The sequence below is a fragment of the Bacillus rossius genome (genome assembly GCF_032445375.1).
Source record: "Bacillus rossius redtenbacheri isolate Brsri chromosome 9 unlocalized genomic scaffold, Brsri_v3 Brsri_v3_scf9_2, whole genome shotgun sequence".
Lineage (NCBI taxonomy): Eukaryota > Metazoa > Arthropoda > Insecta > Phasmatodea > Bacillidae > Bacillus > Bacillus rossius.
Window position 1 is genome coordinate 32305030 of NW_026962013.1, and position 60948 is coordinate 32365977.

At 37.8% G+C, this 60948-nt stretch overlaps 2 protein-coding genes and 1 long non-coding RNA gene across 7 annotated transcripts in view; 2 read left to right on the plus strand and 1 right to left on the minus strand.

Annotated features, from left to right (window-relative positions):
• The window catches only part of LOC134543171 (protein quick-to-court), a 119942-nt gene extending 101258 nt beyond the window's left edge, over positions 1-18684 (plus strand). For 3 of the 5 annotated variants that reach the window (XM_063388045.1, XM_063388047.1, XM_063388050.1), the window contains exons 7-8: positions 1079-1168; positions 17672-18684. In XM_063388045.1, coding sequence (XP_063244115.1) covers positions 1079-1168; positions 17672-17884 — 303 coding nt within the window. In that variant the 3' untranslated portion in view covers positions 17885-18684. The remainder of the gene's footprint in view (positions 1-1078; positions 1169-17671) is intronic. The other 2 variants (XM_063388048.1, XM_063388049.1) reach the window with 1 other exon arrangement.
• A 7221-nt stretch (positions 18685-25905) lies between these two features.
• Positions 25906-53484, minus strand: LOC134543172 (large ribosomal subunit protein uL5). Its single transcript, XM_063388051.1, has 6 exons — positions 53368-53484; positions 50878-51033; positions 47746-47895; positions 47008-47155; positions 46138-46232; positions 25906-25984 (listed from the first exon to the last, which is right to left on the minus strand). Exons 1-6 carry the CDS (start codon positions 53371-53373, stop codon positions 25949-25951), a joined length of 591 nt encoding a protein of 196 aa, XP_063244121.1. The 5' UTR covers positions 53374-53484; the 3' UTR covers positions 25906-25948.
• A 3492-nt stretch (positions 53485-56976) lies between these two features.
• On the plus strand, positions 56977-60595 carry LOC134543268 (uncharacterized). Its single transcript, XR_010076903.1, has 2 exons — positions 56977-57076; positions 57333-60595. It is a non-coding gene; the product is annotated as an uncharacterized LOC134543268 (long non-coding RNA).
• The last annotated feature ends 353 nt before the right edge of the window (positions 60596-60948 follow it).

Below are 60948 nucleotides of genomic sequence, written 5' to 3' on the forward strand. Positions count from 1 at the left end.
AATATACAGTAAAATTGAGATAAGTTATGAAAAAAAATTCCTCCTTTGGGATGCAGGTGATGTTAAATAGCTTAGATCTTTTTAGAATTTAAAGTTAAAAGAAAGTTTAATTGACCTTTTACCATCATAGGTAAGCTATTTAAGACTTTTATTATGTTTTTTTTCCAATGTAAAACTGCCTTCATAACATTTTTATTACCCTAAATATAAGGTTAGGCTTTCAATAGTCATTTTTAGCACACACTTGAGGTGTGACTTTCCCAATTTTTCTTGTTCTCAGAGTTGAGTCCCCAGGCTAACTGATGGGACTAATGTTTTAAGACTAAAATTAGCATAATGGCAATGAAAGTTCATAAGATTGTATGGTTACCTAAGACTTTCCAGGCAAGGTGTTTAGTTAAAATTGGCATTTACTATGACAAGATATTCAATTAAATTTTCATATTTAATTAACACAAAAAACTAAATCATATCCTATTTGGCTCTAAAAAAAAAAGAAAAAAAAAAAGGCTAGTTGCTTCACAGCATCAAGTAACTAAACTTACTGCTACAAATTGCCAATAGTGATTATTTTGTCACTATGTTGGAAAATTCGGTTTTCTGCAATACAAAAATGAAGTTTAAAGCAAAAACTATGTTCATTCTTGGAGAAACTCTTAACAAATTCTCAATTTCCAGTTCACTTTTCCAATGACTTAATTTAAATAATATTTACTAAAAATCAGCAATAATATTTACTAAAAAACAGCTTTTTTTAAATATAAATTTACAGATACTCATATCATCTAATTATTCCATAAATGATGTTTAACATCTAAAACTTCACCTGGCATGTCTAAATTTCTGCTTCAGCCTGTCATAATTTTTAACAATAGCTGCAATATTAATGGAGTGAATCTACGCTGACATAATGTTGGATTGTTTGTAAAATGGCTTGATGCACGACATGTTAATGTGGGCGTGGAGCGAATGTGGTGGTTGTGTGGAAACCCCGGAAGTGATGAAACTTCCGTCGGAAAAATGGATTACCGGACCGTCTAATAGCATGCTTTATTGTTTGGCTGCCCTCGTCTACCAGGATCAGGACGGCCGTCAGTCAGACAAACATTTACCGTCTTTGCTAAGCGCAAAGGAGGCTGTTTCTCTCTGGCTGCTAGGCACGAGAAAGGTACGTCGCAGTCGCCGTTCAGCTCCAAATTGCTTGCCCTCGTAGACAGCACTGCTGTTGCATCTCGCCTCTTCTCGGTGCATGCTGGTTGGCATGTTTCATTAGCAGAGTGGTTGGTTTCAGCACGTCGCATGTCTTTCTTACACACTCCAACTCGTCTGGAGTTCTCACCTGCTCCATTCTTCCACCTGAACACGTTGCATTTTTTTTTTGGTTGGGTTAGCACTACTTAATTGTGGTTGCCTACAAAATTATGACAAATTAGCATATTCAATGTGATGTGTTGGTTACTACATAGGTTCTCATTAATTTATAATACAGGGACAGAGGTAGTAAATTCAGTTGCTTGAAGTACTCTTAGCTTACACTATTTAACAGGATTCGCTACATGAATTTTAAGGTTAGCATGACTCTGGTCTTAAATGTAGTGTTAGATAATGTCTTGAGAAATCTCAAGGACTCACTTGGGATTCAAAATTTCAGCCAAATATTTTCCATAATGTCTGGTACAATAAGCATGTGATTGCACTGCTGTACCATTATGTGCTAGTAAGATGGCTCAGACAAAATAACAAAGTAAACAGACATGCATTCGGCATAATTCCTTAGCTTGAGCTAGAGGTTGTGTTAAAATTTGATGAGAATCAATTTTCAAATTGCTGGTTTCTCTCCAATACTACAGACACCAATGAGTAGCTACTGTGCTCTTTTTTATTAAAATTAAATAGCAAATGCTTTGAAAGGTAATATATAGTCAGTAATTCCAAAACAAGTACATATGTAATAAAAGTATTTACACAATGCATGCTCTACCCAGTCACTTGTGGGTATGGTCAGACACAAATCCTTGTGCTGCATGTATCCACAAACACTACGCAATTGTTAACCTTAAGTCAGGCATTGTTGATCACTTGATAGGACCATGCATGTTGCTCCCATGTCGAAATGGACAACATTCAAGTTGTTTCCTCCAAGAATGTGAATGATGTACCACTGCATGTTTGGAATGGTACATGGCAGCAAAATGAATATACTTTGGCTCACGTAAGCACAGCTACTAGCTACTACGAGGCAGTACCTCAAGAATTTTCGGTCAGCACTAGAATGTTTTGCAGGTCCATGTCATGGATGTCCGTCCACCCGCACAGCATGCAGAAATGTTGGGAAGCAACATCCCACACATTTGGCCTGAATCCGTCAAGATGTTTTATTCTTGTAAGGCAAACAGTATGCTGATGTTTGAAGCACTAGTAAGACTTACCATCCCATTACATTGTCCCGCGTTCAAATTCAAAGAAATTTGCTGCAGTCACTATGTACAGCCAAGAGCATGTAATATGGTAACTTGTGGCAGAAAACATTTAATAAAATTAATGGTGTGTTCTGGAGGCATTAAAGCATTTTGTAATATCTGATCACTTTGCTTTTCAGACAGGGATCAAGAATTACTTATCACCCACTGTAACCACTACTCCCCCAAATGTTACATTTTGTTTCTTATTGGTCTTAATTTTATTTTATTTTTAGGTAGTTATTTTTCTGGTGGGTTTTCCTACAAATGTGATAGCTTTACACGCCTTATTTGTCAATTTTAACTAACACACTAATTTAATGCATTTTATGTTCTAACAATGATTACTAACTAGTGCCGTAGAAAAGGTTTATTTGGTATGCTTTCCTGGTTTTGGAAAAATTGCATGGATTTGGAATTGATGAATGTATTCTCATCTTTTTAATTTAGTTTCAAGGTTAATTCATCTTGAACAATAGAGTTTCTACAAAAATGTGAAACTTTATTACATCCACAACAAATACATTTCTATGTCCTTAGTTTTAAATTTTCAGTTCATTAAGTACAACATTTTATTTCCTAGCTGATGTAAATAAATGTACACTCTATTAATTATTTGGTAGGTCTACCCTGTGTTGCATACTAGACATTTTGAAATTCACTATTTTTAAAAATTTATTCTTAAAATTGCATGGCATGTTACAAATTCACTAAAATTTATGTTCAAAAATAATGTTCATTGGCTTAATGTTTTCCAAAAAATTTTGGAAGTTAATCTTAACATTTTGCTCACAAGTAGTTACGTATTTTAGAAACCCCACATATGCTTTTACACTTGTCACATTTGTATGGTCTTAAGTTTGCATTGCCAAGCAAGAACTGGAAAGAAACAGCCTCACTTTTTTCAAAAATTTGTCAGAATGAGTACCTAACTATGAATCAATATAACATTTAATGTTTTTTAGGGTATGAATACTGACTTTCTTTACAAACAGATTTTGATTATTGTGAAAGTAAATGCTGTGGTTTTGACTACCGTGCAAAATTTCTGTAAATACGTAATTTCTTCTATTATGGTATTTTTAAATAGCTGTAGTTGTATTACTGTAACAAATATGTAGATCTAGTAGTATGCGTGATGCTATATTGTATGTACTGATATATGTAGTAACAACATGATGGAGCATCAAGAATAAATGTGACACACTCAAAGTATTTAGTATAATTTGAAATTGATTAGCGTTCACAAAACTCATCTCATATGAAACATTCAAACAACTTGGTTAAATTTTAACATGCATTCAATTTTAATAACACAAGTGTGATCATTTTTCATTGGTTAAAGTATGTATCAAAAGTGTGTTTCATAAATTAAATTTTAAGGGTTCCATACAAAATATTTGGTATATTTTCAGACACTTAAATGCATCACTGAAGCAGTCAAGTTTTTCCATAGAATATGCTGAAGTGCACAGAACTGGAGTAATGATAGACCTTTGGCTAACATTAAGTATTCATAATTTAAAGATAAAACTTCCTAAAGCTTCTCCTGTCATTATGGTTATGTACATTGTTATGACTAAATTATCTTAACCTATTACTTTTAAATAAAAAAATTTTTTTTTTGACATCTATTGTCCCTCCTGGTCCCTAGGCCCGCTGTTGCCCATAGCCTTCTGGTCCTGGCGAGAGTGTAACAAAGTGCTTCAAGTGGTGTTAGTGCAGTGAATGTGCCTGATAGCAGTGTCTGGTGTGGCGAACGATGGTTTCATCGCACCCGGACCACATACTGTCTCCCATGCATCTCGTGTGCACTCCTGCCCTGCTTCCTGCTTGCCATGCGTCAGTGCACAGGAGACAGTGTTAGCTCGTCTCTACTCCGTGACAGACGCCTCTGAGCACTGCTCCCAGTTTAGCAGCCCGCAAAATTTTTAGTTGTGCAATCCGCCATTTTAGCTGCAACAGCGACTCGCATACGGACAGGTGCGGGGTGGAGACGAGAAGTCGGCATGCGCATCTGATTATGTGGCGTCACACAAAGATGAAGTTACCTCCCGGCTCACCAAGTTAACTCAGCGGAGATTAGCTTCATGCCACCGACATGCAGACAGTATTGCATGACAGCTTCTTCGGCCGCGGGAGCATCTTCGGTATCTTCACAATAACACAGGCGCGACATACGGGAGGTAGTGTGTGCGTGTATGAGACACCAGACTTTGGGTGAGGTAAGGCAGACCCCCTATTTCCTCACACCCCGCCTTCAAAGGTTTTTCCCAACATGTCGACCGGTTTGGACAGCTGCAACCATGGAGAAACAGGACAGTAACTGGGCAGTTAAAAACCTAATTGACTTAATTCAGGGCACAGAAGGAATGGGGGCATCGATAACAAACCAGACACGCAGTGCGCAGAGGACCTTCAAGTAACAACTGAGGGGGAAGTGTCAATGCGGGTGACAGCGCTAAGATGACGTGTGTGGTGCTGTACTGTTAGTGACAACAGGGGGAAATAGCACGCTGTCACAGCTGTGGCACAGTGAAACACCACAAGTTCACAATGACCAGTGAATGTGCAAATTTTCGCTACAAAATATTTCTGTGCCTAAACTGCGAGACAAAAATAAAGAGCGAACAATTGGGGATAAATCCCAGACAGTCCGCTATGTGAGTGCTGCTGTCGCGCTACCGGAGTTCAGTGGACGGGAACACGAGGATCTGTGGGTTTTTGTAGGGACATGCCAGGACAGACTTGTGCGCTATTCTGTGCGCCCCGCCGATTGGGCACCATGGGTGAGTGCTCAACTGCGGGGTTGCGCCGAAGCATGGTGAACTATGGTAGGGGCCTATCGAGTTACAGGGTGAGTTTGCGGTGTAGTTAGAACTGCGTTTCGTTGATGACGCGCGCACGCGTGCGTCCACAGTGCCAAAGGACATTATTTAGCCAACCACAGAGCGAAGGGCAAGGAGTGGAGCAGTTCTTAAATGACAAGTTGCGGCTGCACGTACAACTAGCGCCAGGTGACTGCTTGAGTGGAGTGCTGCCCGTCATCGTAGAGCTCCTGGTTCCCAAACTAAGCATCTTCTTGAGGTCCACCGCTGGACGAAGCCTCTAAGAATCCTGTCGGTAGCGTGGGAATTGGAGCAATGCTGGCGTCGCGGCCCTGGCAACATGACGTTAACTGCTGAACAGGAGGGAGAGCTGCAAGTCACTCCTACATTGCAGCACATTTTGTTCCCAGACCTGAGGTAATACCCTGCCTAGGAGTGGTGCAACTGGCCACCAGAAGCGTAAGAAAGATGACGGTGAGTACCACTAAGGTAAGACTCGACATCAGGGACTGTGTCAGTCACACCGAGGCCCTAGTGGTGCCCAACCTGCGGGAAGAACTCAACCTGGGGGCTCCACTTGAGCAGGTGTGCGTGACAGTAGAGGTTTGTGGTGGGTGCCTTGATCTCCACACGCGCGGACACTGGACAGTCTATGGTGTCCACCGCCCCCCAGCCACCTCCCCCATCCTACTCCGTCCCCTGCCTAAACGATCTTCGGCACATGCGCAGTAAGTAATACTGACCTCATACACCATATGCTGGAGGGCCAGCCACAGGTCTTCGCTTTAGCAGACCGATTGCGGCGCACCACTGTTACTGAACACAGGATTCCTATGGTGCCCCACAAGCCACCTTACGAGAAGGTGTTTGGGTTTGGGCCCCATGAGCAGGATGCTATTCAGAGACGTGAGATGCTGCACGACGGAGTTATCGACTCAGCACTTCTCTCTACAATTCACGAATAGTAATAGCATCAAAGCAGGAAGGAATGCTGTGCTTTTGCATGAATTTAAAGCCTGTGAACCGCTTTACGATCCCAGCCCCACCTCCGCTGATAATCATTACTGATGCTCTGGCAGGGCTGGAAGATGAAATAAATGATGGTAAAGATCTTCGCGAGTCCAGAAATGGACATTTGCCGGTGAGCCCCGCGAACCGTCCCAAGACGGCGTATACGGCACCTAATGGTCGGAGGTTCCAATTCTATGCCATGCCGTTCAGACAGATGGACGCCACTGCCTACCTCGACGATGTTATCGGGTCCCGTGCATGGAAGGACAACGCCCACCACTTAGCATTGGTCTGCGAACAGCTGACCAGGAACAAGCTCACCTGTGCACACCAGAACTGTCACATCAGGCAGAGAAGATAAGAGTACCTGGGGCACGTCGTGCAATTGGACCTGATTGAGAAGAAACAGGCACCACACACCAGAAAGCAGATCCAGAAACTGACGGGACTTAAACTGGCTGCGGGCATTCATCCCATACTTCTCAATGGTCACAGCCCCGATGATCGGCCTTCTGTCACCCAAGACCAAGTTACAGTGGACAGCAACCACGTACGATGTCCTCCACCAAGTCGAGTCCCTGTTTCGACACTGTCGCACCTTGTTTCACCGGCAGCCAGTCCACCCCCCCCTCTTCATCCAAACTGATGCCAGTCTGGACGAGATGGATGCTGTCCTCTACCAGGTCGACGACAAGGAGCGGAGGCTGGTTGTCGAATATGCCAGTGCCAAATTCGGCCTGGCCTAAAGATGGTATCACGTGAACCAGCAAGAATGCCTCGCTGTGCTCTGGGCCATCCAGGGATACCGCCACCTCGAGGGCCGCACGTTCATGCTGTGTAAAGACAGCCAGTGCTTGCGCTGACTCGACTCAGCACAGGGCCAGAAGTCCAAGTTGGCTCGTTGAGCCATGATGATCACGGGGTTCTTCTTTCACATTGAGCATGTGCCAGGAAGGGAGAACCAGCTGGCTGATGAGTTGTCGGAGCATCTGGCCCCGGACAATGAGTTTTATGATGACCAGGGGTGGAAGTGTCTCTTCCCGCCATACACACTGTGGGAGCCAGCAGCTGCCATTCATGACCATGAATCAGCCACAGTAGCAGAACTGCTCACGCGGGTGCGCGAGGAGCAGCACTGGAACCCAGACAGTCATGCTTAGCTGATTGTGGGGCTTAATTGGTCCCAAATCACCGGAGTCTGGAGGCGATGCTCCAGACTAAGGGGCCCCGCAGAAACAGTAGATGGCAGACGTAAGCACCCTCAGCAGTGATACCAGCCATTTGGCACAACTACCATGACAGCAAGCTAGCCAGTCATCCCAGCATGGAACACACGCTGCAGGTCAATCGGACTTTCCCTGGCCAGGTATGGCCTCATTATTTAGGTGTTACGTTCGGGCCTGCTGGGTCTACCAACAGCGAAAGTCCTGCTGTCCTGATAGCGAGGAACAGCAGGCTGTACGATGGCCTCAGATCCCTTTCCACACGGTCGCCATGGACATTATGGGGCTGTATCCTCGCACATCCCTAGGCCGGCGCTTCATTGTCGTGGTCACAATCATCTTCACCCACTGGACAGAGATGTTTCCGCTGTCCAATGTGAAGGCCGGTACCTATATTGCATTTCTGGAGCATGACGTCTTCCCGCGATATGGGTAATTGAGTGTCCTGCTGACAGACAACGGGGTGTAGTTCGCGGGGAGGCAGTGGAAGGTGTCCTACAGTAGGTGGGGGGTGGAGTACCACAAATCCTACCTACCATCCATGCGCCTACCCTACCAAACTTATAAATCAGGACATAAAGACTCAGTTGTTTATCAGGTTATATGAGGACCATACAAAGTGGAATCTGCACCTCCCCACCCTCCTGTATTGTCCGAGTCGTAGAGCCAACATGGTGTCAGGATACTCCCCAGCCAAACTAAAGCAGGGCCGGAACCTCGCCCTGCCTGGGGAGGTCCAGACGCAAAGAGTTGTTAGCTGGCTCCAGTAGAGAAGCTGAGGGAGTAGGCACAGCAGCACCAGGCGCATTACTTGGCACAGCACACCCCCTAGTCAGCCTGCAGACCCTGGTGAGCAGGTCTAAGTCCGGTGCCACCACCTGTCGGCTGGTGACCGAAAGTTCTGTCCCAGTTTGCTGCCGAAGTGTGCACAGAGAGAACGGCGCAGAGAGTCGGGCATGGCTTGAGTCCACCGGGACTACCTCCGGCTGGCCAGCCCACCCGACATCCCTCTGGCTGCCGCTCCATCTGACCCGCACCCAGTAGACCTGACCTGTCATCTACCAGTCCAGACACCCCCAACCCAGAGCAAACAGTGGCCCCATATGAGCTCACGCCTGGGAAAAGGGTACCTGCAACCCGTACACCTGACCACCAGTCAGTCCCCGAGAGACCGAAATGGGATGCAAGCAGTCGTGACCGCCACGGGCTTGCCGCGTGGTGCAAACATGGGCGGGCTCGAAAACCTCATAGACCACCTTTTCCCGGAGGACAATGACCCAATCGGTGGCCTTGGTGCAGGTGACTCGAACGCCGAGGGGCCAAGGTTGATAGATGTGTCTGGGGACAACAGTGTCCCTGATGACCCGGCCAGCCCCGAGCCGGTAGTCATGACCCCCGACGTCCCTGTCGTGCACAGGCGCGGCATTGAGAGTCCATGGAATCATCGAACCCAGCACCTGTCGGTGCACCAAATGAACAGAGGGGTAGACAATCCAGCTCCTCAGTGGTGAAGGAGGGTGTTGACAGGGCACAGCCCCTGGTCATTGACATGTTACCAGAGGAACCGTTCTTTGGGTTCCCCAAGCCCTCTCAGACCCAATGCCCATCCTCATGCCTATGACACACACCCTGCCTTACCTACGTGACGAGTGGGCAGGCGCAACCCCCACTTGTGTCAATCCCGCACCCTGCCCGACATAGGATAGTGGGCCCTGCTCTTGCATTCTATAGCTCCTGCTCCACTACGCCCAACCTCGTCCCCTTGCTGCTGGCGACCTCATCCCCATACACACAAACATACTAGGGCCTCTTTCTGAGGAGCAGAATTGTCAGCCCCTGTGTTAATTTGGTGCGCTGACGGGTGCTGGGCTCGACGGCACCACGGACTCTCACTGCCATGCCTTTGATTGACATGGCCCCCGACGTCCCTGACTACTAGCTCTGGGGTGGCCGTGTCATAAGGGACACTGTTGTCCCCAAAGACATATACCATCCTTAGCTTCTCGGCATTTTCACCTGTAACAAGACCGTTGAATGGGTCATTGTCCTCCGGGAAAAGGTGGTCCATGAGCAGTTCAAGCTCGCCCATGTTGGTGCTGTGCGGCACGCCCACGGTGGTCACGACTGATTGCGTCCAATTTCAGTCTCTCGAGGACTGACTGGTTGTCAGATGTATGCATTGCTGGGACACTGTTCTCGGGTGAGCTCATTTGGAGCAGCTGTTTGCTTTCGGTCGGGGGTGTTTTGACGGGCAGACCCCAGGTCAGATCCTACTGGGTGCGGGTCGGCTGGAGGGGCAGCCGGCAGGATGTTAAGTGGGCTGGCCAGCTGGAGGACGTCCCAATGAACCTTGACCTCTCGCCCGTTGGGATGGTGAACCAGGTAGGAGGTGAAATCAAGCCGGGCCCCACTCTCTGCGCCCCTCACACTTCGGTGCCAAATTGGCGCAGAACTTTCGGTCACCAGCCAACAGGTGGTGGCACTGGACATAAACCTGCGGACTAGGGTCAGCAGGGCAGGAGAACGGCTTGACTGGGTGCGTGTGCTGCGCCAAGAAATGAGCCTGGTGCTGCAGCACCTCCTCCCTTAGCTCCTGTACTGGTGCCTGATCCACAACTCTTCCTGCCTGGACCTCTCTGAGCAGGGCGAGGTTCCGGCCCTGCATCAGTTTGGCTGGGGAGAGTATCCCTAAACCACGTTGGTTCTACGACGCAGACAAAACAGGAGGGTGGGGAGGTGCAGGTCCCACTACATATGGTCCTTATCTAACCTGAAGTGCAACTGAGTCTTGATGTCCTGATTTCTAGGTTCAGTAGGGTACACACATGGATGGTAGGTGTGGTGTTCCAACCCCCATATAACAAAGGCACTGCCACCCCACGAACTGCACCCCATTGTCCGTCAGCAGGACACCCAGATACCCGTATCGCAAGAAGACTTCATGCTCCAGAAGTGCAATAAGGGTACTGGCCTTCACATTGGACAGCGCAAACATCTCTTCCCAATGGGTGAAGATGTCTGTGACCACGATGATGAAGCGCCGGCCTAGGGACATGCGAGGATACTGCCTCATAATGTTAATGGCGACTGTGTGGAAAGGGACCTGCCATTCCTTGCCATCAGGGGACTTTCGCTGCTGGCAGAACCAGGAGGCCCAAACATAATGCCAAATGTCCGAGGCCATACCTGGCAGGTGGAAACCCCGCTTGACCTCCTGCAGTGTGTGTTCTGTGCCGGGATGACCGGCTAGCATGTTATGGTAGTAATACCGAATAGCGATTCCAACTGCTGGGGGTGTGTACATCCTGCCATCTACTGTTCCTGTGGGGTCCCTTTAGTCTTAAGCATTCCCCCCAGACTCGTGATTTGGGACCAATCGAGACCCACAGTCGGATAAGCATGTGCACGTCTGGGTCCTGGTACTGCTCCACGTGCACCCATGTGAGCACTTCTGCTGCTGTGGCTGGTTTACGGTCGTGAATGGCAGCTGGTGGCCCCCGAAGTGTGTACAGCATTTACGGTGGGAGTTTGGTACAATCGCCGGTGGGCTCTGGCTCTGGCTCTGGGGAGAGGAGATCCTCCCACCCCTAATCATCGTGAAACTCATTGTCCGGGTCTGGATGCCTCGACATTTCGTCAGCCAGCTTGTTCTCCCTTTCCGGCCAATGGTAAATGGAAAAGGAGGACCCCTTGAGCATCGTGTCTTAACGAGCCAACTTGGACTAACAGCCCTGTGCTGAGCCAAGTCAGCGCAAGCACTGGCTGTCGGTACCCAGCATGAACGTGTGGCCCTCGTGGTGGCGGTATCCCTGGATGGCCCAGACCACCGTGAGGCATTCTTGCTCGTTCACATGGTACCATCTTTCAGTCGGGCTGAACTTGGCACTAACTAACATACTCGACAACCAGCCTCGACAGCATTCATCTCGTCCTGACTGGCATCAGTTTGGATGATGGTCTGGCTGCCAGCGCAACTTAGTGTGACAGTGACAAAACAGGAGCTTGACTTGATGGAGGGCATTGTCCGTGGCTGCTGTCCACTGGAACTTGATCTTGGGTGACAGAAGGCCGGTCATCAGGGCTGTGACCATTCAGAAGTGTGGAATGAACGCCTGCAGCCAGTTCAAAGTCTCATCAGTTTCTGGAGCTGCTTTCTGGTATATGGTGCCAGCTTCTCAATCAGGCCCAGTTGCATGGGTCTCGGACAGCATCCCTCAGCCATCACGACAGGTATTCTATCTCCTCTGCCCCAATGTGACATTTCTGGTGTGCACAGACACGCTCATACCTGGTCAGCCGTTCGCGGACCAATGCAAAGTGGTGGACTTTTTTGTCCTTCCATGTACGGGACCCGATGATATCGTCGAGGCAGGCAGTGGCGAACTTGCCAATGTAGCCATCCAAGATGCGCACCATCATGGTATGATAGGTAGCAGGGGCATTCATCAGTCCAAACGACATGGCACAGAATTGGAACCTCCGACCGTTAGGCGCCATAAATGATGTCTGGGGATGGTCAGTGGACTCTCCGGCACCTGCCAGTATCCAGATTTCAGATCAATGGTGCTAAAGTTCTTCGAATCTCCCAGCCCAGCCAGAGCATCAGTAATGTTTATAAGTGGAGGCATGGCTGGTATCATAAGTCAGTTCAAAGGCTTTAAATTCACACAAAGGCACAGTGTTCTATCCAGCTTTGAAGCCATACTATTCTTAAAATTGTAGGGAGAGGTGTTTGTTTCAATAACCCCATCGCGCTTCATCTCACTTATGTCTCTGAATAGCGTCTTGCTCGCGGGGCCGGAACCAAACACCTTCTCGTAAGGTGGCTTGTAGGGCACTATAGGAATCCTGTGTTCAGTAAGTGTTGCGCTGCAATCGGTCTGCTACGGTGAAGACCTGGGGCTGGCTCTCCAGCACATGGTGTAAGAGGTCAACATACTTAATGCGCACGTGCCAAAGATCGTTCAGGCAGGTGACTGAGTAGGGGGAAGGAGGCTGGGGGCGGTGCACACTGTAGACTGTCCAGTGTCCGTACATATGGAGATGAAGACGCCCACCTGCTCGAGCCATGGAGCCCCCAAGTTGAGTTCTTCCCGCAGGTTGGGCACCACTTGGGCTTCAGTGTGACTGACATGGTCCATGGTGTCGATCCTTAACTTAGTTACTCGCTGTAGTGCTTGCACTCCTGGTTGCCAGCTGCACCACTCCTAGGCAGGACATTACCTTGGTACCGGGACGAGGTGTGCCACAATTTAGGAGTGGCTTGCAGCAGTGTCCACCAGTGCCAGCATATCCCGCTCGTTCGCCCGGATCGGCAGCTGCCGTCACAGTTGCCAGGGTCACGACGCCAGCACTTCTCCACTTACTACGCTACCGACAGGAAGTCTTCGAGGCTGCTTCTCACTGCAGACCTCAAGAGGGGCAGTCCGCTAAAGTCAAACCTGGCGCTAGTTGTCAGTGCAGCCACAATTTATCATATACAAAATGCAGCTCTAACTGTGAACTCATCCCTAGTCACTCTAACAGTCTGCTGCCATAGTCCACCAAGCTTCGCCGCGACCCCACAGTTGAGAACACTCTCCTGTAGTGCCCATTCGTCAGGGGGCACAGAATAGCGTGCAAATCTGTCCTGGCATGTCCCTAGACCCACGGGTTCTAGTTTTACCGTCAACTGAACTCTGTTAGTGCGACACACACACACACTAGCATATCGAACTGTCTGCATCTTTTACCCCATCTGTTCGCCCTTTATTTTGCCTCGCAGTTAGGCACAGAAAAAGTCTGTCGCGAAAATTTGTGATTTCACTGGTCCTAGTGCACTTGTGTGGTTTCACTGCGCCACAGTGCTATTTCCCCCTGTTGTCACTGACAGTACAGCACCACACACATCTTAGCGTGGTCACCCCCCATTGGCACTTCCCCCTCCAGTTGTCACTTAAAGATCCTCTGTCAATTAGGTTTTTAACTGCCCAGTTACTGTCCTGTTTCTCCATGGTCGTTACTGTTCAACCCGGTCGACAGGTTTGGAAAAATATCATAGGCTGGGGCAATAACAAATCCCCCCCCCCCCCCCCACACACACACACACAATGTCTGATGTCTCATAATAGCACCCACCCAGCTTCGAAATTGTTGTGCAAACGTTATAGCGTAGATCTCTGAAGATAATTCCGTCAGCATCGGCTGGGAATATTAGATACTAAGATGATTTTTACCAGTTTTCCTGCCTTGGTTTAGGAGCTATGTTTGGAAGATTTCTAAGTGGGCACCATATTTTGCTTAATTTGTAGTCATCTTCTCTATTAATGGTTGCTGGGTGTTTTAATTTTTCTATTGATTCTCGAATGTATCTTTCCTTGTATTGTCGTATGTTGGATATGGTGTGGAATTTGTCGAAATTGTTGTGCAAACGTTATAGCGTAGATCTCTGAAGATAATTCCGTCAGCATCGGCTGGGAATATTAGATACTAAGATGATTTTTACCAGTTTTCCTGCCTTGGTTTAGGAGCTATGTTTGGAAGATTTCTAAGTGGGCACCATATTTTGCTTAATTTGTAGTCATCTTCTCTATTAATGGTTGCTGGGTGTTTTAATTTTTCTATTGATTCTCGAATGTATCTTTCCTTGTATTGTCGTATGTTGGATATGGTGTGGAATTTGTCGAATTCAATGCTGTGTCTGGTTTCCATGGAGTGTTCTGCTATAGCTGATCATGGGTTTGCATGTTTGTAGTCACTTATGTGTTCTTTAACCCTTGTGATTATTTGTCTGCCAGTTTGTCCTATACCTATATACCTTGCCACAGGAACATGGAATCTTGTACATACCGGCTAGGTTTTCGGCAGTGGTTTTGTCTTTGACCGATGTCAGAGATCCCGTAATCTTGTTTATGGGTTTGAGAACTGTATGCATTACATGCTTCCTAAGAATTCTGGCCACTTGGTCAAAAATTCCTTTGACATAAGGAATGAAGTCTTTATTAGGAAGATGTTATTTCTTTTTCTGTTGAGGTGGTTTCATGGCGTTCCTAATTTATGACTTTGAATAACCTTTGGCTTGAAGAGCACTTGTAAGATGTTTCATTTCTTCCCCAATATTGTCTTCTTCACAAATGGCTTTAGCTCTGTTTACCAAAGTTGAGTTGACTGTTCTCTTCCGAGATGGAGGGTGGTGTGAACTTGCCTGTAGAAAGTCAAGAAAAATCCTCTAAAACAAATAGAATCAACCACAAAGAAACTGGTTACCGAATAAATCTTAGAAGAAAACTGTAAGAAACATCTGATTGTCAAAGATGCCAGAACCCCGACATTCTATGAGCTTCTGAAGATACATAAGGACATTCCTCTTCGCCCAAAAGTGAGTGCAATTGGCTCTCCTACCCATGCACTAGCCAGATACTTAAATGTATTAATCCAACCTTTAGTACCCTCTCCAGCTTCTCATGTAGGGAATTCTGCACATATCATTTCTCTTCAACCAACAGATCTCCTGGTCAGCTTTGATGTGGTTTCACTCTTCACTAAAGTGCCTGTCCCAGAAACCCTTTAAATTCTCCTCACACACCTGGGAGAAGACAATTTGAGCAGAGACACAGTGAGGCTCACAGAATGCTATGGACTTGCCTCTCTCTCCCCTATTAACTAACATTTTTATGGCCGAATTTGAGGAGAAAGCAATAAGTACCAGCCAGCATAAACCCAAGTATTGTTACAGGTATGTTCAAGTACTGTTACAGGTATGTTAATGACACCTTTGTTATTTGGAGTCATATAGAAGATAAGCTACTAGACTTTCTAAAACACCTGAACAGCATCCATCCGAACGTACAATTCACCATGGAGGTGGAAATAGAAGGGAAATTACCTTTTCTGGATGTCTTGTTACAAGAGGAAAGGATAATCATATCGGCCACTGTGTTTACAGAAAGCCAACTCACGCATACAGTTATCTACAGACAAGTTCACACCACCCTCCATCTCGGAAGAGAACAGTCATCTCAACTTTGGTAAACAGAGCTAAAGCCATTTGTGAAGAAGACAATATTGGGGAAGAAATGAAACATCTTACAAGTGCTCTTCAAGCCAAAGGTTATTCAAAGTCATAAATTAGGAAAGCCATGAAACCACCTCAACAGAATAAGAAAGAACATCTTCCTAATAAAGCCTTCATTCCTTATGTCAAAGGAATTTTTGACCAAGTGGCCAGAATTCTTAGGAAGCATGTAATGCCTACAGTTCTCAAACCCATAAACAAGATTGAGGGGTCTCTGACATCGGTCAAAGACAAAACCCCTGCCGAAAACCTAACCGGTATGTACAAGATTCCATGTTCCTGTGGCAAGGTATATAGGTAGAGGACAAACTGGCAGATGAATAATCAAAAGGGTTACAGAACACATAAGTGACTACAAACCTGAAAATCCATGATTAGCTATAGCAGAACACTCCATGGAAACCAGACACAGCATTGATTTTGACGAATTCCACACCATATCCAACATCCGACAATACAAGAAAAGATACATTTGAGAATCAATAGAAATATTAAAACACCCAGCAAACATTAATAGAGAAGATGACTACAAATTAAGCAAAATATGGTACCCACTTAGATATCCTTAAAACATAGCTCTACAGCCTACATCAGACAGATCGCCCCGGATTTGTAAAACAGCCCAGCCAATCAGAAGAAAGAAAGGCTCTGATTGGCACACAGCAGCAGCCAATCAGGAAGTACCTGGTCATAATTTAAGTACCTACATATGCTGTATGACATAAAAATTTCTCTGCAAATAATATTTAATTTGCGGAAAAAAATACATGTTCCAAACCCGTCCGGTGTAACACTTTATAGGCATAGACAAAGGTTAGTGGAAAGCAGGAGAGAACGGAAGGCAGCCAGCTGTGCAGCATGTGCCGCACTTGGGTAAAAGGGGCAAACCCTTTTTGTGCTGTTTTTCTCAACTTAAAGGAAAAAATCGTAGAGAGAAACACATTACCAACCCAAAAAACACTTCCAGAATTAACTTGAAATTGGTGGTTTTTTTCCCTGGTAAATTCCTGGTCCTGTCAAATCCATACCATTCTTCTAGTAGACACCATGTTCATTAACTTGTCCAACTTTCGTAGTAGTTACATGAATTAACAGTAATGTAAACTGTATTCTAGCACAATATTAGTAGGTATTCCCAGGCCTTCCAAAAGGGTTCATTAATATTGTGAATGCATGGTGGTTCCACAATACACAGACTATTTATCATCTTAATGTTAAACACAGGCCAAATTTAGTCAACTTCCAGGTCTGATGCTCTTCCCCCACCTCTTAATGACCATGATTGGTGTTTGCATATTGCTGTATTCAGTAGGAGCAGTGAGCTTGACCCTTACATGTGTAGCATAAAAATATTGAAACAAATTATGAATGCAAACCTCTAAAATAAATCTCACATTCAGTTTAACCATCTTTGCTAGTCCTCTATACAGAAAGCTCTGAGAACAATGAATCTTCACTTGGACAATGATGATTTTTTTTTAGAAGTTCATAGCTGCTAGATGAAAAATACAAGCATTGACTAAGCAACAGCCTGTGACAGTTTCAGCAAAGTAAAATGCCTCCATCTTCCTCTGTCACTCCACCATTTCCTCTATTCAAATCTTCTCTCTCCTACAAGCCTTATAACTATCTGCTCTTTCCACTTCCTGTGATCAACTTCATCAGCCTCTTTTTTCCCCATTCTCTGGGCATGACCACACCATCTCATTCTTGATTTTTCAGTGATCCAGTTCAAGTTCTGTACTCCTGCTCTTTCTTGCACCATCTCGTTCCTGATCCTGTCTCACCTCACTGCCAACATACACCTCATAAACTTCCTATTGCTCTGATCTTCCCAGCATCTCTCTTGTATACAGTGCAATTCTCTGCTTCATAAGTTATTGTTCAACACTAGTTTGCATTTTAATGGCACCAAATCTCTTGCACACCTGTAGAATGCATCTCCTTGCAGTCCTTTCCTTACTATTTCGTAATTTCGGGAAGAGCATTGATTAGTATTTGCCCCATTTCAAGAATATTTATAAGTTATAACAGTTATCAGTGTTGAGTAATGTGTTTCAGCTGCTCATGTGCAACGATTTCTGTGTTTGTTTGCAGGCAATGTATCGTCGCATTGTGGAATCACGTGCCAGTAAAGGTGACATAGACCCCGAGATAACGCTCCAGTTCCTTAAGTCGGCTGTGTATTACTTCCTCACGGACCGCGAGAATCACCTGGGCCACCTGAATGCGATAGAGAGCATTCTGGGCTACACAGACAGCGAGAAGCTCAATATTGACAAAATGTACAAAGCATTCATCAGGAAGTAGATTCAGAGACAACCTTTGATTCATAAATGACTGAACTTTTAAACTGTTCTAACAATGTACACCGAAAATTAAATTTCATGCATTGTGGGTACTGGGGAGAGATAGTAGTTAACATATTATACATGTATGTGTTTCAAGAACTGCAAAACCCCCACCCCAGAAACTCCACAATGTATTTTATTGTAAATACATATTTTATTTCAGCACATTATTCTCCCAAGTAGTTATGGGCTGGCTAAATTTTTGTCAGTCATACCAAGGATGTTCCACAAACATGGAATCTTACATTGTCACAATTATATATCTGTTTTCACTTACTAAGATTAAATTATAAAATTTTTTCTCATTTTAATGAAAATAATTGCTTAAAAATTGTGTTAAATAAACTTATTACTGTAGTTTGAAGTCTTTCAAAAATGTTGTTCAATATTAAATATGATAAAAATAAATACTGAATGCTGTTGTTTTTGTAACCTACGGTATAAATGTAATAGAAAAAAATAAAGCATACTTGTGCTATTGCATTGATAGATTTTTAACATTAAGTACAATTATTTGTTTTAGCATATGGTAAGTACACATAAGCAGTTGGGTTCATACAAATAGAGGAAAACCTAAGCAAACTACTGTATGTAGAGTGTCACCTTGTTATATAGTGTAACGTGGATGAACATTATAGATCTCTAGAAAAATACTATTTATGGCTACGTGTTCTAAGACTGTCAAATGAGAGTGGAAAAAAGTACTTTACATTCATGTACTGGTGTAAAGTCTCAATAAAGAAAATTATTATTATTTTATAATTTCTTTTAAATTTTGACTCCTATTTAACTGCACAGAAACTAATTTTTGTCTATAGAATGTTATGACTTGAAGTGCAACTCATTTTGTTATTAATATGGAGGTAAGAAATAAGGGAGTTGTTTTGTACAATTTTGCCATGTTAATATTGGATGGGCCATAAAATTATGCACTTTTGAAATAACCATGGAAAAAATAGAGATTATATTCCAATAAATGTTTGTTTATAACAAAAATATACTGGTAGTTCAGTTCTTAAAAAGATCGTCCAAATGGCCACCATCTTGCCGCTTTCATTCCTCAAATTTGGCCTTGGATTTTAAAAAAAATACTTGTTGGATGTATGGCAGGTTGTACCATCTTGCATCCAAGTCTTATTTTTGTAACCAACGAACTGCTGCAACTGTGGATGAAAAATTCTCTTAGTATTTTCACATTCTGCAGTGAGCATTTTCAAAGAATTACGGGTTGATAATGCCTTTTGAAGTTATGGCTGCCCAATCTGTCACCTTTGGAGAATGCAAAGGTCTCTGGTGTTTTAATTTTGGGCGTTCTCCTTTAATTGGAATAACAGGAATGCGTAACAGGGGAGGGAAGCGAAACCACTCATGCAAGGTCCTCGCTTGGAAATTTAGTTACAATAGATCACTTAACGGAAAAATGTGTGTTCTGTGTAAAAAAAAAAAAAAAAAAATGATTCTTACATCACTGCATGCTGCCTATTTCATTCGCAATACCAATTACACAACATTAATTAGTGACCAAGTGTCGATTTAATTAAATCATGGGTCAAAAACTTTGAAGAAACTGGCACGACTATCAGTTGAAAACACAGGGTGGCCACGGAGCATGAGGAGCGAAGAGAATGTGGCGCAAGAAAATATTTTTGTAAGAGAGAATCAAAATATGTCAATGCGCAAGTGTTTAGATGCTTTGGCGATACCCCGAATATCCTTGCACTGAATAACGAAATTGGACTTGAAACTGCATCCCTATAAAATACAGTTTGTGCAAGAGTTAAAACAAAATGACTTAATTTTGAATAAATCATTTGTGGATACAATGCTCGAGCAATTCAACAACTTCAATAACATTTTCTTCGTGGACTATCACTTAAATGGACATGTTAATAAACAAAATTGCAGATTCAGGAGCTCTTCTCAGGGCACTATTGGCCCGTACATTTTTGAAAATGCACGCAATAATTCTGGAACAGTTAATTCTGTAAAATATGTGAAAATTCTCAGAGAAGAGAATTTTTTCAACCACAGTTGCAGCAAGCAGTTCATTGGTTATAATAGGTCATGGTTGCACCATCTAACTGCACCCTGCCATACATCCAATGAGACTATACCTGTGGTTAAAGTAATGTTTAATGTTCCGTAACAATCTGATCTCATGCAGAGGAGATATTATAACTCAAACTGATTTTTTATAGGGTTATTTTAAAAGTCGAGTGTACGTAAATAAACCAGCGACGATACTCGCATTTGAGAATATCAGTCAAGAAATGGTCAACATACCCTGAGCTTTGTGTAAAATGTTTTTTAAAAACCGAAGGGCCAGATTTGAGGAATGGTTGCGGCTATTTGGATGATATTATTTTTAAGTAAATTTCTTTTCTTATAAATAAACATGTATGCCAATACAATCTCTACTATTTTTCCACGGTTATTTCAAAAGTGCATACATTTTTATGGCCCTTCTTTTTACTTGAAATCAAAATGAGAATTACTCCTCACCCTCCAATTCCCATCTGCATAGCAAAACAATTTTTGCTTAAAATAAAGATTAGTGCTAATTTTTTTGCAAATATTGTTGGTATTATGTTTAGCATTATTAGCTATATGGTAGCATCTTTAAGATTTTTCCTAGAATTCACCATTAGAATTACTTAAGCCGCACCCTCGAATAAACCTCGCTCCTAACTATTGAAAACAGACCTTGGAACCATACTCAACTTTTTATTATATTTTTTATACAAACCTGCATAATTAAGCCAAATTATAACTTGCCTTAAGCTATTCTGTAAAAAAATTATAACTTTCTCTGTACCTTTGATGAGTCTACCAATTATTTTTTTTTTGTTTTCAGACTGTACACTTCCACAAGAATATTTAAATTTTCAATACTTCCATTAAATATTTTCAATATTCATCTCTACAGATATCAGGCAGTAAATATTTAATTAATGGATCACCTGTGAATGATAACATGTTTACCGTGATGAGGTAAATTTGTATATGTAAAATTACTACAGACTGCAGCTTTTTTTTATTACTGCAGTGAAGAGCCATTAACATTCAACCATGAATCACCAAAATCAACACTACGTTATAAACAAAATAAATCTAAAACTGCTAAAGAAACACACACAACAAAATTCTATCCTTTAAAATAAAATATTTTTGCATTACCACTATCACTCCATATCAATTTTTTTTTTTCCTCCAGTCATGCATATGACATTCTTCCCTTAGGATGATTCCCATTTCCTCATCAATTTCAATCATTTTAAGGTTATTCAGCTACCATAGATAAATAAAATCACAAACCTTAAGTAATCATTGCAAAAATTTTCTCACAAAAAAAAAAAACTTCAAACCACTAGTATCAATTAAGCAACAGCAGGTTCAACCAACCCTGAAGCCTGATTTAACTTGTGCTATGCAGCTTTATCAAGTCTAGAATAAGCCATGCATCATGCTTATTCAACAGCCATTAAAAAAGAAAGTGCATGGATTATTTGGGTGAATACGATTAAACACACAAATAATTTTGGAAATGTTACAGCTACACTCTTTTATTTTATAACTAATGGCCACTGAAGAAACTATAAAGATGCAGAAAAAAAAGCTTATCTCAAAGTCTCCCATGACCCATCAAAAAAATTCCACTTTTCAGAATCTCCCCCCCCCCCTCCCCACCTTTTCCAATCGAGTTGTTTTAAATTTCCTGAAATTTTCTGGTTTTTCCAGTATGGCCACCCTAAGTTAAAATTTATTTACTAACAGTACTGCTTCCATTTGTATTTATGGCAAGTAATGTGATAGATAAAATATTACTTGTCATAAATCCATGATTCAACAGGCTCTAGTGTTAATGCTAGTATATTAAACTTACAGGTACAGTAAGTCCTCGGTTTACGTCGGGGTTACGTTCCTGAAAACCGCGACGTAAATAGAAACAACGCAAAATGAGCCATGTTTCATGCCACCGGCCGACCACGGCCCAAGGTCGGCCGGAAGCGCTGGCATACAGACGTGACAACTGGCAATTTTATCAGCAAATGACAACCGACAGCGTGGGAAACAAGTCCAACTAGTACTTCTCAGCTTTATAGAATGGTTATTTAACCAGCTGCTTTATTACCTTTATTGATTGAAATATAAAAACAGATATATAGTACATACTGTACGTAAGAGCAGGATGCATCCCTCATGATGTATGATAAGATAAGGTGGTGAACGTGTAGCTTACGCTACATAGCATAAATTAACTACCGAAGGAAACAAAGAATTATAAACGAATTATATACGGTGTTTTGGTTAAAATAAAGATTTACGGTCATTGTAAACGACGTTATTGTGAATCGGCGACAACTTAAATTGAAACATGAGTACTCAAACATTAGCGACGTTAATCCGAAACGACGTAAATCGGTACGACGTAAATAGAGGACTTACTGTATACTATAATGCAGTTCACCACTGTTCCTGATATTTATAGGAAGTATAACTTTTAGTGATTTTTTTTTTTGCTACGCTCAGATGATTTCGTTGGCCCCATTTAGCCTACCAGCTCTGAAATGATTTCACTTCAAAAACTAAAACATCAAGCAGGAGTACAATAAAAATAAATATTACAGGTACACGAGTACCTGAAGTTTCAAGTCAAGTCTTACGTTTCAAACTCTAGCCTAATTTTAAAGATGGAGATCATTTATCTGTATTTGCGGCCAATTAACTTATTATGCTTATATTTACATCATCATTTAAGTTTAACCAATACTATGGACACACTAGTTGAAACTCCTTTATAAGCACCTTACAAGAAAATATTGTAGAATTCACTGCAGTAAACAGTTTCTTTAAATGGGCTACACTATCCTTAACCACATGATCATCATTTGTACCAAGTATCATAAAAAAAAAGTACCAAACATAAAATACACTTCAATATTCGCAGTCAGCCTAGCTGAAAATAATGATGCAAATTAACAAGTGACCAATAAATTCAGACAAGTACCAGAGTTACTGTAAATCATCTGATGCACATTGACAAGTTGCTGCTAGATGTGCCTAGCATAAATCCTAAATAAGTGTATAAAATATACTTGACTAGGCATATAAACTGTAATATCAAGGTATTCGGAAATGACAAACTTGAAATATCTAAAAGAGCAATAAAATTTTACACTCTGTCCAATTATTTTCCTTAGTTACAAATAAAAATCATAAATAATAGCAATGGAACTGCACTAATATAATTCAAATTTCCTTAAGCACCATTTTATATTTGAGAGATTAATGTTTTATAAATACTACTTCAAAATATTTCATAAAAAAATTATGGCTTGTTTACATTAAAAAGAAGTGATTACAATAGTGAAATTTTGTGTGAATCTAAATATTCACATGGTTATTGTAGATCGTTAAGCTAATTAAAAAAATATTTTTCTCAACTAGTTTCCTTGCACAAAGTCTCAGATTCCACCTCCCTGTTACAGGTCTGAATAATATTTACCATTTTTTTTGTAAGTAACCATTTTTAAGTTTCGTATCAAATAATTCATATGGCCAATTCTGTTTGAATATGAATATAATGCTTTTCTAAGTGCCAACTAAATAAATTAAATAACCAGAATATTACAACATACACAGACATTTAAAAATTTCACACAACTACTAAGTTGTATACATTCTTGTCAGTACAGTACGGCTACTTTTAGATGGCCAACAACCATACTAAATCAACATTAAATAAAACAAAATAATTTGAAGTGTTTGCCTAGGTTAAGCAATGTTTACACCCTTTCTAAAAGTCACTACAGTAGAATTTCATTACAAAGTATTTACAGGGACCTCAAGTTTTTGTACTTAGTATTGAAAAATAAATATCATTACAAAGACAAAAATCATAAAATAAATAAAAAATAGCATTATTATAAGATACATCTTTTGGCAAACATCTGACACAGTTTAAGTATTGATGTTTCTGCATAATTTAAGTTTATTTACTTTAAAAAAAATCTGTTTGTTTTTGAGTTGAACAAAACAGTTACTCTGTTGAACAAAATGTTCTGTCATAGATTTCCTGATCTCTTCTGAAACCTTTTCGTGTTTAGAGAATTTGTTCAGTTTTTCTAAGCTCAGAATAGCTTCCATAGCTGTCACAGACAAAATCATCTGATTCAGCTTTTGATGACTAATTAAATGACTTAACAAATGATGTCACTATCAGTCAAAACTGTTGTCGTTTCTATTTCATTATCTACAGAGAGACAGTCTGTGAATGAAACAGCATCAAACTGCATGGAGGCTGACACTTCTTGCCATACTTCAGGGTCATTGTCATTGCTTTCACATCTTTGTGCTGTAGTGTGGCTTGCATCCTGATGTGATGAAGTTGAAGTGAGCTTGTCAGCATTACAGTTTCTAATGCCAGACTTTCTCCAGCAGTTGACAATAGTTTCTTGTTGAACATTCCACCATCCACCTGTGATCATCTCAACTGCCTGACGAACATTGATGTTGGTGAGCATTTTTAACCTAATGTTGTTGAGCAACCTCTCAACAAGGCATTTTCAAAAATGCACCTTGGCATTCTGAATAATGCCTTGATCAAGGGGCTTCAACTAAGATGTGCAGTTCAGTGGCAGAAACATCAGTTTGATGTTTTCCAGTCGAACATCAACACTGCGTGCTGCACAGTTCTCTGTTAACAAAATAATTTTTCTTCCTTCTTTTTTCATATCTTATCAGTTTTCACCAGCCAATTTGAGAAAAGTTCTGTCGTCATCCATGCACGAGTGTTACTAACGTAATCCACAGGAAGACAAGAAAAAAGTTTCATCACCATTGAAAATATTGTCTAATGAGTACGACTTAAAAATACTCTCCAGCTTTTCTTCCTTCCACTGGTTTGCTGCCTCTGTGTCTGCATCTTTATCCTCCCCACACACAACCCTCCATGATATACCATGCCGTTCCCGGAAGCAGTGCAACCACCCCGAACTGGCTAGAATTTTTTTTATGTCCATAAGCAATGAAAATGGTTTTGCTTTAGCTTGTAACATTTAGCCAGTTACTGGAACACTCATTGATCGTACTTCTTTCAACCATTTGTTCAAAGCATCTTCCAGACCTTGGTGATCAGAACGAAGCTTTTAGCGATCACAACCAAACAAAGATTCTTCATACATTTTTTTCTTTCAATTTTTGTCCGGTCTTTAACAATTGTACTTACGGTCGTTGCCGTAATGCCGTATGTCTATGCAACTGCGACCTGCTTTTTCCCTTTGTCCAGTTCTCTGAGCATTTCCACTTTTTCCTTAAGCGTGAATTGCTTTAGTTTATTTTTATGTCCAGGATCACTCGTTTTTATAACACAAATACAATGAGGTATCTATAAAAGTAACGTGAAAATAAATTCAAAACAATAATGATCACAGTACGGACTTCAAACAATACATTAGTGTGACACTTTCCTCTGAATTAATACACTTTTCTCTCCAACTTCAGTATTTCTATGTATTGGTGGTGTATTGTTCATGTCACATATTAAGTACGTTAATCTATGGTAGTGCCCGCAAATGTTTGTTTCAAGGTTATAGAGGTTAGAAGTTAAGTTACGGTGCTATAATTGATTTCTGTTTGTTCTATAACATTAATCATTTAGTTGGAAATTTATTTACCAGTTCAGTAAATATTGTAGTAGCAATGCCACACTAGTAGTGGAATTTATAGTGGAAATTATGATACTTTAAACTTAACAATTTTGCATTGAAAATATATGATTTTCAACGGGGATTTAAAAAAAATACATTAACGTGAAAAGTACGTTATAGTGAGGTATGTTATACCTGTATTTGGTTTTCAACGCATCACTGACCTTACAATATATTCTAACACACTACAGTTTTTTTTCTCTTCACAATTTGCTCAGCTATTTCATCAACAAATCTTGGACAGGTAATAAAAATAAAGTATTCATGGTAATAAGGATTCACAATTTATTTGTAAAACAAATCATAACCACCATTCACGTCTTCTTTCCAGCAAGGATGATACCATCGTACTGAAAAAAAAAGTGCATACTCTCATTAGTCACATCGAAAACCTCATTAACAGCAGCAGTCACACCATTCACTAATAAGATTTTTCGTTGCCTGCAATCAAAACCAGAACTGTAAGTTCATGTCACAAAATAATCCAGAATTTCAAACCAAATTTCTGAAACTATTGAAATTTTATTCTTCAACATACAAAATTCAATCAATATTATTTTAGAATGCAGATTATTATTAAAATTAGTTGGATCTAGTGAATTGTAAAAATACAAATGTTTCCTTGCACAGTTAGCTTCAAAAACTCCACCCTTTAAGAATTTTGAAAAAAGAATTACTATGTTTTTGTTGTCAGTAACAATTTTGAATATATTAATACTTTACCAAATGGCTGAAATGACCAATGTTATACGCTAAAAATTATAATACACAAAACATACTATATTAAGGATTCTCATAGTACTAATTTTTAAGAAGCAATCTTGGTAGTTGAATACGGTAAAACACTATTTCAAATGGCTAAAAAATTAATAATAGAAATTTTAAGTTTAAACTAAAAGAATTATAAAACTACATTGTCTTCTTTTTGTCTCACAGCCAGTTTAAATGTGACAATGAGTTACAAATAAATTGGAGATAATGTGCTTTTCCACAATTAAATAAGTTAGTGAAAAATATGTTTTTTGGACGAAGATGAGACACTATTAATCGACACTGAGAATCAGAAAAATCTTTACCTACGTGAAGAAACTACAAAAATTGTACATATAGTTTTAAATTGTTGTTTATGCATATCAAAATGTGAAATAAAAAATAATCAAATGTCCAACTTTGTGTCAATTTTGTACTGTTTGGAAGAACACAAGAAAGTAAAACTACAGGCAAAAAGATATTTTTTTATGAAAAAATTGATGTATTAGAAATCTATAGTCATCTCTTTAAATTCTGATATTTCTTATCTGCCATTTCTAAAAATACCGGTAGCTCTCCACCCATCTCATGCTGGCAGCTCGGAGCCCACCACTCAAGGAGCTGTAGGAAAAACTGAGTTCAGAGGGGAGGCAGTTACTTGTGTGTGCGTGTGTGACAGGAAGGTAACGGCAATGGAAATAATACCCCTGTGACTGAAAGGTATTCTCAGTTATTGCTTTCAATATGACTATTCACAGTACCACGTGTTTACTTATTCTATAAATATATTCATGTAACTCCAAAACATTGTTTAAAATGCAAATATATTAAAGCTTATAATATTAGAAAAGTTATAATGAAATAAAATATTGAAAATGTTCAAACAACACATTGTAAAACAACAGATGGAAGAAAACTGAAGTGAACAGAAGAAAATGAGATGTTGCTTAAAGCTTGGTGAACCAAGCAAGAAAATGGGAGCAACTGGTTTATTCGCTTACAATTAAAAATAGGCGAGCTTTACAAAACCACACGTATTCATTAGTGAGAAAGTAAACTAAAAAAAATGTATAAAATAATATTGCATTAAAAAATTTTCACTGTAAACAAGGCTGCTAGTACAGAAGAGATCAACACAAGCAGTATACTAACACTCAATTTCAGCCATGGAAGGTGTAAGTAATTTTTAATTATATTTTAATACTACTGTTTATTTCAAATACGAATATATAACTAATCAAGCTATACGGCTACTGTTTTGGTTACATTTAGGTATATGTACTCCATTAGCCATATTAGGTCAGCATGCTAAGTTAGCCAGGACATTATTGTACTGAAGAACAAATAATTTCATTAGCTGTGCCAAACTTCTGACATTCATATTTAGCAGATAAATTATTTATCTCATTTAAAGTTTCAGGTGATTTGTCCTCATTTGGTAAGGAATTCATTAATTTATATAGGAAAATAATGGTACTGTGTTGTGCAGAAATAGTTAAGTACTGACGTGTTTAAATAAACATTGTACACCTATCCCTCACTTAGCTTGTATTCAGATTGCACGGATTCATTTAGCGCGATGTGAATTTTACTGTCCCAGTCTTGAATAGCACATCAGTAAATTTCAGTTAGCATGAAATCTAGGCGATGAAAAGTCGAGCACGATGCCACGAAGTCTGTTTCAACTGCTGTGAACATGTGCTGTGGGATACATTTAGCCAAACAAAGGGAGGAAGAGAATCGCATGCAGGCCTGTCTACGCTATCGGCTGTTGTACAAACATCAGCTGTGGCAAGTTAAATTGAAGCTATGGAGTGTAAAGACCAAATGTTTTTTTTTTTACGTCCGCGCGTATGCCGCCGTGCCGTACCGTTGTCGCCTGGCCACTGACCGGGCCGTGAACTCAGTCTAGCCAGTGGCAAGGTATTCACACAAACAAATGCAACATCTGCCCATTCAGCTGCCGGTAACTGTACGTGCTTGATCACTTCTAATGCATCATGTTCAAGTATTTGAGACAAAACTAGAAGTATTACGGCGCGTAGATTGTCATGAAGGCCACGCTTATGTTGGTCGCACTTTAGTTTTAGGCAAGTTAACTGTGTGCACAATCGTACGAAATAAGGACTCTTACCAAAAGTTTATATAAGTCTGATGCTGTTGTTTGTACTAGCTGGAATATATTTGACATTAGATACCGGAACAGAAATGAACAGATGATTCACATGGAAAAGGTTGTTAAATGAACGTTGCATTGAACAAATATAATCATTGGCCTGACAGGATTGGTGTGAACGAGGTGGTGATACATGAATAAGCACTTTAATTTTTGAAAAATTAAAATGTAATCATCCGGACAGTAATATGTATTGGTTTTACTGTCAATATACGATGGTTTGGAAAGGTACACAGCGTGAGTTGAAGGTCGCGCCCGGGCAGGCAAGTCAGCCAGCCGACTGACGATAAAGTACATAAACAACTATCTCCCATTACGCAGTGTTGTATTTGTCATACAAAGTGCGATGGGAGGCATATAAAGATAAATGGTGTGACATATTTATACTTGAGTGTTATTCAACACATTTATATTATGTAAAGTATATTTCTCTACACAATTTTGGAACACATTAAATAAATTAGCCTTGCTATTTATAGAAACTAATGCTTCAGAATACGCGATATTGAATAACACGAGCATTTTTAGGAACGAATTAGTCGTGCTAAGTGAGGGATAGGTGTATTAATATTAAACATTGTATTTGTGGGAAAACATTAGTTTTTTGTTTATAAGGTTTTTTTTATGTGTATATATATATATATATATATATATATATATATATAAATTCTGATACAATTTGACGAAATTCAATAAATTTCCAATCCACAACAGAAGCAAGGAATCGATGAATACCAACTAATAGATCTTTACCATACAAAGCAGTCTGCTTTTTTCACTTGCAAGAATATTGAAGATGATTTTAGATCAAACATTTTGTCAAATTATCACTCTGCTGAACAACCAGACAACTTAGGTTAGTATGTTATTAATTTTAATTAAGCCATATTGCAATACATACATGTGTAAATTCTTATAAAAGTGAAGAAATAAATTCTTTTCATCCTAAGTTTATTATTTCCAGGAACATTAAAAAAAAGAGGGCAAAATTATTGCTCAGAAATACCAAAAGATTTGGTGAAAGACTTTCTAAGAATTTCAATTTGTAACAACTTCAGAATAAAATATCAGCCATGGGAGTGAAGAAGCGAAGAAATTCCTAAAATTAGAGAAAATAGCCATGCCAATATAGAAAATGTCAGCGAGAATGATGTGTATACCGCAAATGATTAGGTTAGTACATAAAACAATTACGTTAATATTGCTAAAAAGCATTGTGAGATTCTACTGAACATTATACATACTTTGATAGTACTGTTTTCTAAAGATTGTATTTAAATTTATTTTTAGAACTCTTTAAATTGCTGATGCCAACAAAAATAAACACTGAAGGCAGAAGAATTGTGGACATTGGCTACCTTATAGACAGCATTATATCTAATGGAAATTATTGTCCAGTCGACTGCATGATTTTGGACATGAAACTTCTCAACGAAAAACACTTAATTTTCTGCAGTGTTTTAACTTTAAAATTTTGAACGTGCATCTTGGTTAAACACATTCACACAGAAAAACCTGAACAGACTGCCTAACTCGCGAATGTGAATGCGGTTGCAGTTGCGGTAGTTGTAACAACCGGAGGTGGCTACTCGCAACTGGAAGAAATGTGTGCTTCTGTTAGTATGCCTGGCATAGCGAGAGATACCTGGCAGAGATGCCATGGCCAGGTGTGTGAATCAATAAACAAGACACTTCAACATGTTAATGCAGAAGCTGCTCATGAGGTCGACAGGGATGGAATCTCTCTAATTGTGGTCATTGTGGTGCTTGGGCTAAACGATCAAACAAAAAAAAACAACACACGATGCACTTTCTGGTGTGATACGTAATAATGTATGAATATTTTTTTCTGTTCAAATAATGAAAAAAAATTCAAAATATACAGTTTCAATAATTGAATATTCTCAGTTTTTATGCTTTTAATTCCAATGTAATTTTGAACTGAGAACATATGTTTTCACTCCATAAACTGACAGGGTTTGTGAGCAAATTGGCTAACAAATGTACTCGTTTCTTCAGATTACGCATGGCAATGTCGCAACTCCCCCTCCCCCCCCCCAACCCCCCGGCGAATGAACGTCGTGTCTAGATAATATTTCAACCAAACACGATTACTAGTGCTCTCCAATAACAAAATCACACCTGTGACCTTGAACGAAGTACTTAATGTTGTTTAAACATTTTTTTTCTGTGCCAAAATACATTAAATTAATTTTTAGTTCATAGTAAACATAATATTTAAATTACTACTAACATAATGTTTGACAAAAAATAAAAACACACTTTCAGAATGCTGAAAAATAGTGATAAACATTTCCAATATACATGAAATTAAATAAGATATACAATTATACTGTCTTCACTTTTGTATCACAGTCAGTATAACATGAGCATGAATAGAAGCGAAGATAATTTACTTTAGCACAATTCATTAAGTACAGCTGCAAGTAAAACAGCCATACATGAACGCATTGTGCATAAAAAATATAACCATACTTGCCAACTTTTGAAATTCCCAATCCAGTAGAAATTTTAAATGATTAATTATAGCGTAAACCAAACACGGCAATTTGGTTACTCCACGATTAAACATAACAAATAACCAAATACTGTATATTTTATACTATCTAACAAAAAAGTACATACAGCTATTAAATTACCTAAACATCAGCATTGTAATATTGTGAATTTCATATTTCACACACATCTGATATAGAAGTTTACACAATATTGCACCCATCAGCTGCACTCAATTCATGTTCTTATCTAGGTATGTAATTAAATATAGGCCTACAAACTTATTTACAACACTTTCAAACTAGCTTTTTTTTTTCTTAAGGAAAATGCTTCAGTGATGCTGCAGTAGCTTTCTTAGCTTTTTGAAGAAATTTCTCAGAAAACTTCTGATCATAGCAAAAACCCACTTGTCTGGATTTAATTACAGAAATGCTTTCAAGAGAGTTATTTGACAACTGGGATCTGAACTGGGTCCTGTTTTTCTTGACCAAACTAAACACCCTCTCGCACTCTGCATAACTGTGAGGGATTGTGAGTATGGAAAACATTACTCTAGATAGTCTATCAAATTTCGGTTCCCCAGTTATGCTTTTCATATTTGAGACACTGACCCATTTTTCCACAATATTGGCACTCTGTGTTAAACAAGAAAGATCTTCCAGCTGAAGGGAAATGAACTGTTCATCCATGGCCATGCTCCTTGTTTCATTGTCTTTAAGTGGTAACATTACAGGAAACAATTTCAGGAAGTACTCAACATCAGAGAAACTGACATTTTCAATGCCCTCAATTTGGCAACACTTGCTTTAATCAAAACTTCGTTCTTCAGAGGAAACTTGTTAACAATATAGTCACATGCAGTGATGAAATACTTTTTCACAGAATCATAAAAGACTTTTTTGTCAGATGCTTTTAATTCACTTACAGTTTGTGAAGTCTGAAAGCCAATAACCATATCAGAGTCTTGCCTCTGATTTTCAACAGCATGATAGCTAACTTCAAGAATATCCACATTCTTGATAGCAGCAGGCTTAACAAACTTAGATAATATCTCTTTCAACAAGTCACAGAGCATGTGTCGCAAAATGTGAATTTGCGGTTCTGATGCTTGGAGCATTATGTTTACTTTTTCAAATGAGGGTATCACATGCAACAAAAACAAGCAGAAAGCTCTATTCAGTGGCATTGAGAGAAATAAAAACAGCTTTTCTTCACGACTTAAATTTGGACTTTTACTTTTCAAAATAAGGTCAGAATCACTTACTGACAAGACTGCACCAGCCATTTTCTTGTAAGAGACCTTAGGATCACCATCTGCTTTTCTTTTACTTGACTGTTTTCTTTCAAAATTAAAAGATTATTTTGTTCCAGACGGCTTGGTTGTCATGCTTGAAGGTGAGGAAGAACACGATGGTGAAAGAACATCTGACTTACCTACTGATGTGAAGTTCTCTTTGGGCAAGAGTGAAGAACCTGATGGTTTCTGAATCATGCCTACCCTCTCTCCAGATTTGTTACTCTCTTTCGGAATCCTGTAAGATGTCAGTGACGAACACTGTGGTTTCTGATGACTGACTTCTTTCTTGAAGAAACTCAACAAAGGTTCCCACTGATCTACAAATCTAGTCAGACTTCTACCCAATGACAGCCACCTGGTACAAACATGTTTCAAAATCTTCTTAGCATCTTTATTGTGTAGATTTTGAAATTCTGCCAGACTTTCTTTTCGTTTGCTGCTTTTCTCAAGATAATAATAAATGTCTATTAAAATTTCGTCAATTTTTACTGGCAAGCAACTTGACCCCTTTTCTGCAGCCAAATTAATCAAATGGCACAAACATCCCATTACAATAAGTCCCTCCTGAGCATTTTTTAAAACAGCTGCCACACCATTTTTATGTCCAAGCATAACTGCAGCATTGCCTGCAGAAAATGATATCATGTTTTTTATGGGTACTTTAAGACGTTCCAATTCTGCCAACATCAAACTGCCGATATTACTACCTGTTGCATCGCCTTGTAAATTAGGCAACGAAAGAATGCACGAGACCATTTTTTGCACATTTTCGTCAAAAAACGTAACCACCACTGGATACAGTTTGGAATCAGAATCATTATTCCCATCGGTTGACAAACAAAAAGGGCCATTTTGCAAATGCGTCACAATATCCTCTGTAGCATTTGCAGACATTTCTTTAACAATAGCAGATGTTTTTGTTCTGCCACAGCTATATTTCTTTGCGACGTCGGATGAAGGAAACATTTTCCTAAATAAAGGCCCGGCGTGGTCGGCCACACTAAGCGGCAGGTTATGTTCCACAATGAAATGCATGAACAAACACTCACTTCTAATGACGGCATTGTCCAAGCTTTCAGTTTTCACAAAATAATTCTGAATTTTCGTATTTTCTTCGCCACTTTTCATGTTATTGTTGTGTTTGGTGGTTTTGCCATGATTTCTAATGTCGTTTTATCCGCCGTGTGCAATGTTTACATCGCAACGACAAACCTTACAGAAAGCATACGTATTACCTTTATCAGACTTGATAATATACGGAAACTCTTGCATATACACGTCTCTGAATGTCTGCGAGTATTGCTTGGTTTTTCCGCTCATATTGTAAACAATACAATTGTACTGATGCCACAAACGCAATTACAATACACGCATCTCTAAATAATTATTTACGTAGCACTACGCATTTCGTTTAATGCAAGCTAAATAAAAATAATAATTATATAACCGTATTCAATCAAACCACAACACTTTATTCCGCGCTAAAATACTCCAAGACTGCTAAAAAAAAATATACATGCCCAAAAGATAAACACAACATAAATTGCACGATGATTGGCTTGTAGCAACCAATGAAGAAACAATTGACACTGACGTATTTTATTTGACCTTGATATCCCGTCGCTGATACAATACCAAAATCTTACAAACGTATTTTAATAACGTAAAAATGTCGGAAAACCAGTAAAATAATTGATATGGCCGTACAATCGTACAATAACATGATTTTCCGTACATTTTACGGGTAAATCGTACAAGTTGGCAAGTATGTATAACAGAAAGAATGAGTCGGAGTTACATACATGTATATTAACTATTACCAGTTTTTAAAATTTTACTCATTAAGTGTTTTTGCCAAAATTAAGTAAACTTTGAAATTTTTACGCTTTTAGAAATTATAAAACGAGTTACATTGTAAAATTAAATCTCATTATTACGTACATACCTGGGATTTATGATTCCTGTGAGAAACTTATTTTTTTTTACTTGCACAGTAATTTTCCTTATAGTACTAATGTATTACTGGCCAGCTTTATGCGAAAGCATTTCCTGGAATTTACATTGCAAAAGTGCTGCATTTTCTAGCAAGCAATTAGAAAAGTTTAGACCAAACAATAAAAGTCTATAAAAAACAGTGTTAAGTTTATTTATTATATGTTTCTGTGTGTGCTTGTGGTCATGACTGCTTCATTTGCCATTGTAAACAATGGCATTTTTTTGTGCCATTTGCCATGGTGAACTTTATGGCCATAATACCAAAACTTTGGTGACATGAACGTGAAAATTATTAATTTTGATATCTCTACCCTTTAAAGTTTAATGTATTATGCATGACAATAAAGTTGTATATGGGGTATAGTGGATTACTGTACCCTTATTAAATGTTTTAAAGCAATGTACCAAATTCCTGTACATATGGTCTCTTTGCATGTATGGTGATGTTCATTTAGTTGGCAGCAATTAATTTTCAAGTATTGCATCTGAATTATTTTTCCTAAAGGTAAAAAAAAAGCTGTGAAAGTAGGTTTCGTTTTAATAGAATTATTTCCAATAAAAATCTAAAGTTAACTGCATGTTAACACGTGATAATTAATAATGCCCATAAATTAATTGTGTAAGAAAATCTCACCATAAAAAGTGGACAGTTTGAGATGTTCAACTTTAAGCAATTGTGAATTACTGAAAATCTGACGGATTTATTGTTTTCACCATGTGAGATAGTGAAATTCTAGTAAATATAAAAAAGTAAGCATCTCTGACAAGTTATTTACTGTGGTGTATATTTATTTGCTTGTTGTTTCCCATCATAGGAAAAATAAAAATTATTATTTGTTTACACTCCCCTCTTTTTCCCCCTAGTCATTTGAGATATGTAAAATGAGGTACTTACTGTATTTAAATATCCTATTTAACATTTTTAAGTTGAGCAACTTCATACCAATTACCTTATAAAAAGAAAAATATAATATTTCCAATTCAAAACAACACAAGTTGTAGAATCCTACTGTCTTCACTTTTTGTATCACAGTCAGTATAAAGTGACCATGAGTTGCAAATAAAGTGAAGATAATTTGATTTAGCACAATTCATTAAGAACAGCTGCAAGAAAAACAGCCATACATGAATGGTGTGCACAGAAAACATACCAGTGAGTAAAATTTGGAGTATGTACATATAAATACATTAACTATTACTAAATGTTTAAAATGTATTTCTGAATTTTTTTTTGCAAACTAACTTCAAAATCTTCTTATTTGGAAATAAGGAAAAGAGTTTAATTCTAATTAAATATCTCCAGTAACCATTTTTAAGTTAAGTAATTTCATACCAATTAAATTATTTGTAGCAAAATTCATCAAAAACCACAAAATCCACCACAATTAAATTTTTTTCATGAAATTCAAACATGTTCGATGAAACACAAAGTTTGATGTAAAATACAGCTTTACTCATGAGATGATTGACGCCATTTCTGAAAATGTCACGTAGTTGGTCACAGATGTCACACAGGAAACAAACTGCAACAACAGTGTATTTTGATATCTTGAACATATTTTTTTTTCTACCACACCACAAATCAATATTTTTTATGTACACCTCAACTTAATACTTTGGCCTTTGTCAATGCTATTTGTGCTATGTCTACAACATGGAGTTACACACCTTGTTTAATTATATATCTGATTATTTGGTTTAAAAGCGGAAGCAATAGCTAGCTTTGTTTACAAAATAAAATACTAAGCATTTTATATTATACCAAGTTTTATGTTACTCTTCTTTATTTACTTGATGTGACACAAAAAAAGTTTTTTTTTAATCGAGAAAAACTTAGTTTACCAAAAAACTTCCGAATAAATGAAAAAAAAAAACAAAAAAAACACAGAAATAACCTATCCTCTTGTTCGTTTACATATTACATTTTCGTAATTTTATAGTTAAGACCAAGAAATAATTGTTCAAGTTGTGATAAAACATGTTTACAATGTACACATTATGTAGGTTCTGCCAAATGTTGGGAGTTGTGTACTGCTTTTTTTAACACCTAACATGCGTCAATGATTAAACAGCAAGATTTTAAGATTTTTGGTTGAATTTTAAGAAAGTTATAAAGATCTTCAAGTAAGGTATTTACTCTGTAACTCTGAAGAAGAGACTAGTTTAAAAATGAAAATAATAAAACTGATTTTTTTAAATTTCTTTCCATACATATTTTTCAAACATTCTCTAAAACGGCACTGTGATACTTCATGAAGTTTACCATTTTATTGCGTAGTTAGATTTGGTTGGTTAGGTTAACAACATATAAAATACTTAAGATCACTATGAATTACAAATTCAAAATATAACTAGAAAACTTAACCAATGATCCTTACTATTTTTAAATATTTTTAATGTAGCTCAGGTAACCATTTGTTCACGATATTTTTTATGTAACAACCTAACCAACTGTTCAATGTCATTGAACTTTTAATGTACCTAACCTAACAACTTATTAAACCAGTTAAATTGCTTTAAGTAGCAATACACCCTCTTACAGAATGAGTGAATAAAATAAAAGAAAGCATCTTTAATTCTTTTTTGAAAAGAAGACTTTTTCTTCAGAATTACCCAAAGTTTTTAAATTTCAATTCACAGTGTATATAAAAAAATCTTTAAGAGAATAATAGGCAAAAATTCACATGATGCTGAATTTTAAAAGTAACTTTTTTTTTTTTTAGATTTTTTTCATAGCTTTCATGTTTTAGTACAGACTTTTTGCATCACTTTTAACCTTATTTTAACACAGATTTACATAAATATTATTTACAGTTTTTCAGGGTTCCTACTTATTTAAGTTAAAGCTGTTTGGAGATTTCATTTTGCCAAATAAATTAACCAACAATAATTTTTGTACACAAAATATATTATATTTAGAATGCTATTAATTAAGCAATTTTAACAAATTTTTTTTTTTCAGTTTACCTAAACCAGTAATAAACCTTGTTTCCAATTTAAAATAAAACAAGTTATGAAATAAAAATGTCTTCACTTTTTGTATCACAGTCAGTATAAAGTGACTATGAGTTGCAAATAAAGTGAAGTTAATTTTCTTTAGCACAATTCATTAAGTACAGCTGCAAGTAAAACAGCCATACATGAACGCATTGTGCATAAAAAATATAACAGAAAGAATGAGCCGGGAGTTACAACCTGTATATTAACGATTACAAAAATTTTAAAATTTTAATCATCAAGTGTTTTTGCCAAAATTAAGTAAACTGAAATTTTTATGCTTTTAGAAATTATATAACGAGTTACATTGTAAAATTAAATCTCATTATTACATACCTGGGATTTAGAATTCCTGTGAGAAACTTATTTTTTTTACTTGCACCGTAATTTTCCTTATAGTACTAATGTATTACTGGCCCGCTTTATGCGAAAGCATTTCCTGTAATTTACGTTGCAAAAGTGCTGCATTTTCTAGCAAACAATTAGAAATATGTAGACCAAACAATAAAAGTCGATAAAGAACAGTGTTAAGTTTATTTATTATATGTTTCTGTGTGTGCTTGTGGTCATGACTGTTCATTTGCCATTGTAAACAATGGCATTTTTTGTGCCATTTGCCATGGTGAACTTTATGGCCATAATACCAAAACTTTGGTGACAGGAACATGAAAATTATTAATTTTGATATCTCTACCCTTTAAAGTTTAATGTATTATGCATGACAATAAAATTGTATATGGGGTATAGTGGATTACTGTGCCCTTATTAAATGTTTTAAAGCAATGTACCAAATTCCTGTACATATGGTCTCTTTGCATGTATGGTGATGTTCATTTAGTTGACAGCAATTAATTTCCAAGTACATATTGCATCTGAATCATATTTCCTAAACTAAAAAATTGCTGTGAAAGTAGTAGGTTTCGTTTTAATAGAATTATTTCCAATAAAAATCTGAAGTTAACAGCATGTTAACAAGTGATAATTAATCATGTCCATAAATTAATTGGGAAAGAAAATCTCACCATAAAAAGTGGAAAGTTTGAGATGCTTCAACATTCACATCTCTTACACATAATCAGAAATTTTCATTTTTAACTTTAAGCAATTGTGAATTACTGAAAATCTGATGGATTTTTTGTTTTCACCATGTGAGATAGTGAAATTCTAGTAAATATAAAAAAGTAAGCATCTCTGACAAGTTATTTACTGTGGTGTATATTTATTTGCTTGTTTCCCATCATAGGAAAAATAAAAATTATTATTTGTTTACACTCCCCTCTTTTTTTCCCTAGTCATTTGAGATATGTAAAATCAGTTACTACTATATTTAAATATCCTATTTAACATTTTTAAGTTGAGCAACTTCATACCAATTACCTTACAAAAAAGAAAAATATAATATTTCCAATTCAAAACAACACAAGTTGTAGAATCATACTGTCTTCACTTTTAGTATCACAGTCAGTATAAAGTGACCATGAGTTGCAAATAAAGTGAAGATAATTTGATTTAGCACAATTCATTAAGAACAGCTGCAAGAAAAACAGTCATACATGAATTCATTGTGCAAAAAAATATAACAGCATGCATGTTATACAAACTTAGAAATTTTGCCAAAATAAAACTAGGCCAGTAATGAGAACTTCCAAGAAAGATAACAAGTAATAGTCGAAAGGGGCCTGTATAAATTGTTACCATAAAACACTATGAAGTAATTTTTTTCCATAGTACAGAAAATTTGCACAATTCATGGTTCAACATAAAATGTACTCATTTTCTTGAAATAACCACTAAGACTGTTTGACCCTGTAATTTGAAGCAATCAGCACAAATGATACACCAGCCCCTAAAAGGAATGCTGTTTGATTTGTGTCGACTAACAATTTATGGCCTCATTTGGCATAGCGCTGGTCATAGATTCGCAGTAGCGGTGTTTTATTTAACTACTATTTGTAGTAGGGGTGTTTTATTTTACATTAATTTTTATTTCCGTGCTCGCACAATGGCACTTATGTAGCATTGAACACAATGCAACGAATTAATGTGACGAGCCAACAAACAATATTTTGCTTTTTTCTTAATAGCTATTTGCTTCCTTCAATGCATTTTGTCTGGGACGATACCAGTGTGTTCAGTCATTTATTTTATCATGCCATCCTAAATGTCAGCAGCTGCCTGGAAAGTAAAGCTAGAAGCTTTCAGGGCTAGTGGCTAGTTTACCTCATGCCTGCTAGGATGCACTAGTTGAAAATCATAATAGGCACTCATTTAATAACCAACAGAATCAGGAATTACGTTAACAAGTTGAATAATCTTTCTAATAGTAAATGCTTAGTTTTGCTTTTTTAAAAGCTCTTTAGAACTGAAATATATCTCCTGTATTAATAACATTATTATTTTGTAACTCAAAAATGTTATACCCAAGTTCTATTGTGTAAACAATGTGGTATGTGAATTTTTAAAATTTAATTTAGGTTATTTAATAATAAATTTTATTCAACCTTTATTTAAATGTAATTCAAATGTATTAAAGACATATATGGACTGTGAATTAATTTTAAAAGAAGCAGTGTCTTGACTAAATTGGTAGTCCGCAGTCATTACCTGAATGGAAAACAAATTATTTTTATTAACACCCACTCTCAGGGGAAAAAAAAAAAGTATTTGATTTATGTTGTTTTACTGAAATGAATTAAGAGCACTAGACTGAGGGGTGCTAGTTAGTAAAATTTTCTTCTCGAAGAGTCACAAAGCAAAGACAAATGAGCACAATGAAAATGGCTGACTACTTCTGAAGTGAATTTGTTGAATAGATAAATGCAGCACAGTTTTTGACAACTACCAAAAATTGAATTTTTTTTTTTGCTAAAACTAATTTTAAATTGTAATTTTTGAAGTACCACTCACAAAAGCGTAACTGCGAAGGAAAATTCTTGACGAATACAATCAATTCCTAATTGCTGCATGTCTGCTAGGCTATCAGAAGAAAGGGGAAACTACATATCTAAGTACAGTTAACTGCTCTGCATTATGATCTTGGTTTCCCATGATTTCCGGAAAATCATTACTACCCATACAAAGTGTTTGTAATCTAACAACTTTTAAGTGAGAATATTATTTCCCAAATTTTGACACCCTTAAATAACAGTGCAATGATTATGCTATATAAAACAGTACTACACAGCTCAATACCAGACACTCTGGAAATCAAGAAAACCACTGCGTTCATTACTGTTAGAGATAGATGTTACGTAACAGTGAATAAAATTTGAAATAGCTGTGAAATGTGATAAAAATTTAGAAAAATCAAGTGTATTAAATTAAATGGATTTTTCTAACTCTTTGAAGGGCATTTGCAATAGTTGTGAAACCTGATAAAAATTCAGAATATTAGTGTTTTATTTTAATTGAATGTACTGTCTGTGTTGTGATTAAATTATTTTCATTGACTATAGCTATTGGTGGAAAGAATAAAAAATGTTATTTTTGGCCTTTTTGAACATGTGTGCGTTCTTCAAGTATGAAGTGTATAGCAATATAAAAACTGTACAAAAATCAGCTATTAACTCTTAAAATGATCTCGGTTAGACAAACTGTATAGTTGGCAAAGAAGTGTAATACACAACCGTTATAATTATTGAATTAATTTCCATACGAATGCAAAATAATATTTTCCTCTGAACAGACATGTGTATATGCCTTAATTTCATAATATTTTATTGGGAAAACTATTAAATAAAATATGAGGACTATATACGTAAAGCCCGATTAAGGAGCTCCCACTTAAAAGGTAGCCTTTTTTAATAAATTAGCACTAACTCCATAAATTTAATAGTACCTTAAAATTTAACTAATTTCCCACATGTAACAGTATTATAAATTGGCACAAACCTGTCTGCGATGGGTTTCCTTACCGTGTGTTTTTATTTGTTTTGTTCTATTTAAGAAAAAATAGCAGACATTATAAGTCAAGTGACATCACTTGGTGTGAAGTGAAAAGTCAGTCTGATTCGGACCACCCTGCTAAAAGTAACTGTGAGACCCTGGTAGATCATTCAATTTCTTGAATCAAATGATATTTACTTTCAGACACGTCCCATTTATACATTTTAAAACTTTCTTGTGTCTGTCTCCTGAAGTCTCCTATCTCTCCTCCCATACTTATTTCCCACAGCATAGCATGTAACACAAGTGACCAATGTTCAGCTATTAAGCCACATTGTCTTCCCTTCTCGATCACAGCCATTAAAACGTGACCATGAGTTCCAAGTATAAGTGAAGTTACTTTGCTTTAGCACAACTTACTATGCACAGTTGCAAACAAGTACAACTGTACATGAACAATATTGTGCAGAACTACTGGTACATTACTATATTTATATACATTTTCAGTACGCAATAATTGCAGTAAACAACAAACTGTACAATTTAAACCTTAACTAAAAGAAACTTAATCTTAAAATCAATTCTTATTAAAACTGATTACACAAGGAAGGGTTAGAAAAAGTGAAAGGCAAAAATGCACTTGATGAAATACTTCAGATTGTGTTAAAAATTTTTTTGTCAGATCCACAACAGGTTTACTAAGCAGCTAAAATTGTATTTTAAGTTTCACAAATGGTTTAGTCCAGATGTATTGTCTCCAAAAATCCCCCTGCTAACCAACAAAAAGTTATTCTCCAAGTCATACCACTTTAAATAGATATTATAACTTAATAAGTAACTGGAACCTTCAAGCTCCAGGATGTTTTCTGCAAGTGTCTTGCCATGTTCCACAACAAAATCAGCAGAGCACAGAATTATTGCAAGCTGAGAGTCATTCAAGTTCTTAAAACTGTCTGTCAAAACACCATCTTCCCTGTTCAGAAATCCCATCAGATCATCTATGAATTCCGCAATACTGTATATTCAACAGACTGGAACCAGGAATTCCACCTGGTCATAGCCAGTAATGGGAATATTTTGACATATTTTTCCTGTTCTGGGTACTTCTTTTTCAGATGTATGGCATTCTGTTTTTCTTCTTTTTTCATTTACTAGAATTCAAAAATACAGGCTTGAAATTACTGTATTCAACTCTGACAGAGAGGGGCTCCACAAACTAGCGATGAGATTTAGTTTGAGAGCTCAGCACTGAACATTAACCATTCTCTCACAACAGCAACTATATTTTCCAACTTGATGTTGAGGTGTGCAACAATTGATAAAATTTCACGGGAGCATTCTGTGCCATTTTCACTGTCCAGTTATTTTACACCACCCACAAAACTTTTGATCACTTGTACTATCATGAACACAAATTAAAATAAAGAAAACATGTTGTCCCTTCTTGTCAGTAGTTTCATCAAACAGAAGCCCAACATTCTGGTTTCCCACTGCTTTCTTAACCAAGTCAGAAATGGCCTCACCCATTTTGGAGTTGGTATACACCTCTAAATACCCGAGCAGGTGGAATACCTCCAGCACCTGTATTTATGAAAGAATAAATGTAATCTTGCAACATTTAAATTACAATAAAAACATTTCTATGATATGAACAGTTTGAACTGAGGCAAATATTTTAAGAATCTGAGTCTTACCACAGTTTTAACACATAATGCATTGCTAAGACATACTTACCAGTAGTGATGGGAAAAAGCGGTGTTATTTTTATGCCAATTTCGTTTAAATAAACAGCAATTGCGATGTTTTGTGTTTTTATAGGAAAACATATTTTAAAGAAAATTTTTTACTACCGGTACTTACGACTTTTTCATCAAAAGTTTAAAGCACACTTCAAATTCATCTTTTAACTATGCTTCCACTTTCTCCCCCAATTTTGGAACATATATTCTACTAAGGGAACTGGCTGTAGAAAGATCACCCCCACCCTTTACATTTTTATTAATCCAACCACGTAATTGGGTGTTGTCTAATTTCTGGAGTGGTATGTTGGCAGATATAAAAGCCTCGGTTGTATCCAAAATAAATGTCTCTCTGTCCTCTCGTACTTTCCCCCCAACTTTTGCGACTTTTTCTAGTGTTGCAAGACTTTTGCTGCCACTGCTTGTGCCCTCGGCACCTAACCTCACTTTCATATGATGCTTACTAGCAACATGTTTGACAACAGTGTCCCTTCTCTCGTAATCCAACTCGGCAATTGCACCATTTGCAGAACAAAATGTTGTTGGAAACGTACAGCCATTCCGATTTAAATTCCGTTGTCCGCGATAAGCAAGATGCTATAATTTTGGCATCGCTATATTGGGCCTAGCAGTAAATAAGTCGAAACCTACAAGGATTCTTGTTTTACTTTAACTGCCTGCCCGTGTAAACTTTTGCAAAAGTATAGAATATTAATGAACACAGCAAATTAACTAGGTATCCCGAAAGATAACACACGTCACGCGTTGTTTTGCTAACGAAAAATTGGTATGTTGGTACTGACGTATACTATCGCTGTGCTCGCTGCTAGCGCATTCAATTGTCTTCCGTTGCAATCTGGCGTCAACGAAAACAAATGAATATTGAGTTCAGAATTCGGGATGGCGTAATAAATGTTTACAAAAACATTATATAACATTTTTTTGGTACCAGGTATTCGAAAAGAACTAATTAAGCAGTGGAGTAAAGCAATGAAAAATTTAATCAACAGAAAAATTATGTTGTATTCTATTGTGAAGCGAAGAGGGAGTAAGGACTGCTGTGTGTAAATATGGAGGCTGCCGGCTGAATAAGTACTGCAATGGGTAATTTTCTGAATTGATAGGCGTAATGTTTCTGGCAAATGAAAGACGCTAAAAGACAGCTAAGGTGTTTTAAAATAAGTGTTATTTACAACCTAATGTGTGAACATCGTATGTATTTTGTGACATTGCACACATAATCTTTTATAAAATTGCAAATAATTCATATTTTAACATTTTTTCCCCTGGAGATTTTCAGAATTTCGCGTTTTATAGTTATAAAAATCTTTTTTCAAGTTTTTTCGCAAAAATTCGCGGAAAAATTGTTACACCATTTTTTCCCATCTCTACTTACCAGGTTCATATTTTTGAAGCCAAGCACGGACAGTCTTTATCTGCCTTTTCTAGTGGTATGTTGGCATCTAACGACATGTTCGTGAAGTCCACAATGAATTATTGTTTATTTTCCTTGTTGCTCTGCCCGCAATCAATTGTATTAATAATACTCACCTGCTGCGGGGTTAAATTATTTTTCAAGTGTACAGTACTTCCTTTTTCCGTTTGTGGGATTCTTCCTGAACGTGATTCTTGCGAGTGTCTTTCTGCAGCCACTCTACACGAATGTCGCAATACTTGCAAATCGTTATTTTACTTCCTTCATCAAATATAAAAAAGCCATCACTTTTCAATTTTCTTCACATGTTCATGTAATGTTAATTTAGGCACGTTGAACTCACCAAAAATTGACAGTCAAACATAACAATACAGACAAATAATGTGTTGCATTTGTAGTAAACACTAAACATTCTCGCAACAGTGCCATTTTGGAATGGTGGCAATATTGTTGTCTTGAAAACAATGAGCTGTACCAGATGGATATCATACAGCTCACAGTTCCAAAGTAAAAGGGTAGGTTTGGTCAGTGTAATAAATATTACATTTCTTTATTTTCCCCCCAGGAAGAATAGGTAGGTTATCATAACTAAAATGAAAGATTGGTTATGTTAATATATAAATCCTAAATCCTTACAATATGGTGTTTGGTAAATTTCGGAAGTCTCTACCCCGTGGCTTCCCACATCCGGTCAGGTACATCTGTGCATCGAAAGGGGTGTTGCTCTTTGGTCTAGTTTGCAGTATAAACAAAGATGGCGTGCAACTTTGTTAATAAAATATAACCACGATTGTGTGTCCGAGTTATCACCACAACCGAGTGTCTACGAATGGTTCCGTTAATTTATTTCTGGAAGCTTTATATCTACCAAACAAAATTTATTAAATGGCAAAGTTTCTACAGGGAAAAAATGCAGTTTGGATTCTAATCTAATCATCATACATTACCATACAAATTTATGACAGACAATATGAGTTCAATAATGTACGTATGACAGTTTTTTTTAAGGATTGTTGCAATTTTGTGTGTTTACAGTAATAACACAGATTGCATATTATTTTTATTGTAAAATAGTACAATATGGCATTTTCTCTGTTGTGCTAACAAGGAAGTTAATGGTTACTTTGTATTTTTCAAGGGGTTTTCATGAATTAGTCAAAACGGGGCAAATTCCGCAGAAAAATCCTATATTAATTTTATGCATTGTTCGTCATTTTTTCGCAATCCAGAAAATTCCATGGCCCTACTCATTCCTCCTCAGTTCTTGCAGACTTGACCAAGCTTTATCATCATGCTACAGTTGTCTACATCACACCTCCCTTAAATATAATTGAAATTTTTGTGTTGTTTTTAAAACCATGGAAAACAAGTATAAAATTTTTTCTGAGAAGTCTTTTCTTCAGATCTGCAAACTATTTAAATAACTCAGACAAGGCATTTTAAATTTCCAGCCTAGTCATCTGCTGGTGACACCCAAATAATTGAAGAACAGCTCCTATTAATCATAATTTCATCATTATCAAGGTAACTGACCACTTCTTGTGGTCATTAGGAGAATAGTTTATTGTTGTAACACACACAGAATTTAATTTTTTTTTTTTTTAAAAGAACGGGGGATTTTTTTTTTTGCAAATCTAACAACCACTTAATTTACAATTGCTGCAAGAAATATATACATGTGTTGAAATAGTTAACAGAAACATAGCACTTACTTTCTGTTGGAACCACTTCATGGCATCTTCCTTTGTTAGTCTATGAGGTGACCCAACTACACCAGTTTTTCGCCTCCTGTGAGCTACGTTGAAACCTGTAACAGTTATCATTGGGATCTTATACATGATTTTATCTAGAACAGCAGCAGTAAGGTGTATTGGTAAATGGAAAACACTACTACAAAAAATGAAATAAAACAATATTAGGAGTATCCATTTTACATCAAGAAATTTTTACTATTCTGAAGAAACTTTTATTCGGTAACTTAATCACAAGAAAATACTTCTAACAGTACATTGCGGATGAATTATTTCATTATATTATGATATTTTGGAGGGGGGAAAAAAACATTCAGTTTCCAAAAATTCAGATGAGAAGTTACTTTTCCTATATAAACTCAATTCATTCATGCACATGTTCGGAAACACACCTTTATTGGCAATTAAAATGCAAAACAATGAAAAGCGTAGAAAAATTCACAAGTACAATGAACAAGAACACATAATTCAGCATTTTAAATACTACACAAATAGTCAAATTTATTCTACGACTGTCGTTAAATGGTATCAGAACAAATCGTGCTCATAGTTAAAACACTATGATATATATAACAAATTTATGTTATGTTTTTAAGTGCTCATTGGAACGGTCAAGGCATTTTTGTTTTGATTATTATAGAAATTGACAGAGTGGTTCTCAAAATAGGAACTATAAAAGAGATACAAAAATAGTTAGCAAAATTCTCATAACATTTGATTTAGAAAATGTTTTCCTCATATATTAAAGGGTTAAAAAAGCAGGCCTTACTTGCATTCAAATTACCTTATATTTAGTGACTACTTATTTCTACTAGAACTTAGGAAACTTACCTGGGCGACCCAAAACCACGTAGAAGTCCAGACCATAGATACCAATGCTGGGGTCGTATTTTATACCCAAGTCTATGTGCTCCTGGATCCCAAAACCAAAGTTCCCAGTGTCTGAGAAGTTGTCTTTCCTCAACTCATACTCTCGCACCTAAAACAAATAATTGCTGAAAAAATTAATTAATTTTACTTCAAAACTTTCATTTATTTAGGAAAAAATGAGTGATAACATCTAATGGAGCCCAGAATTTTTTTTAACAATTATAAGTAACAGCAATAATACTGTTTAAAATTAACAATGACATTAATATACATAAAAAAATTATATTATTTCTTTCTGGGAATTTTTTTTACAAGTTTCTCTCAATTATAAAAAAAAATGACCACCATTCATTACCAACTCTGAAAAAAAAAATTTGACTGATTTTTTCAGTCCAACTAATTTTATTTTAAGTTTTACATTTTCAGGTTAACTTCTGCAATGACTCAGCCAACTATTGATAATTGTCCTTTAAATTGCCAAGTTTTCGAGAATTTCAAAATTTTGGAATGTTTTATAAAAAAAAATTTTAAGGTCTACATTTAAGAAATAGGTATTTGCTTCATATCTTATCAAATTACATATTACCAACATGATGCAACTTTTATCTGTATAGCAAACAAAAAATAAAATTTATTCATTCCCTCACAATAGAATAGCCATGATAAGATGGCCTGCAACTAGAAAGTGTGCATGCTAACCTTGAGACCCCTCTCGAGGATTTCTTCGGCCTTCACACCGCGCACGGTGCAGTGAACTGCTATCTTCTCATTGCGCCGGATGCCGAACGATCGCACGGTGTACCGTGCCTTGGAGAAGACGGGCTGCTGGCCTGTCAGCTGCTCCAGCACCTGAACACGCGCCAAACACAGTATGCAGGCTGTCCAAACAAGTATACGATCAAATATACCCTCACTTTTACCAACCAGGTATAAAATAATAGGTAAATACCATATTTTTGCGTGTATAGGCCACACATTTTTTACTTAAATTTTAAATAAAAAGTTAGGGTGCGGCCTATACGTGCAACTTATTTATTTACTTTTTTTTTTTAACCTAGGAAACAATTTTCTATGACAATAAAGTAACATCAAAGGCCCGATACCAGCATAAAACAGCACTGTTTTTCGGTAATGATTCTAGCGTATTTTTTTCCTTGTACCAACGCCGAACATTCTTTTCATCGACACGGAATTTTCGGGCAGCTGCCCTTTTTCCGTGTTCTAACGCGTAACTAACTACTTGTAGTTTAAATTTAGCGCTGTACATTGCACGTACAATACCCATTTTCACATGTAAGAACTTGTTTTGACCGAGAAAGGTTGTAGGCAGCGCGCGCACTTGATGATCTGAAGCAACAGGCTGATCAATATGGCGCAGGCTAGGTGACTAGCTAGCAAGGTCACGCGCCAAGGTCGTGCTGCACAACACATGTAACTGCAGCATTGCCAAGAGTACGCACGGCCTACAGTCGCTTCATGGGAGCGCGCAGTTGCCACCTATTACCGATGGCGATAATGAACACTCCGGCGCTTAAAATTCCTCGTGCGGCCTGTACAAGAGTTTTTTATTTTTCCAATTTTTTATTTTTAAATCTATGGTGCGGCCTGTACACGCGCGGGGCCTATACACGCAAAAATACGGTATGTATTTGAGCGGTATTTGCGAAAAAAAAATGATAAAAATCCGAAAATACCTTTATTAGATGCTCTTCAACTTCCTCTTTTCATTAAAAGCGGCAGAGGTAAGAAATTCCAAATACTTTAGGAGATATCGAATTTTTTAATTTCATCATATGTAGTTCAGCAGTATTTACAAAAAAAATGTTAAAAATCCTAAAATACCTTTATTATATGCTCTTCAACTTCCTTTTTCCATTAAAAGCGGCGGAGATAAGAAATTCCAAATACTTTAGGAGATATCGCCGTTCTTATTTTGCTATACAAGACCTGTGTAATCATTCGACCGCAACAATTTTTTTTATTGCCATGTGTTTGTGAATGCCTAATTAATGAAAATGGTCGGTTAGGTCAGGTCAGTTACATTATAAATACTTTGAAACTAAGCGTACATTAAAAATAATATGAATTAATTTCAATGGTTCTTTAGTTTTAAAGTATTTATAATGTAACTGACCTGACCTAACAAACAGGGACAAAGGATGAACAGTAACAACTCACATAAAATTTTTTTGTTACTTATTACTTGCGCAAAAATAACAAATAAGACTTTAAAATTAGAAACGTTAAAAACTCACCTAAGTTGGAGGCGGTAATAAAACACTGTTTTAAACAATAAATGAACTAAATAATCACGTATTGGTTCATTTGAATTTTAGCCTATCACGAACAATCACGTGGCATCATTATCCAATAAAAAAATAGATACTTGTAAACAAGAAACAATGGTCAACGCTACATGAATGCAATGGTATTGTGATGAAATTTAAAAATTCAATATCTCCTAAATTATTTGGAATTTCTTATCTCCGCCGCTTTTAATGAAAAGAGGACGTTGAAGAGCAAATAATAAAGGTATTTTCGGATTTTTAACAGTTTTTTTTCGCAAATACCGCTGAACGACATATGATGAAATTTAAAAATTTGATATCTCCTAAGTATTTGGAATTTCTTACCTCCGCCGCTTTTAATGAAAAGAGGAAGTTAAAGAGCATAGAATAAAAGTATTTTCGGATTTTTAACATTTTTTTTCTCGCAAATACCGCCTAACTACATATTTACCAAATAATTTACCAATTTTTCAATTTTCTGATAAGAAATAATGAAAATCCAGGCTCCATCATCCACACTACTGGCCTAGTTCTATCTCTACTTTAATATTTTTTTATTTATCAAAACTAATTTTATGCTATTTATTACACTGTAATTTTATGCAAAAAACAAACTCAATTTTTAAAGCCATTAGTTCATTGATTTCCTTATCTTTATGGAGTACAATATTAAATATAGACCTTCTAGCACTTTTTCATATTCTCAAGCAATTTTTACCCTTCTAATTACAATCACTAAGGAATTTCCTGACCAAATCCAAATTTCCCGAATTTTCAGAATGTGGACACCCTGGTGTGCAGAAGATATGAAAAGTTTTTCCAACAATAACCCCAAAAATTCTGTGAACATTGTTCGCATGTCATCTGAGTTACTGTCAGATTTACGAAATGGTTGTTCCTTATGTTGGAATTTAAATCTAGTATTAAATTGAGTACATCACTGCTGAGACAAGCTTGGAAGACTTATTTTGCAATGCCGCCAACAAATTTCAGCAACATTTGAAGTAAAATGTTGCTGAAACAACTAGCGCTGCAACAGGTGTTTCAATACCAACATTCAAACAACTTCTTGATGAAGGAAAGAGAAAACTGAAAACACAAGTAAGAAAACAGAACACAGGAAAGTAATTGAAATAGATGGGCAAAAACCCAAGAGTGTTGTTCTCTAATAAAAATACATCCCAACATTAAAGAAGTTAATAAGGTTTTGCAGGAAGATGGTAATTTGTAGCAAAAAATTCACTGGAAAAAATGTCAAATTGTAGAGAAAAATTTTGTTTGAAAAGCCTGAACTGATTCCCCATAAAACAAATATGTGAATTTGGTGTGCATCAGAGTGGAGAATAGGGCTTTGTCTGAATGGTTCACTTCAGTCAAAGCAAAATTCTGAAGGGGAAGAAGGCTGTCAATGCACACAGAGAAATTTGAGCTAAGGTTCTTTTGCTTGTTGCATTGTAAGAACTAGTTGCCAGATGTTAAAAGAAACTAAATTTCTTTCCACATGGAAATCAAAACACACTAGGTGTAGCAATGTATGCCTCACCTTGGCTGCCCTCGTGAGTCTGTCACCAGATTCGCCCACACAAATGTTCAGACACAGTTTGCGAATGCGAACTTCTCGCATGGGGTTTTTACTGCTGTCCTTGGGCTCCTTGCGAGGAGCCTTCTCCTTCTTCGCCTTAGCTGGAGCCTTTTTTTCCTGCAAGCGGTGTACAGTCAGCATTGACATTTGACTAAAAATAAGTATTTTTAAATAACAAACAAAAAGAAATTTTCTTTTAGTTTATGCTTACTTGCAATGCTCACAAAATTGCATTTTATAATTTCTATCGATTTTATTACTGCACATCAGTGCCAATGTTTCTCAGAGTGCGAAAGAAACTAGCAAGGACACACCCATCCATCTGCAGTAATTTTATCCACTGCTTTCAATACTCTTATTAAAAATTAAAAATGGCGCCCTTTACTCACTCCTCTAAAATAATTTGTAAACACCATCAAATGACTGAAGATTTTTCTTTGTTGACAAACCAACCGTTTTAGTAGAAAGAATTTAGCAAAGTTGTCAAGAGAGGAAGCAAAAAAAAAAAAAAAGCATTTTTTTTTTTTTTTTTTAATCATTCATCATTGAGATACTTAAAATTATTCAAGTATTCTAACAGGTTGTTTGATCGAATGATTTACACTAGCAATTCACTTGAATCAAATTATTGGCAATATTTTTTTGTTTTCATAATAAAAATGAATTTTCAAAAGAATGCCTGGGGGTATAAATTTGTTTTCTAATGTTTAAATAAGGATTTGTAACATCTTGTGACACACATTTTTACAATTGACTATTAATTCATTTCATTGCAAGTGTGTTGCATTATTGCATTGGTAATTATCATCGGACGTTGCAGCCTTTTAGAACGGAAAGAAAAAAAAACAGAAAACATGGTTTTCACACACTACACCTGACCCTAAATTTATTATCTAGAGATCGTTTCACAATTCCTACTAGTTTGTGAAAAAATTAAAATTTTGTATTCTAGATTGTAATACCTGTACTTTTACGTTGCCGCCATTAATTTTTAACCTGCAATAAATAGGAATATATACTAGAGACGTTCCTGAATTAACTCTGCAAGGAAGGTTTCTTAATTCCTACTGATTTGTGAAAAAAATAACAGTTTACAGCTTACATTACAATACCTGTGCATTCACGCAATCGTCGAAATGCATTGTTTGTTTACAGTGTGGTTTTCTTACTAATTTGTTTTTGTAAAACTTTAGTCAATGTAGGTGTTGTATTAATGAAATTTGTATAATTAACGACTGTATTGAACATGTAAGGAATTTTTAATGCCTGTATTCAAGTTTGTTTAATTAGAATTAAGTAATTATAATACAAAATATTTTTGTTAAATTGCATTTAAAGTATGTAATATTTTGAGTCATGTAACAAAAAATGTGCACTGAAGTAGCTGACACATTGAATTTTGCAGTCTTTCCAGGGAATCCTTTGATAGCAGTCGTATATTCTGTGTTTGTTAAGGGTGATGTTTCATGCATCCAAGTTTATCCCTGGATTCTGAAGACTTGATCCTGATGGCATGATTATGTTGGCTTGATCCTGTGGTACATGATGCTTGCAGTTTTAGTTCAGTATGTCGGAAGATGCTCCACATAAAATAAATTGTGAAATAAAAAAGAATTATGATTATAGGTTGAAAAATATCCTTTCTATTCAGCTTACAATACAAGTCATTATTATATGACAATATTGTTTTATACACAGGATCTTCAAACATACTGAATTAAAACAGCAATCATCATGTACCACAGGATCAAGCCATTGGGATCTCTTGACGTACTGAACTAAAACAGCATCATATACCACAGGACCATGCCATCAGGTTCAAGCCTTCAGGATCCAGGGATAAATTTCAATAAATAAAAGTAAAGAATTAGCATATTTTTAATTCTCCATGGTTGTCTACAGTTTTGCTAAACAAAGATACATTATCACGGGTGAATGACTGGCGACGGCAGTGTGAAAACACAGGTATTGCATTCTTTCGGGGTAAATTTAGGGACGTGTGTGAAAACCATGTATTCCAATTTTTTCTCTTTCAGTTCTAAAAATCTACGACGACCGATAATTACCCCCTTAAGAATATACCGCATACAAAATTGTTCACAAGAACTTAAATGTCACTTCAATACAGTTAGGGCATTTCAATCATAACCTAAAATAAAATGAATATAATAAACCAATCGGAAAACATGAGTGAATAAAACAGAAATGGTAAAATAGAATAAAATTGAATTCAATAGGTGCTAAATAATTATACTCCTAGTTTATCAGTTATTCACTAATGTCTGTACACGTGCAGGATATACGCTCAAACAAGATAAAGTAAGAGTGCCGTAAATTAAGATATTAAATAAATAATAGTAATGATATCATATAGTACAATAAAACAGTAAAAACAAACTACATTTCTTAGGATGATTACCGATAAAAAATATAGAATGAGCGAACACTCACCGCCATTACATTAATACACTAAAAAGACTCGGGGGAAATCAATAGTGAATTTCCCTCAAGTTCAAAACATATCAAAATCCATGCCAACATGAGAAAACGATTTTTCTCAGGTGGCCATTACCTCAAGGAATATCAGCCATTAACCTCATTTTTAAAGAGTAAAAATAGTTTTAAAAATACAAAATTATGAAAAAATAACCTTCTGAATTGGGGAAGCTCCAATATGGATTATTTTAACAAAGTTTGGTAAAATTACTTGTAAATTATTAATTGAAGTTTGATGAGAACTTTATGAGCTTTGTCGATCAGGCCATTATGTAACATACTTCAACCCTGGTGTGTTTCGAACGCATACAGTGCATCGTCAGTAAACATAATGAATGCTGTCTAAATATACTTTTTTAAATATTTTAAATAATCTGTGGTGCCTTAATATTGTTTAACTATTTCACAATAATCAATGTCATCAATAGTTAAGATCTAGGGCGCCCATTTTGCATAAGACTAGCAAGGTTGACCGACAGTCGCACGAAATAGAGGGGTGGAGCCACGGTCACATAGATAGGTCTGGCAATTTAACTTCATTCTCTGTCGACTTAAGACCGTATTCCAAGACACAAAATAAGGGGTTAGGTGTTGAATATGCAATACCTATACCCTAACCATATTCCAAGTGCACGATAGGACATGGCCAGTCCCTTATTTTAAGGGAACTGATTTTTGGTGTCCTACCTGTTGCCGATTTGATCCATAGCTGTGTGTGTGTGTGTATATATATATATTGACGTCGTCCCAAGTGCTCCTCCGGCTCGCTGAGGCCATTATTGCCCGTTGCTGCTTCAGGCTTGCGTGTGCGCCGGCGCCCGTGCGCAAAAGTGTAACAAAGGTTTTGTTTATGTAATTATGTGAGGGTGTGAATATCTATTTGTCTTGTTGTGTTCCTGTAGATGTGTTTCCCGGGCGACTGAGTCGCGTCTCCCCGCCTGTGACCATGTGGCTCCACGCACTCGCACACGAAGGGAAGAGGGGAGATTCATGTGCATGCGGCAAGGGGGGAGGCCGCTGAGACGTCGCGGAGCGTGGGTCGAGTCAGTCGCCTGAGTGGCATGAGAGAGCGCGGTCGCGAAGGTCACGTCACCGTCGTTCGCGTCGGCAGTTACGTCATAGTCTTTCTTGTCATCGTCATTCGCGTCACTGTCAGTCACGTCACCGTCAGTCACGTCACCGTCAGTCACGTCACAGTCGTTCGCGTCGTCAGTTACGTCACCGTCAATCACGTCACCGTCAGTCACGTCACCGTCGTTCGCGTCGGCAGTTACGTCAGTCTTTCGTGTCATCGTCAATCGCGTCACTGCCAGTCATGTCACCGTCATCCACGCCACTGTCAGTCGCGTCACTGTCGTGTCACCGCCAGTCAGGTCACTGGTAGTGTCGTGTCGCACTCAAGGTGCGTGGAGCCGGGCCTCGCCCTGATGGACTATCACAGAGGGGAGCCGTGACAGCCCATGTACAGTGTGTGACGTGTGCATTAAACACACCTTAACGTTAAAAACTCTTTTATTCCACCTAAGTTACGGTAGTTCCCTTGCCACGTGGCACGTACCCTCTCTACCGGAGCAGCTGGGCAGCGACTCCGAACCACGGGAACGGCCCTAACGTCGTCAATATATATATATTTTAATGAACTTTAACGGAACTTTTACAATTACAATTTCCCCCCCCCCCCAATATCTTATAAAACAGCAAACATAAATACGGCCAAAAATTCATTGTTTATATTCTTGTACAACCAAAATTAAACATTCATTATAATTCCATAGTTTTAAAAAATAAGCTAAAATTACAATGGATTCCACGAAGTACAACTGTTTATAGCCTCGCACAAGTCCTCGTTTATTAAAACGGCTGCCGATCTGATACCTTACAGGAGTTCAGTTAGGACACATTTTGGAATATGACCCGAGAGTTAGGGTACGGCAGTTGTCCAACAAGGCAGTGCATATTCGCTACCTTACTCAAACGTCTTGGAATACCGCCCTAACTGAAGCTTGCGGTGGCCTGCGAACCAATGACGATAGTAGTAGTTGAACCCGTCATTAACAGTGTATTAAATGAGAGTTTCTTATTGACGACAGTCGTCGTACCCTCCCAGATGCAGAGGCCGTACCTGTCCACCGACGTGGTCCTAAGGGAGGTTTGTCCCCCCAGTGCACCGTCTGTGAAGTGCTACGGTCAGGGACGCACCCGCGTGCACCCTAACATGCCATAGTGGGCTTCTTTTTGTGTTGTAAATAATTATGCTTATTATGTACTTTTAAGTGGTCACGAGCCTCCACAATTGCGTATATTTTGTAACGTAACAAAACTCTCACGTCTGAAACATTGTGTAAATACTTCACTTGTAATTTATTCGTAACTAATTAATTCATGTGTATTTCGTTTTATTAATTAATTACTTGTCATGTCGTTTTAATAATTCTGTGATTCTTTCAAGTGCTTATGCTATGTTAGTTATGTAATCGCAGCCTGGCGCACCGCGAGGCGGGCCTCTCTCACGCCAGCCGATTTCCCCTCCCCTCCTCCGCGGCCCACGGGCCTCGGCCCGCTAGCGGGCGGGGGACGGCAGTGGTAAACGAGACGCGAGAGCGAGCAGACGTGCGCTCCGCTCCGCGCTGCTCGGGAGACACGTTTCTCATCTCGAAGTTTACCGACAGTGAAACGTCACGGGTCGTCTCTGCAGCTGAGCTGCATTCGTTATATCGCTGGACGTACTCAGTTTTACGAGTTTTTCCGGGACTTCTCCTGCCTACGTTATAGGCTGTGTAAGTGCCTCTCCGGACCGCCGAACCTCTGTCAGTACGAGCACTCATAGGACCTTATTCCTCTTACGTGACGGGCCACGTACATGCTGTGCATCAATACGGAACAATCGTAACCGGAACCATTAGCTACGGGGTTACCTCCTCTGTTCGTGTCGGGACGTATTCTAAGGACGAGACTTATTTCCGGGAGTCCGGGTCGCGGCGGGGAGGGCGCTCGTTCCGCGACGTGCCGGCCAGGCTGCGGCAGATTCTCTATACGGAAATAAAAGGGGCTCGTGGAAACGGACATCACCGAGTTATCCTTGGAACTACCTACCGTTCCTCCTACCCTCGTAAAATTCCCTCCAGGTCCCGTATTTTCCGGTCCCGGCCACGTTGGCCTGAACTCACTCCTCACCGACGAGAGCTACATGGGCAAAACAGGAAATTTTCGCAAACAGGAAATTAGGGACCTTAGGCCGATGGACGTCATTATAAAATATATTAGTCCTAAATCCATCTCAAATTTTGAAATTTTTTCCCAGAGTAGGCCACTATTTTTTCATTTGTTTGGGTGCTTGATAAATGCCTAATCTGTACCGTAAAATGGGGTGAATATGGTCTAAAGGGTGAAAAGGGACAAAAAATTTCTAAAACATTTAATGTACAGCTGTAATTTTTAATTTAAAGATATCACAACACTTTTTTTTTAAACTTCTGTGAATCTTTAAGTCTTTCCAACTATGTAGACAAAACTGTTAGGTAATTATTTTTGTTTAGGCTGGCAACATGAGAATCAACTGTTGTTTATAGTAGCCATTTGTATAACTTGACAATTGTTTGTTAATTTGAGCAGGTGGTTTAGCAAATCTTTTTGATGAATACATTATAGTTTTTATTGATGTTTCGTAAGTATATTTAAATATTTACACCTTAATTTTGTGACATATTAATAATTTTTACAGTAATGTTTAGGAAAACTTGCATTTTTTGTACTTACAGAGGGGTGAATGGGGACAGTGTTAAATTATAACACTTCGAAGTTGGAATGGAATGTGTTTAGTTTTATAAGTTTAAATAAGCTTGTAGGTAGTAGTAAAAAAATCAAAAACCGTTAAATGCTTAATTGTACAATTTTTATTTATTTTTGTACGGTTATTCTAGGTTAGAAAATTAACCTGCAACAATGGGTCGGGCATACAAGAGTGAACCCACTTCAAGCAAACATGCACGATTGACCATGACCGAGTCACACGTGCAGTTTTGGCAGTAAAGGAAGGCATGTCAGTAAGGGCAGCTGCTAAGGCTCATGCTGGCTGGACATGACATCTCATTTGTTTTTTACCACCCAACTCAACCCATCTAACACAGCCACTAGATGTTGCTGTTTTCAGGTCGCTGAAGATACACTGGAGGTTGGTTTTGGAAAAATGGAAGCTCAAAACCAAGAACAACAGCAAGTCATTTGACAAACAGTATTTTCCTTGTCTTTTAAAACAGACATTGTAAAAAATGAATGTAAATGACCAACTTAGCAAGGACATATCTTCAGGTTTTGAAAAAGCGGGCTTGTTCCCATTGAAAAGAGAACGGGTCCTTGAAGGACTTCCTGCATTTCCTGCTGATCAACCAAATGAAGGAAAGGAGAATGAAAAAACAGTGAACGACAATCTCTCACAGTTTTTAAAGGAGATGTGCTATGGTAATGAAGAACCTGAAGCAAACATGCAAGAAAAAGCGTCTGAGTGTTTACCAGATCAGAGTGTTTCTCTTGCTGACTTGGAATCAGAGGATTGTGATGTGGAATTTGATGATAAAAATAATGAAGAAAATGAGGAAGTTGATCAAATCAAAGAAGGGGACTGGGTGAGGGTAAAATTTCAGTATGAAAATAGTGTTGAAAAGATTTTTATTGGGAAGATGGCTTCAATTTACACATTCCCCAATGTCGCAGATGAATATGAGTTCAGCAAAAAACAGATTTTGCAAGTGTTAAACCCACCTGAAATTAGGAGGGGATGGCATACCTTCAAGTAAACCAGCAAACCAACCTAGTGTTTCCACATATTATTTGTGGTAGGGCCTACCGGTAAATACAGTGTGCTTCTTAATGTAGGTAACATTATATTCTGGATGTAGACTATCTTCCAAGACTATGCATAACAGCATCATGGAGCTTATAAGTATGAACTTGTTTTTTGTGCAATTTTTAAAATTCATTTTTAATATGCCTTTTTGAAATTATTATATAGACAAATTTCGAATAAAACTACTAATGGAAGTTATTTAACCTTTTTAAAAACATTTTACATGCATTTAAAAAGCCAAGCATATGTCCCTATTAACCATACTATGATTAAAAAGGGACACATATTGAAAAACCTCAGGTGTCCCTATTAACCCCACCTCTAGGGTGAATAGGGACAGGCAAAAAAAATTAATTATTGTAAAACATTAACAGAAAATACAAAAATTTATTATGCTATAGAAAGCTAATAAAAAGAACTACTAAATAAAAATATAATCATACAACATTCTTCAGTGATTTAGAAATTATTTAACAAAAACTAAAAAAATTGTCCCTATTCACCCCATTTTACTGTACCAGTGCCTTTAAGTTTTTTAGTTTATTGCACTTGCTTTTTAGGAAGTTTAATTTAACTTACTTTTTTTGCTTTAAATAGTCAAGTTGATGGAAAAGTTAATTGAATTATTAGAAAAATATCCATGTTTATGGCATGAAAGGACGGAAGAATACAGAAGGCAGGATATGCAGGACAATGCCTTGGATTTGATTGCAAGGGAATGCTATCAAACTGAGTTGAATTTTTCTGAAATAGGTACTCCATACATTTGGTTTTGTCTTCGCAAGCAACTGCTTCATCAAATTATGAATTTCTTGTAATTATTTTGTTTTTAGATTAAATTCATGAACCCAAAAGACTATTGTCATTGTCAAAATCATCACTTGAATCTTATGGCATGCATCTCTCCGACATTGCAAATTAGACTATCTTGTCTGGCAACCTGGGCGCAGCGAACATAGCTCAGTTTACAATTTAGCCTCGGCTTTTGTTGTATCAATCAAGGTGTGTAAAGAGTTCTGGCAATGGCATTGGGAATTAATCACCGAATATAAATCCAATGTAACAAAACCTCATGAATAGATACACAACCTCAAAGCCTGTAGTGCCGCAGGGCACCACAGTAGCAAGGCGATTTGTTGCATTGAACGTCCTTACACGAGAATCCACGTGAGCTTCTGCAGTGTTGTAATGAACAAATTACACAGTATGTCATGCTTGTTGAGGAGTTGGCATATTATATCAGTGAATAACTGTGCAGAAGAGCTCATAGATAAGGAACTTGTGAGGAATTACAACACAGAATGAACAGGAGTTCACCACACATCCCATGCAATGTCATGCCAACAGCCAGCTGACTTTGAGCTATAAGTTTGGTTTTTAAGGTGAGGCTCAAAAAGACACACAGGCTATGGAGAAGTTCATGCTGGTCCTCTTCAACTGTATCCACCAGTCATCTGTTATGCAACCAGTTCCTCTGCTCATGCTGTACAAAGACAGTGAAAGAAAATTTGCAGCAAGTGCTCACAACAGAAAATAACCTACATTGCCTGCTAGGAAGAACACAAGAACTACCACCCGCTGGAGGATCAGAGACCAGACACCAAATATAGTCACATACAATACCTACCAGAGCCGCAACGTGAGTACCAGTGCCCACAATTGGCAGCACCACTATAATTTAGGAGCACCAGCCATCATCCCCAAGTAACAAATCACTCAGAACCAGCATGATTGAAAAGGCCACCAGTGTTGATGGTGCCCTGAAGGGGATTAGGCAGTAAAGGCATGCAAGACATGATGTCCTAGCTTTAATGGCCTGCAACCCACCCAGTGGCGTAGCCAGGATTTGTGTATGGGGGGTCCTCCCCTGGGAAAATTTGGATTTTAAGGTGTAAAATAGTGCTATTTTAGCAGTTTTCGGTACTTAAATTTAAATATTGTAATGGTAAAAATTTTATTAATTTTAATATGAAATTCGTTTGAGTGATTAATAGGAAATTAATTAATGATTTGGTGGTGGTGGAACCCCTAACCCCCCCCCCCCCCCCCGGCCTACACCCCTGAACCCACCTCCTCTCGTGGATGCAACACCTTTGATATTGAGCCATCTTATTAAACCCCAGATTAACAACTTATATATGGGTTCCTGTTACCCTTAATGGGAAGACACCCGCCACCCTGTGGTACACACAGCAGTAAGCCATGTGTTTTTGGTACAAACACCTGGGACTTGCCAGCAGACATCATGTCCAAGGACGAATTGTGGAGGGGGAGATGGGAGGGATATACCCCCCCCCTCCTCCGAAATCCTGTACAAAATTTCCCCTTGCCCCCCAAAAATATTATTCCCACCAAAAAAATAAAATAAATTGAAAGCAAACAGCAGGCAAAGAGGTGTTACTGCCTCCCCCCCCCTCCCCCCACCAAATGATTAGTGATGCATGAGATGGCAATTAACTGGGCCCTGACAACATAAACATTTGTAAGTATGATCACTTAGCTGTGTATGCACTTTATGCTGATTAATCACTAATCATGACCAACCAGGATACAGATACAGAGCCCCCCCCCCCCCCTCTCCCCCTAAATTCTACTTTTCTTGCCCCACATCTGGCCAAATCTACCGTCCAAGTATAAAAGGTTAGATTCCTTGAATCCAAAACAACACACAAAATGTAAAACCCTAACTAATG

Excerpts from the sequence above, each read along its gene's own strand:
- LOC134543172 (XM_063388051.1), bottom strand. Across the intron at positions 47,896-50,877 it reads GACTCACGAGGGCAGCCAAG|GTGCTGGAGCAGCTGACAGG; the intron begins GTGAGGCATACA and ends GCGCGTGTTCAG. Across the intron at positions 25,985-46,137 it reads TGAAGTGGTTCCAACAGAAA|TACGATGGTATCATCCTTGC; the intron begins GTAAGTGCTATG and ends TTTTTTTTTCAG.